Here is a 72,089-nt window from a genome sequence, read left to right as displayed (position 1 = left end):
AGATAAACTAGCAATTTTTAGGCCTTTGTTTATATAGTGAACATTTTCTACAATTGATTGTTAATCGTAGTTTCATCCTCAAAAGAAACAAATAGAAGTGATGAATTTATTGGACCCTGTTGTGATACATCTTTAATTGCCCAAGGACACATCTCTGATGTGTACTCTTCTCACTAGATCAAAGGAGGAGGGAGGCTTAGGTCTCCAATCGGCTAAAGGGAAGAACTTAGCTCTCCTTTCTAAACTTAATTGGAGATTCCACACAGAAAAGGATTCTTTATGGGCCAAAGTGCTCAAAAGTAAGTATTGCTCAAATTGAAGGGCAATATCTAGGAATGCCGATAAACTTGCTTGTTCTAGGATGTGGAAGGCGATGAAAAAGGGTTCGGCAGTTTTAAAAAAAGGCATGAGATGGATTCCGGGAGGAAGTAGTAAGCTTAGTTTTTGGCATGATAATTGGACCATGAGTGGCCCTTTGAGATTTGCTATCCAAGGTCCACTGTTGGAGGAAGAAGAAAATTTGCATGTAAAGGATTTTAATGGGCCTAGGAGGTGGGATTGGTCTAAATTGTCCTTCCTTCTTCCTGATTCTGTTCTTATGGAGCTGAAGTCTATTCCTCATTCTACTTTGGTCTCTAGTATGGAAGATAGGCTGATTTGGAGTGGCACGAGTCATGGGGATTTTGACCTCAAATCAGCTTATTATTTGGCTATGAACTTTCAAGACCCTCCTACTCTTTTCTCGGGTCAGTGGGTTTGGAAAATGGAGACATTACCGCACATTAAGTTCTTCATTTGGATGTGCCTTCATGATAGCATTGGAGTGGGAGTGTGTCTAGCTAGAAGGGGTTTAAGGGATTTGGAAACCTGTCAAATCTGCCATAGGGAACCTGAGACTATTCTGCATGGGCTGCGTGACTGTGGTGGCAAAAAACATTTGGGCTCAGCTGGGAATTAAAGCTAATGACGGGTTTTTTGAGGAAGATATGCTTCAGTGGTTCAGCAGAAATTGTAAAGATTCATTGTGCCATGTAGGAAGTCATACTCCTTGGAGAATTACATTTGCTTTCGCTGTTTGGATGATTTGGAAACAGAGGAATGGCATGGTTTTCAATAATTGCCCCTACAAAGCTAACCTTCACAAGGATATTCTCTTTTGTGCATCGGAGTTTCAATATTGTGTTTTAAATCCTAAGCAAGTTGGTGCGCGAAGGGTGATGCAAATTCATTGGGAAAGGCCACAGCAAGGATGGATCCGCCTCAACATTGATGGTGCTTCCAGTGGTAATCCGAGCTTGGCTGGGTGTAGAGGTATTTTGAGGAATGAGCGTGGCCAATGGATAAAGGGATTCTCAAGAAACATAGGGAGAGCTACCAACTATACTGCGGAGCTTTGGGGCCTTAGAGATGGCCTCACCCTTTGCAAAGACCTTAACTTGTGTGTTGTTGATATCCAAATTGATGCTAAAGTTGTTATTGAGCTTTGGATGGGACTTCTTTGGGCAATCCGGGAGTAGCAGGTTGTGGTGGTGTTGTTCGGGATGAGAGAGGCAACTGGGTGGCTGGGTTTGCAAGGAGGATCAAGATAACTAGCAGCTTTGAGGCAGAGCTATGGGGCCTACGGGGTGGGCTTACTTTGTGCAGCAACTTAAATATCTATACTCTTATAGTTGAATTCTTATAGTTGAATTAGATGCTAAAGTATTGTTGATATTGTTCACAATGTTAACTATGAGAATAATATTCTTTCTCCCATTATGGACGATTGCAGGCAACTCATGTCCTGTCCAGGTTTGATCACATCCAAATTAAACACATTTATCACCAAGCTAACTGTTGTGCAGACACTCTTGCTAGGATAGGTGTTGAGCAGGATAGTAGTTTTTTATCCTTTACTCGCCCACCTGTGGGCATTAGAAATAAATTGGAATTTGATGTATCTGGTTTGTACTCGGTCAGACTTGGCTCTGATTTGAATTCTGTTTTCTATTTTTAATGTATTCGTCTTTAACCTTTAAAAAAAAAAAAGAATCTGGAGGAATTTAATCTAACATCGGTGAAGAGAATGATGCTTGATTATATTGTCCATTTCCCTCGCCAATATTTTCTATTCTGGCTCTGGAGTCCCTCTTTCTCTTTATCCTCCCAAATCTAAAACCAACAATGGCTGCATCAAGATTTGTCCTACATCCAAATCATCTAATCCCAAGAAGAGTAAGATTATGTACCCCACATCATGGCCATGATTGTTGATGTCATTGATGATTTATTACATTCTGTTAGGGTACTTGTAATTTTATTTTAGGCCTTTGTTTTTTCGTTTGTTTTTTGTTTTATAGATAAACTAGCAATTTTTAGGCCTTTGTTTATGTAGTGAACATTTTCTACAATTGATTGTTAATCGTAGTTTCATCCTCAAAAGAAACAAATAGAAGTGATGAATTTATTGGATCCTGTTGTGATACATCTTTAATTGCCCAAGGACATATCTCTGATGTGTACTCTTCTCACTAGATCAAAGGAGGAGGGAGGCTTAGCTCTCCAATCGGCTAAAGGGAAGAACTTAGCTCTCCTTGCTAAACTTAATTGGAGATTCCACACAGAAAAGGATTCTTTATGGGCCAAAGTGCTCAAAAGCAAGTATTGCTCAAACTGAAGGGCAATATCTAGGAATGCCGATAAACTTGCTTGTTCTAGGATGTGGAAGGCGATGAAAAAGGGTTCGGCAGTTTTTAAAAAAGGCATGAGATGGATTCCGGGAGGAAGTAGTAAGCTTAGTTTTTGGCATGATAATTGGACCATGAGTGGCCCTTTGAGATTAGCTATCCAAGGTCCACTGTTGGAGGAAGAAGAAAATTTGCATGTAAAGGATTTTAATGGGCCTAGGAGGTGGGATTGGTCTAAATTGTCCTTCCTTCTTCCTGATTCTGTTCTTATGGAGCTGAAGTCTATTCCTCATTCTACTTTGATCTCTAGTATGGAAGATAGGCTGATTTGGAGTGGCACGAGTCATGGGGATTTTGACCTCAAATCAGCTTATTATTTGGCTATGAACTTTCAAGACCCTCCTACTCTTTTCTCGGGTCAGTGGGTTTGGAAAATGGAGACATTACCGCACATTAAGTTCTTCATTTGGATGTGCCTTCATGATAGCATTGGAGTGGGAGTGTGTCTAGCTAGAAGGGGTTTAAGGGATTTGGAAACCTGTCAAATCTGCCATAGGGAACCTGAGACTATTCTGCATGGGCTGCGTGACTGTGTGGTGGCAAAAAACATTTGGGCTCAGCTGGGAATTAAAGCTAATGACGGGTTTTTTGAGGAAGATATGCTTCAGTGGTTCAGCAGAAATTGTAAAGATTCATTGTGCCATGTAGGAAGTCATACTCCTTGGAGAATTATATTTGCTTTTGCTGTTTGGATGATTTGGAAACAGAGGAATGGCATGGTTTTCAATAATTGCCCCTACAAAGCTAACCTCCACAAGGATATTCTCTTTTGTGCATCAGAGTTTCAATATTGTGTTTTAAATCCTAAGCAAGTTGGTGCGCGAAGGGTGATGCAAATTCATTGGGAAAGGCCACAGCAAGGATGGATCCGCCTCAACATTGATGGTGCTTCCAGTGGTAATCCGAGCTTGGCTGGGTGTAGAGGTATTTTGAGGAATGAGCGTGGCCAATGGATAAAGGGATTCTCAAGAAACATAGGGAGAGCTACCAACTATACTGCGGAGCTTTGGGGCCTTAGAGATGGCCTCACCCTTTGCAAAGACCTTAACTTGTGTGTTGTTGATATCCAAATTGATGCTAAAGTTGTTATTGAGCTTCTTGCTAACCCCCTCTGCTATAATATTGTTGTTACTCCTATTGTTGATGATTGCAGGCGCTTGGTTGATGATTGCAGGCGCTTGATTGTTAGGCTCGGTCATTTGCTATCGCGAAGCAAATGGTTGTGCAGATTTTCTTACCAAGAAAGGGATTACTCAAGCTGGAGACTTTTTTGTTTATGTTGATCCTCCTTTGGAATTGTTTGAGCATAAACTCAGATTGCTCAGGAATGTATCAGAACAGGCTTTGTCCTGATACTTTGTTGTCCCTTTAGTTTTGCTGTTAATGAATTCCAGTTTATCAAATTTTTTTTTTTTTTTTTTTTGACAGCCTCGATTTCAATTTAGGGAAGCAAGTTTAAAAAAAGTTAATATTAACAAAAATAACCAAAAAAAAAAATTAATCTATATTCATAGCAAAATAAATAAACAATTGTAAACCGTTGTAACTGTCTTACAAAATCTAATATAAACATAAATTATAATTTATTTTTTCATATTTAGTGTGTGTTTGATATTGGCTTAAAAAGTTAGTTTTTTTTTACTATTTAGCTTATTTTTGCTACTATTCATATGTCTCACTGCACTTTTTAATACTATTTATAGGTCTCACTGTACTATTTCAACTATCTTTTAGCTTTATCTACAATACTTCATCAAAATGTTATTAATTTTAACTAAATAAAGTATTCCTAAACGGAAACTTAGTTTAATTTATGTAACTCTTAGCGTTTTTTCATAGTTAGTAACAATCAAACTAATAGATTAATTCAAATACATTAATTTTAAACATCCAATTTAATTCTTTAAAATGAATTAAGAAAATAAATCAATCTAAAAATGTTAAGAGTACAACAATATATCTACAAAATTATATAGTAGTACTCCCTAGATAGCTTTTAAAAAATATTTAAATTTCAATCTTTCTTTCCCTATTCTTCTAAATATTTAAAATTTGGATTTATAGAAAAAACTGAGATTTTGAAACTGTGAAAAACCCAAATGATGGAGGAGGAACATATATATATATATATATAAATTAGAGGTTGTAGAATTTTAGCACCATGAGAAAAGAAATATATTGGGATAAAAAATAAAAAAATAAAAGCTGCTATGATTAGTGTGAAAGAGTATGCAGTATGGGATAAGAATAGTTAGCTAAAAAGAAGTGACTTTGCTGTGTAGGGAGGAAAGCCTTTTTAAATTTTTTACAGTGTGAGGTTGGTGAGTTGGTTTGCTCATATGGGATAAGATCTTTTTGTTTGTTTTTCCTAGAGCATCCACAGCCTAAAATGTCATTCTATCCCATTTTACCATCCCAAAAAACTATTTTATTAATTATACCATACTATTTTACAACACACCCAACATCTCAAAACTTTATTTTTTCCCATTTTATTTAAATATTCCTTTTTAATCCTTTTTTTACTATTTCTCTTTTTCTCTTCCTTTTCCCCACTTTCTCCCTCAACCTCTAGCACCGGCCTCAACCTCTAGCAAACCCATACCCAGCAAAATCACAACAAGCAAATCACAACAAAAAATCACCAAAATCAACAGAAACTTAACCAACCATCAAAAATCACCCACAGCCACGCCGATCTCATCACCACAACAACTACCAAACAGCCACTGACCCAGTCTTCAAGCCGCCCTGTCGCCACCGTCGCCACCCAAATCCTACCCAAATGCCGGAAACCCATGCCCAACGGCGATCTCCACATCCCACGCCCAACATCGATCACCGCACCCAACGCCGATATTCACCCCACACCCAAAGCTGATCTACAACCCACACCCAAACACTAATCTCTGTGCCAAACCCCAAACACCAATCTCCACGCCACCACACTGATCTGCAACGAAAGAGAGAAGAGAAATAATGAGTGGGTGGTGGCTTGCCATGGCTGGTGATAGTGGGTCAGGCTATGATGTGGTCATTGTGGTGGCTATGAGGTTTTGAGTCTGAAGAGAGGAGAGCAGAATGAGAGAGAGAAGGAAGATAGAGAAAAGAAAAGAATTAATGAGAGAGAGAGAGAGAGAGAGAGAGAGAGAGAGAAAGTTGGTCGAATAAAAAAGATGAGAGAGACAATTAAAAAATAATTTTTAGAAATAGAATTGGGCTACAATAGCATCTTATTAATAAGATGCTACTGTAGCACAATTGTAAAAATTTTTACAATTCCAAATGTTTACAAGTCCAAATACTGGGTGATTTTTGGCTCCTAATGCTAAATAATCCTTACATTTCCCATTTGGCATTCCCACTGGAGATGCTCTCAGGCTAGCTTGACAACTTGTTTGAATTTGACTAATCCACTAGGTCAGTCATATCGAAGCAAGAAAGTGAAGTGTGTAACCTGAATCATTGTCGCAAAACACAAAAAGAAGGCCATGTCAAAATAAAAGTATTCTGGCAGCTCAACTTTAACTCAATCTATTTAATAAGTGTATCAAAATATCTTAATTTTAATACAATTTTTTTGTTAGAAGAGTTATTATGATATAACTTATTTCATCTCGTTTAATAAGGCAATTTAAAAATAAAATAAAACGTTAATTGTTTTCTCATTGTTTTAGATAAAAGAGTTAAGAACTTTAAAGTTTTAATTTTTATCAATATAACCAATAAAATTCTGTTAATTACTCCATTATATTTTGAATTCAAACTTATATATAACAAAAATGACACTTATTTATATTAATTGGATCATTTTAAATTGAATGCGAGTTAAGCAAGTCAACACAAATTGACCTATTTATTAAAGTTTGTCGACCTATTTTCAACACAAACCCATTTAGATTAAAACACGAACCAGAAAATAAATAAATAAAAGAAAGTTTCTTCATGTTCGTATGTATAATTTGATATTTACAACAAGGAAGGGATTTGATACTTAGATGTCTTGTGGGTAATATGAAACAAATTACAAAATTTTCAACTTTAATGATAATTTTTCTTTAAGACACTTTTATGGTAATATTATTATTACTATTGTTAGTAATTATATGATAGATACATTGTTGCAACATTATTGTAAATGAAGTTTTTCTTTTGTGCATCTATCATAATATTCATCAACCATATATATCATTGCCATAAATAGGTGTGTACTAATAATCTATTCTTATACAATAGGTGTATACTAATAATTTACGGTATATATATATATATATATTTCAACTTTTCTTTAGATTCAAATAAAAAATTTATATCTAGTTTTCTATTATTCTACTATGTTATCCCTTATACAAGAGTAATTATTGTATAGTCTTAAAGCAGTACTCGCGGCTCTTACAATGGGTGCAAACCTCATGGTGGTTCTCACGTGTGAAGCCGGACCCTTCTATGAGAGTTCATAACACTACAACAAGTCCAAACTACACATTATGTTTCCCTCATGTAAAACACAGTGGAACTCAACTGGGTTTGTGTGTATGGTTAAGGCATAAGGCATGAGGCATTAGCCCTCCTTTGAATCCTTTCACATCAGTGTGAAAGTTGAAAGGTATGAATTACTATTATTTTTATTTTTGTAAATATTAGTATACACTTATTGTATAGTCATCGATTATTATTATTTTTCATATTACTTAAATTTTTATGGCACTCATATATATTGTTTTGGTAGATGAATATCATGATAGATGCACAAAATTGATTATGGGCTAGAAATATTTTTTTCCTCATAATAAATGGGCTGAAATGGACAGAAGAATCACCTTCAATACTTTAGAGTACAGGCCGCGGTACTAACTGTCACACTGATGTGAAAAAGACTCAAAGCAGGGCTGGTGCCTTACTGGCACCTACTTGATTTTGTTGCCTTCAAAACAAAATGTCATTTTAACTAATTAATTGTGAAATATACACCGATTGTGGTGAGCCTATAGGTGTCGGTACCTTCACTCGTCCAACGTACTATAGAATATCTTCCACATAATTGCTGGATCATTACACCTGGATTCCATTATCTACTTGTGTATAAGATTTGTACTTAATTTTTAGTCTTTTGTTTTGTTTTGTTTTTTTTTTTTTTTTTTTTTTTTTTTTTTTCATTTTTTAGTTGAATTGTAATTGTATAAATTCTAATGTGATTCATCATCCATGACGTCAAGAAAACCTGTCCGCACAATTTCTCAATATCGATTTCTCCGATTTGGACATTTTGTGATGGTGAGGGATCAAAAAGTCATGATGAAAAGCCAAAGCTTTGTGTTAGTATTTTTAGGGCACGTGAGAGTTTCTTCATTTGATAATTTGTAGGTTTGGCTGGAACAGCCCTCAAAAGTTTGAAATAATTGGCTTTTTTTGACAAAATATTGACTCTTTTAGACAAATTGTTATATTTTCTATATAGTTAGTATCAATCTCTCCAAATTAGTTTGAAGAAAAATCCTCCAAATGCCTTTTATATTTTTTTATTGGATGTTAATTTTGAAAATCTAACCATTAGATTACATGTTCTTTATATTATTAACATACATGTTAGATTTCATTCAAACCAGATGTTATTTACTATTTAATTAATAAATTTATATTTTATACATAATTTTAAAGTACAAAAACTTTAAATTTAAACATTTAATTGATAACATAAGTTATTGATTTTTTTCTTTTTTTTTTTGAAAATTTGCAAATATAGAGTATATAATAAGAACATAAAATCTAACAGTTAAATTTTTAAAATTCACATCTAATAAAAAGATATAAAGAAAATAGAGAAACTGTTTCCTATTTTCTATTAATAAATATTTTAAAAACAACAGTTAACAAGTCCTACTGCATAATTGCTTGATCATTACGCTTGGATTCTATTATCTCCTCGTGTACGTATCTACTGAAAGTCACTTTTATAAGACTTTTACATAAATTTTTGGACTTCTTTAATTTTTTTAGTTAAGTTGTAAATATGATAATGTAATGATGTAATCCATCATCCATGACGTCAAGATAAACTTTCTGCACATGTTTGTACACATTACACAATATGTCGTTACACGATTTCTCATTTCTCTAATTTTCAATAGGTTGAGTGATGAAAAAGCCAACGTCAATTTTGTGTTCATATTTTGAGGTCCCGTGAGAGTTTCTTCATTTGGTAATTGGTACCAGGTTTGGTTGGAACATTCCTCGAGAGTTCGAAATGGGTCTGAATTTTTATTCTTTTAAAAACTTTGCATCTCTGTTACTATATGCCCGAGTGGACTCAACTGAGTACATACCAGAGTTTCCTAAAGCAATTAAAGATGAAACATTGCAAGTTCCAATAAAATCCCCACTTCTATTTCATTTGTTTCTTTTGAGGATGGAACTAATTAAGATTATGTTATTGAAACAATTCTGATCATATGGGCAAATGAAACTGTGGTAGTCAGTGCTAACTAAAAGTCCAAGTTTATCAGCTTGACAATTAGTGTGAACTTGATTGACCCAGTAGAAGAATCACATGTACATCGAAGTACGAAAGTTGAAGCTTTGCACACCATGAATGATCGCCGTAAAAGACAAAAAAAGGTATACCACACAATAATATAAAAATAGAAAGATACTAATTTTCTATACAACGAAGATAATATTAAGAATTGTGCTAGATACCATGTGTAATTTAACAATGATTCATCGAAAACTAAAAAGATAACTAACAACCAATTGTACAAAAAGTTCACTACATAAACCAAGGCCTAAAAATTGCCAGTTTATCTTCCAAAAAAAAAAAAAGCCTAAAAATAAAATTACAACAATTAATCATGGGCGTGATGTGGGGTATATAATCTTACTTTTCTTGGGGTTAGATGATTTGGGTGCAGTACAAATCTTGAAGCAGCCATTGTTGTTGTTGTTGTTTTTGGATTGGGAGGATTCAGAGAAAGAGGGAGTCCCAGTATCAGAGCCAGAACAGAAAATATTGGCAAGGGAATGGAGTATATAATCAAACATCATCCGCTTCACCAATCTTTTCTTGGCTGGAAAAACGCTTCCAATTTTGGTTTGAACCGAGGCCCTGTCTTCTTCTCAAGCTCATCTGGGTTCAGCCTCACCAACATTTCTTTCTCTAGCTCTCCCCTCATCTCTCTCTCGATGTGATGCTTTTGATTTTGGGGTCTGCAACTTTACCTTTTATAATGAATAAGTCTGCAATTTATTGTGCTACCCATTTTGACACAACAAATGCCACAACTCACTATGTGGCGAGTTGTAATTAGTAAAGAGTTTTTATCTCTTTTATTAAACACAACTCGTCACATAGGTAAGTTGTGACATTTGTTATACCAAAATGTGTAGCACTAAATTTATTCTTTATAATTCAAGCTCTGAGATTTTTTTTTTTTTTATTTATTTGAGAAGGAAGCTCTGAGATGTTGATGTTACAGAATAATAATTAAAAAAAATCTTATTAGATTAAGAGTCTGTTTAAATATTGTTTATTTTACTGAAATTAAAAACTTATTATTGAAAGTACTATAAATAAAGGTAAAAGTTAGTTAAAATAATATAATAAAACTCATAAATATTACTAAAAAAATATAATAAAATCATAAATAATAATAAAAATAAACTGTTTAGTGAATTAATTTTATTTTTATTGGTACCTAAACAAAGGCTAAGCGCTGATAGGCAATAGGAGTGAAACTTGAGGCTCACGACCATCAAAAAAAAAAAAAAAAACCTTGAGGCCCACGCATCCCATAGAACCATCTATTATCAGCCAGTTGCTTTCAATCTTAACTTGGGCTTGGAGTGTCAGTGTAAAACACTAGGAAGTATAATAAATTATAATAAAGTTTCAGACTTAGGTGGGGCCGACAAAATGACTTTAAAAACTCCCACTTGCACAGTTTTATTATGGCCGAAATTACTTATTTTTTCCTTAACCGACTAATGTCTTCTTCTGTTTCTTATCCATTGTACCTAAAAAAAAAAATATCGGCACCTATATTTAGTACATAAGGTGAGGTGTTAACTTTTCATTGGATAGTTTGACTTTTTTGATAAATATATATTTTTTCCTAGACTCTTTTTTTTGGTTAATTTTTTCCTAGACTCTTTTTTTTGGTTAATTTTTTCCTAGACTCTTTGTGCAGTGACCTATACTACATTGTATGACTATAAAAGTATTAAATTAAATTTACAAATTTTTAACAATTAAATTTTTTGGAACCATCAATAATTTAATAGGTCCTACTTTTAATTCTATCCCGACTTTACTTCCTATCGTTTAAAAATTTTCATGTATTAATTGGGGCAGTGAAGCTATCAACACAGGAATAGACTGATGGATTTATGTTGTCTAAAGACTAAACATGAGCCATACAGACTGTTCACATGTTTTCTTTCTTTCTTTCTTTCTTTCTTTCTTTTTTTTTTTTTTTTTTTTTTTTCAAAGGAAGAGTGATTCACTTATTATATCTATAATTAAAAAAAAAAAAACACATGCACAAATAGCTGGCAAGCTAGTGATGTCATTTAAGGGATACATCGTATTGGACAAATTGATGTCATATACTGACCACTTAATACACGGTATATATAGTCAAGGTGACGGTACTGCCGTACTCACACGGTAGCTTAAAAATCAAGGCAACGAAAGATTTTTTTTTTTTTTTTTGGGAACAAAAAGGCAACGAAAAATAACAATATATATAGTCACCTGATGCAATACCTTCTAATGGCTTCAACTTTCCAGCTCAATCATTAAATAAAAAATATTAAAATGTTAAAGTTAAAAAATAAAAATGGTAAAAAAAATGAATATTATGAGTAAATATGAGGGTAATTACACCCTATACTAATCCATAGAAAGATAACAATTCCAAGATATTGAATAGATTTTCTAGTCACATGATATCCTATTACCTATAAGGATGGCAATGGAGCGGGACGGGGCAAAGAAAAAGGATGGAGTTTTTACTTCTACCCCGCATGATTTTGTCTTATCCCATCTCCTTGCCTCGTATTAGGAGAAAATTTCCTTACCTCATCCCGGCCCCTTAGAGCCTTGTGAAGCCCCAATCCACCTTGTAAAATATACTTGAAAATACGAATAAATTTATCTTACCAAATCAAACTAATTTTTAGTAAAAGCTTAATAATATTATCTAAGTGTTTAACATGACAATATCATAACAAAAACAAAAATCTCATAATATGACACAATAAAATAATACAAACTCCTAATACATAACAAAATAACTTTTCAAAAAAAAAAAATTCCTAGTTCTTCAAAAATAATCTCCACTTTCTTCCGTTATTGTGACACCACTTTCTACTTCCATCATGAATAAAATGAAACAATGAGTTTTAAACTTCGAAGCCGAATAATTGAAGTAGCTGTTCTAATAAAAAAAAAACCCATTAAAATACACCCAATGACATGTGTGGGGTCCGTGGGCCTGATAGCCTCGGTCCATCATATAGCAGGCCCAAGGCCCATGCCGAGGAGCGTAAGCTATTTCTGAAGAGAAGGGGGGAAGCCTATTCTCTTGAATCCACGCCGAGGATACCTTGTCCTCGGCCTGACAAGAGTGATTTCAGGGAGTGGCTAACCCCAAAAGTAAGTTGTCACTCTCGCATTTAATGCACTCAACTAACCCTCCTGGCCGCATTAATGGAGAGGTAACCCCTTGGCAGGATAACGTTGGTCAGAGTGAGCCACTTGAGTATCGATAAAGCCTCTGATGGGATGGACGACCAGAAAAAAGGCGAATAGACAATCAACAGATGGAAGCAAAAGATAGGAAGATGAAAACTATAAAAGAAGAGCTAGTAAAGCCAAAAGGGAGGGGGGGGGGGGGAAGAAAAGGCCTCCTCGGCCTGTGGCCGAGGAGCATTCCCTCATTTGTAAGAAAACACTTAGCCATTTTTTTAAGATAAGTTTCCCCCCCCCCCCCCCCCCCCCAATGGTGCGAGTCTAAAATCTTGTCCATACCCACCACACCATCTTTGCAGGGTAGGGAAAACTCGCACAGGACAAAGTAGGGAGGGACATGTCAAGCAAGGCGGGGCAAAATTGCCATCCTTAATTGCCTACTACTAATTAAATTGTAAACTAATGAAGATTTTATTTCATTTAATGGACACAAAATACAAATTAAATAGAATAATAAAAAAACGTTCTCCGGGGGAATTGCCAAATTACATTCTTGAAGGAACGTGCAAGAATAATTTCTTTTCTTTTCTTTTCTTTTCTTTTCTTTTTTTTTTTTTTTTTTGAGAAAAGTATAATTTCAATTTTGGGAATGTAGATATATGGTAAATTAAGTTGGTATCCATGAATGCTCTAACCGTACATAAAATCACATAATCTTATATTTCATTTACTGAACTTAATTAGCAACAAAAATGAAATCACTCTTAACCAATGCTCGTGGGGGGACATTTACACTGGTGTCCAACTAAACCTATGCCCAACCCTTCTTGGGTACTGTCAATTGGTTTCAGTACCAGCACACCTATACAATCTCTGGTAATTATGAAATGGCATATTAGTTTTTTGGGGGAAAAAAACCCTTGAATTAAGATTGCTTAATTCTTCTTTTTATTAGTATTTGTTTTAACATAGAGTATTGAGTGAATATGATTTTAATGAGATTGTGAATTTGATTTGTATTAATTTTATTAGAGGATGTGACTTGTTAGTATTGAGTAGGGGTTTTACATAAAATCCTTATAGAATTTTTTTTTTTTTTAATAGAAATTTTTTTTTGATAATCAAAACTTATAGAATTTTTTTGAAAGAAAAACTTATAGAATTTAAATTCTACTACAAAATTGTCTTTCTCTAACAAAGGAGTTAAACATTTATTATTACCAAATTTATGGTCGCAGTCGCACATCTCATTAAATAATTCTATGAAGCTGAATGCTTCACATGTATAAATTGCTTAGGGGTCTAGGGGGAAAGGGTTTGAACTACGGGGTTAGCAGCATATTTTAATTATTTCTTAAAAAAAAAAAAAAATCTGTGAAGCAAGGGGACCTCAAGAATTTAATAGATGGTGGATATGGATGTCTTCCAGGCCAAACAATTTAATTTAATTTAATTTGCTAATTTCATGTTTATAGCTCTTATTTTTATGTAATATTTCATTGATTTTTTAAAAATATTTTAAATGTAGATAATGGAAGAGAGGGACGTGGGTTCTACTTCTAACTTGTTTTTTTATACAAGTTAGAATTTTTACTTCTAACTTCTTCTTTTTTGAGAAACTTTATTTCTAACTTCTAACTTCTAACCACAATCATTAGACACGACTTTGAAATACTACATTAAAAGCCTACACTCTTGCCTAAAAAACCATAACGGCATAACTCCTATTGATTTCTATTGCTTGGGTTTTGATTATATATAGAAAATACAATTTGATAAATAGTGTTTACAAGTTACAACAAAATTAATTATGAAGTATATTTACTTTAAGGACAAAGTTTAGTACAAAATTGATTGTAGCTTAAGATTACAACTTCCTATAAAATATTAACATTACTACATATTTTGAAAATTTAACAATTAGATTGCATATTTTTTATGCTCTTAATACACATGCCAAATTTTGTACCAATTATATATTATTTACTATATGATCTATAAACTTATATTTTTTGCATAATTTTAAATTACAAAAACTTGTAATTTAAACAATTTATTGATAACATGATTATTCATCTTTAATTTTCTAGAAATTTTGCAAGCAAAGAAGATATTGGAGAAAATGTAATCTTATAGTGGATTTGTCAAAGTTCACCACCTTTAAAAAGATATTAAGTAAAATTGTAATTTTAAAATACAACCAATTTTGTAGTTAAACTTTGTCCTTAATTTAATAGATGCAAAAATATAATTTCTTGAGAAAGGGGACTAGTGATGAACTGAGGTTCATCTTGCTTTGCCATCTCTTTGGAGTATGAAATTTTTCTAAAAATGAAAGCATCATTAGCAGGACAACAATGGTACATTAGATTCTTTAAAAAAAAAAATGGTACTTAAAAATTTATAATTAAAAAAAAAAATGGTTGTGCTAAGAGGGACAATTATTTATAAATTATTCTTTGAAACATGGAAATATTAACCAATGCCTTATGAGTATTAGTTTAAGAGCTATTTTTAGAAATATTTTATTGAAAGAATGATAAAATAATAAATATTTTTAATCGCTTTTTATATTTCTTATGAAAATAGTGTTAAAACTTTTTTTTATCTATTATTAACAATTGTCCTAAGAGTATCCGTTAACATGATCCTTAAAAAAAAATTAAAACCACTTTTATTAAAAATATTAAAAGTTATCAAACTTCAACATAAATAAAATATATTTTTTAACAAATTCACTCACGCATCCGAGAGATCTAGTTGATAACTCAAAAGTCAAGACATTTAGAGGCTGTTTGGTTCACTAGTTTTCATGACTCAATTCTCAGTTTTCATAACTCAATTCTTAAAAGTGGTGGGACCCATAGTAAAATACTCGTTTGCCTACACAATTTTTTTGTTTTCATAACTCTGTTTTCAATACTCAATTCTCTACTTTTTGAGTTATGAGTTGTGAAAACTGAAAACAACTTTTGGCTATTTTCAGTTTTCAGTTTTCAATTTTCTGTTTTTCAATGGCAAAGTTGTAATTAACGTTACATATCCGGTCCCACCATCTGACTTTTGCTCCCTCTTTATCTCCTTTTCTCTTTTTTTTTTTTTTTTTCTTTTCTTTTTGTCTTTCACGTGGTCTGGGAAAACAGCTCTGCTACTCCTCCTCTTCTTCTTCTTCTTCTTCTTCTTTTCTTTTCTTTTCTTTTCACTTTCTGAGCTTCGTTTTTTTTTTTTTTTCTTTCTTTTCTTCTCTTTTCACTTTCTGGGGTTGGTTCTTTTTTTTTTTTTTTCTTACTTTTAGCCTTATGTGAGTGGCGGTAGCTGAGAAAGCACTGTTCAGGGGTCCTATCCACATAAATGCGGCCAGAAAGGTAGGTGCAGTGCATTAAATGTGGTGGTTGAAGTATGCCTCCTTGATATTTCTCTGTTGCCGTTATCTTTATGTGTGTCCGAGGTTCCTCTCCCTCTTGACACTTGTCAAATAGATCACTTGAACCTCCCATACTCGTGTTTGATCAAACCTCTTCGGATCCGAGGATGCATGACTACTCGGACATATGAGCATCTCCTCGGATGGTATTCGTGATCATGTCCAGGCGTCCCCCATTGGCGTGGGCTTCCGACTGAAGGCCTCATCTCCTCGGATGAAGAGTGTTCCTCATTCAGGGCCTTGGGCCCAATAAGTTGGGCTGGGTTTTTCTCCCCCACACTACATATTTTGAAAATTTAACAATTAGATTGTATATTCTTTATGCTCTTAATACACATGCCAAATTTTGTACCAATTAGATATTATTTACTATATGATCTATAAGCTTATATTTTTTGCATAATTTTAAATTACAAAAACTTGTAATTTAAACAATTTATTGATGACATGATTATTCATCTTTAATTTTCTAGAAATTTTGCAAGCAAAGAAGATATTGGAGAAAATGTAATCTTACAGTGGATTTGTCAAAGTTCACCACCTTTAAAAAGATATTAAGTAAAATGGTAATTTTAAAATACAACCAATTTTGTAGTTAAACTTTGTCCTTAATTTAATAGATGCAAAAATATAATTTCTTGAGAAAGGGGACTAGTGATGAACTGAGGTTCATTTTGCTTTGCCATCTGTTTGGAGTATGAAATTTTTCTAAAAATGAAAGCATCATTAGCAGGACAACAATGGCACATTAGATTCTTTAAAAAAAAATGGTACTTAAAAATTTATAATTAAAAAAAAAATGGTTGCGTTAAGGGGGACAATTTTAAAAATATTTTATTGAAAGAATGATAAAATAATATATATTTTTAATCACTTTTTATATTTCTCACGAAAGTAGTGTTAAAACTTTTTTTTTATCTATTATTAACAATTGTCCTAAAAATATCCGTTAACATGAACCTTAAAAAAAATTAATACCACTTTTATTAAAAATATTAAAAGTTATCAAACTTCAACATAAATAAAATATATTTTTTAACAAATTCACTCACGCATCCCAGAGACCTAGTTGATAACTCAAAAGTCAAATCATTTATCTCTCTCATTATTGTATATTTAATTATTTATTGGAGGTTGAGGTACGATTTGGATCAGAGGTCATTGATGCAGGTAAGGCCATCATAAAATAAAAAAATAAAAAAAGGTCATTGGATTGTTCCTTATTTTTTTCTCACATTTAACGGTTTCATACTCAAATTAGGCAGTTTCACCATCACATATGACAGTTCTTTTTCACCACGGGTCCATCCTCACATTGTGCAATTCTACCATCACATGCGACAGTTCTTTTCTCACATTTGGTGGTTCACTTACTTTTTTCTCACATTTGACGATTCCATCCTTACATTGTGTAGTTTCAACATTACATTTAACAATTCTTTTGTCACATTAGGTGATTCCCTTAAATTTTTTTTTTTTCACATTTGACAGTTCAATTATCACATTATGCAGTTCCAATATCACATTTGACAGTTCTTTTGTCACATATAGTGGTTCTTTTATTTATTTATTCTCAAATTTGATGGTTCCATTGTCATATTAAACAGTACCAACATCATATCTGCTCTATTTTTTGGTCACATGTGATAGTTCTTTTGTCACATTGGGTGATTTCCTTACTTTTTTCTCAAATTTGACGATTCGATTTTCACATTGTGTAGTTTCAATATTATATGTGACGGTTCTTTTCTCACATTCGGTAGTTTCCTTATTATTTTTCTCACATTTGACGGTTTCATCCTCACATTGTGTAGTTCCAACACCACATGTGACAATTCTTTTCTCACATTTGGTAGTTCCCTTACTTTTTTCTCATATTTGACGGTTCCATCCTTACATTGTGCAATTTTAACATTACATGTGACAATTCTTTTCTCACATTTAGTGATTCATTTACCTTTTTATCACATTTAACGTTTCCATTCTCACACTGTGCAGTTCCAACATCACATTTAACAGTTCTTTTATCACATTCGATGGTTCTCTTATTTGTTTCTCACATTTGACGGTTCCATTCTCACATTGTGCAGTTCCAACATCACATTTGAGAATTATTTTGTTATATTTAGTGGTTTCTTTATTTGTGTCTCAAATTTAATGGTTCCATTATCACATAGTATAGTTCCAATATCAAATTTGACAGTTCTTCTTTCACATATAGTGGTTCTTTTATTTTTTTTTCTCAAATTTGATAGTTCCATTGTTATATTAAGCAATATCAACATCGCATTTGCTCTATTTTTGTCACATTTAGTGATACCCTATTTTTTATTCTCAAATTTGACAGTTCCATTATTACATTGGGCAGTACCAATATTACTTCTAACCGTACTTTTGCAACATTACAGAGGTCACTTTCTTGATGTTTATATTTTAATTATTTATATATACTATAAAACCGAATATGTATAACCTTATGTGCTCTCTAATTGTTCTTATGCAACATCTGCAACTTAATCATAGTTGTGTGTTTATTGTGGTGTCTAAGGTTGGAAATAGGGTGACTATACAATTAGCAAGTTATGCAAAAAAATCCAATCCAAAGATTGTTGATAATTTTAAAATTTTCAGTAAACACTTGAATTGAAATTATAGATCCAGTATGAAATAGTCATCAATCAAGGCTAATACACCAGGTTCTATATTTTTTAGGCATTTTCATTAGATCCACGTGTGCGGAGGAGTCTTAAATGTCTGTGTCTGACACGGGTATAACCACCCCAACCAAAGGTGTTTATGCAATTTTGTTTTATAAAATTATTATTACATTTGGACCCATCTAAAACAAAATAAACATCCCAAAAAATTTTCACAATAACAAAAATTACCAATATAAAAGCTAAAAACAATTAAGCACAATTGACCAATTTTACCAAAAACGAACAACCCAGTCCTTTTAAAAAAAAAAATTATCAAAATAATTTTGTCATTGAGAGTTTTGCATTTCGACTATAATGAAGTGTGAGCCTCATTTGAGTCAACAAAACCTCCACTGTTTTCTTTTTTCAGGTATGCCTCCCTAGCAGCAGCAATTACCAATAAGTAAAGGAATGTAGCAAAACACAAAACCAAGCTGGGCAGCCAAGATCAACGTAATTAGTTTTAATTGTTTTTAGTTTGGTAAGTCTTTTGTTCAAAAAACTTATTCAAAGTGGGAACTAAATGCATTCCCATATCTTCAAAGCGGTTCTTTAAAAATCATGCCCTCCAAATTAAATTTTTAAATTTTGGTGTTTTCACATGCGTACAAATTTGACATTTTCACAAGCTGCCTGTTAACTAAAACTGGTTTTGATTCTAGACAAACTGGATTAATAGCCTCATTTTTAGTTCAGCTTGTATCAAACTAAACAAGCTTTGTAATTTGCCAAACATCCCTAAAAACATTCAAACAACACAATTACAAATAGAGTAATTTAGAGATAACCCTACAACCCCAAGTGCATACTCAGTGCCACAATGTAAATTCCTTTTAAATTTTTTTTTTAATGTTAATAATTAAATGACAATGAGCTTTAGAACCACAACTTGTAATGCAAGGTGAAATGGATAGAGTAAAAGTCCTCTGTCTTACTCCTACTATGTTCTATTTTATGCTCCACCATTCGTAATCAACCACATGTAGTGGCACTTGGACAGAGTAAAAGTCATAAATTGGATGTATTTGGTCTTGCAAACTATTTTGGGTTGAGGATTATTATATGTATTTTATTCTATTGTGGATCTCTCATCATAGGAGATTAAAATGTAGTGGCACTAGGAAAATGAGAAGTCAAAGATATATGCTAAAATGAAATTGACTTATCTACCAAATGTATGCTGGAGTACTTAAGCAAACTGCAAACTCTGAATTTCAATTAACCTCATCGTTGGCAAACGAGAGAGAGAGAGAGATGGGGCAACTGTAAGTATAAGATCCAGAGATTTTACCATAAAGCCCAACAGTATATCACAAACTTATCCAAATAAAAGTGGTTTCTTCCATCTACAGCACATCAGAAAATAAAGATTCTTATAGAATTTTGTACATTCACACACTACTTTCATAATTTATTCTTTTGGTTGAGAAGGGAGTGACTCCTTGGTCTTGGAAATAGGTGCTGTTAGCTCTGCATATGGTTGATTCCGAAGACCTGTTTTTGAACCACTGGCTAGTTCAATCACTGTTGACTCAAAGGGGTTGCCACTAAATAGAGCAGGCCTCTCATCACTACTGCCTTTCAATTCCTCAGCTCTTGATAAATGAGACCTGCAGTAGAGACCTGTTAAAAACCATGCCACATAAAAAGAAACAACAACATATGAAAAAGAGATTGAAGAATGTATTACGTAGAAGCTAGTGTAGCCAAGCTGCTAGTCATCCTCGGTTTTGTTTATTCAAGCATCTCCTTTGCAATTGAATGACATCAAAGTAAATTAGAAGGAAACAATTGCAGCCAGTAAATGTTTAGCTATTTAGGCTTCCATAGTGCAGCACAAGCACATATTCCAAAGTACTACATGGTATCTAATCATTCCAAGTATATCACAAATCAAGATAAGTATGCCTAAGAAATTCTATAAAGCCTAACAGTATTTTAGAACACATTTCCTAATGTTCCATCAGTTCAACAGAGGAGAATTTCATTGACAAGATAAACTTATCCAAATAAAAGTGGTTTCTTCCATCTACAACACATCAGAAAATAAAGATTATTATATTATTTTGTACATTCATACACTACTTTCATAATTTATTCTTTTGCTCCTTTGAGGCGGGGCAGCTGCTTGACAGAAATTATCCACCAAATTGCCTAGAGACTAAGAGACCTGACAAAAGAAAATTTTTTAATCTAGTTGCCTTGTTTACAAAACCTAGAACAGAAAATTCACCTACTGATCATGAACTAACAGATATGACACATGATGTTATAATACAACATAGAACCTTCAGCAGTAAGGGTACAATTACCTGAGAAGATGACAATTCTTTAGAAAGACCTACTGATTGGCTAATCACAATTCAAGATTGTCTTGTAGCTTCCATTTTCCATAACAGATCTTTAATATCTGCTTGCATCTTCATCTTCATATCATAGTACTCTCGATGTGCTCTGTCTAGAGCCTGGACTTCTTCTTATTTTTTTTAATGCATTTCTTAAGCCTCAGCCAAATGCAACTTTGTGAATTGAGGAAATACAACAGGTGCCCTGTCCAACTGAGGGGCCTTCTCTGAATAAACAGATTTTAGCCAACTGGGATCCGGCTCGTCCCAGCAATCCCATTGCTTTCTTTACCTTGTTCATTGCCAGATGAGATTGGCGTCTTGCCTAACTTGGGAGTTTCGGCTTCTGCAATAACAGTTAAAGGATGTAAATTATAACCTCGTGGTTCAGCTTGAGACCTCAAAAGAATGATATATAGAAAAGAAGAAAACACTGCAGCACATTCATTTGATGGCACTAGGTCTATCACACATATGAACCCATGCAAAAAAATTGACATATCTTCCCCTTCCCCTTCCCTATTCCAAAACCTGATGCAAATATCTCAGAAAAAGAAAAAATAACTTTTCCCCTCTTTAAACCCTTATTGATCTTATAAACATAAAACTGCCCTCTGAACAGCAATGAAGCAAATATTGCAGTTCCAAGCCACCGTATTGAATGGTTTACCAGTTTCTTATATCACAAAAGTCAAATGCTAAGAACCACACTCAACATAACCAAGCAAAACACTAATGCATGATTTCAATACAAAACTACAGAAAACAGATTAGCTTTGGTTGCTCAGCAACATTTTGTGTCTTGGCACATATCCCCTAATATGTCATGCATATATTGTAAATAATGCAGATTATGCAGTGTTCACATTTATGATAGAAGAATTAAAAGGCATAATGATAAATAAGGCAGTTTAGTTGGCATTTTTTCTTCCAAAAAGTACCTTCCCCACACATTAAATTTCACCCAAATAACTTCTAAGAACCAAAAATTATTTGTCTTCCTTGGAAGTCATCAGCTCTCTTTTACTGGTATCCTGTGAATAGCTAAAGTTATCTAAAATCATTTCCTAATGAATGTAATTATAGACCACATAGACAACGAGCAAAAGTTATCCCAAATCATGTCATATTGTAACAAATACATGAAACAGGTAAAGAATCTCAAGTAGATATGTCCATGACAAGTTGCCAAGTTAACACGATCTCATAATCATACAAGGAAGAAAAAAAATACAGGACCCAATATAAAGAACTCATATTACCAACAGAGTTGTAAAGGACTTACCACGAAGTAAAGCCAAGGTATGACTGCAAACCTCAGGAAGGTCCATAGAGGGGTAAACCTTGCAGTTAGGGATGTCAGATGCAGTGATCCTTAAGTTGTTATCTAAATGGGCAAGCAGGTAAAAAAAGATTTAAGCTATTTTGAACTTACACATAACTGTACTCCTAAGTTAAATACTTCTTGTAGAATTTTCCAGATTCAAACTCAAGATTATTTTATAAAAATATAAACAAAAATGGAAGAAGAAGAAGAAACCAGGGGAAAAAATAAACCAAAATAGATTAATTTGTCAAATATATAAGAACCGAAACTCAAACAAAAAAATAATAGCATAAACCCACAAAGTTTAGAGAAATAATATAAACCCAACGTTAATCATAACGTTAATATGGGTGGGTGGTGCCGCCGATTTAGAATGGAAGAGAAGAAGTGCCGCCGAGTTGGATTGGATATGAGTGCGCTGCCGATTTGAGGATGGATTGGAAGAGAAGAAGCTAGAGAGCGAAGCCGACGAGTTGGATTGGATGAGAAGAAGCGCTGCCGATTTGAGGTTGTGGGTGTGCCGCTGTTAGGTTCTCCTGTGGGGGAAACGGATCCTCTCCATTTCCCTTTGAAATGGAGAGGCTCCATTTAACGGTGGAGATTTAAACCAGAAAGATCCACGCTCAAAAATCATCCACGTCATTTAAAATTTAAACCAACACTTAAACCGTAGTTCAAGGAGCTTAACTCAGGTTTAACTCAACCGGACCAAAAAAAAACTCACTCACCAGCTGTTCAAACTCTCTCTCTCTCTCTCAAATTTCAAAGTTCAAACTCTCTCAACCTCCCTCAACTCAAACCCATTAGCAAAATCAAAGAAAAATCCTTAGCTCACCAGAGATCCCGACATCCATACACGCATCCTTTTTAGACCCAGATCAGAGAGAGAGTAAGGGTTGGGGCTTGGAGAGAATCGGGTGTAGAGAAAGATTTCAGACCCAAATCAGAGAAGGTTAGAAGTTGATGATCCTTCAGGTTTGATCTATGGAGGGAAATGAGATTGAGAGACAGAGAAAGAGATTTTGGTCGAAGGAGAGAAGAAGCCACCATCGGAGGTGGTGGTTGTGGTGAGCCAGCCTTGCCGATTTGGTTCAGACCCAAATCAGAAAAGGTTAGGGTTTGGGTTTGGAGAAATATGGCCAAACGTTTGGTTCATCCTCTTACTCAATCACTTGTGCCTTTGGTTCTGTACATCCTAGTCTATCAAAAGCACTGAAGAAGTGGACGAGTGGAGGAGGAGGAGGCAGAGCCCCTCGGCACTTGATATTGGGACTTGGGGTTTCATTTTGGACTCAGTATATGAGCATGGCGGTGGTTCTGTTGGAGGAAATTCTTTCATTGCCTTTGCTAGGAAAAAGGGTGCTGTTGAAGAGGTAAATCTTTCACCATTCATTTACTTGAATGTTGGTTTAGTTTCTGGGTTTTCTTGCATGTTCAATTTTGAAGACTGGTTGGTGCTATATTGATTAAATGCTATGATAGACTTCAATTTTCAAAGAGTAATCCATATTTCTTGGTTTGGTTTCTGGGAATTTGATTAATTGCATTTGTTTAGCTTCTGGGCTGGTATTATTGGGTCATTTTCGAGAATTGATTGATGGTAATATAAAGAAAACAATTAATTTAATGGGTGGTGCATTGATGAATTTGGTTCATTGATTATTAATTTAGATATTTTAGTGTTTGGTCTTTTCATTTTAGAGTCATTGCGATCGATTCATGCTGAAAAAATGGGGATAGACATTAGTGCAGACAAGAATTCCAAACATGAAATAAAAAATTGTGCAGTGGATATCATTGTTTTTATCAAACCAATTGTATAGTGGTTATCTGAAATACTTGTATTCTATTCTGCAAATTAAATTTACATAGTACCAATTCCGGGTTCCAACTTCCAAGGCCATTGCTAAAGGATAATGCACTAGGCTCTGAAAGACAAAGAAGGTTAGGGTTGATGCTTAATCTCCATGGCTACTGCTAGCAGACCTTTGAAATGAATTCCTCAAAAGTTAGGAATTTTTTTTTGTCCAAATTGGAGTATTTCTTGATCTGTTTTTTTTTTTCATGTGTGTGACAATATGATGAGTTTAAGTGTTTATAGTCTAGCTGCTTGTGCAGACTGTGAGCAGAGTCACATTAAGACTAAACATGCCTTTATAGTCTAGCTGCTTGATCTGTTTTTTTTTTTTTTTTTTTTTTTTTTTCATGTGTATGATAAATTATATTTACATAGTGCCAATTTCGGGTTCCAACTTCCAAGGCCATTGCTAAACGATAATGCACTAGGCTCTGAAAGACAGAGAAGGTTAGGGTTGATGCTTAATCTCCATGGCTACTGCTAGCAGACCTTTGAAATGAATTCCTCAAAAGTTAGGAATTTTTCTTTTTGTCCAAATTGGAGTATTTCTTGATCTGTTTTTTTTTTTTTCATGTGTATGACAGTATGATGAGTTTAAGTGTTTATAGTCTAGCTGCTTGTGCAGACTGTGAGCAGAGTCACATTAAGACTAAACATGCCTTTATAGTCTAGCTGCTTGATCTGTTTTTTTTTTTCATTTGTATGACAGTATGATGAGTTGAAGAACAAGTAACAATAATTTTGTGTATCATGGTGTAGGGCTTCGAGTAACAATTGATTGCAAGCCAGAAAATGGACACTTCAAGACAAGAGGGGTGGGGAAACTTGATGAAGTAAAAGATGGAAAACTGAATGAAGAGTGCTATGCACAGCTTCACAGTGCATCAGCTGCACCATGCCCTACACATAATGGCCTAGAGTCTTCAAAAGTAGTATTCAAGTCCAAAGCCAAAGGAAAATACACGTTTGGGTTGGAATTTTTGTTATTTAATCAAAGTGTTTATTTTAATGGAATTTTTGTTATGTGATCAAAGTGTACATTTTAATAAAATTTGTTTGATTGTAAGGATTGAATTTTGATGTAAGGATTGAATTTTGATTGTAAATAAGGATTGTGACAGTTATTGTAAGGATTGAATTTTGATTGTAAATAAGGATTGTGACAGTTGTGGGTTATTGATATTTGTAGGTATTTTTAAGTAGGTGTAAGGGTGTATTGCACAGGTGGTGTGATTAAAGCTGCTGTGTGTGTAAGGAGAGGAAAAGGATTGTAAAACTCATGCAAAATAAAAATTGACACACCTATATCTATAAAAAACAACTCCTGCCCAACATAATAGCAACACTTATATATAAAAACTTAATTATGCAGCAACACTTATGCAGCAACACTTAATCAAAACTTGTCTTATTTATATAAATTTTTTCCCCAAACAGCAACACTTATATATAAAAACAACTCTTGCCTAGCACAACAATTATGCAGAAAAACATGATTATGCAGAATGTGCAATACCGAACCTATGCAGTAACAGTAATTATGCAGTAACAGTAACTTAATTATGCAGTAACAGTGCAATAACAGTAACAGTAACAGTATTATGCAGTAATTATGCAGTAACAGTCACAGTAATTATGCAGTTTGCAGTAACAGTAATTATGCAGTTTGCAGTAACAGTAATTATGCAGTAACAGGAACAGTAATTATGCAGTAACGGTCACAGTAATTATGCAGTAACGGTCACAGTAATTATGCAGTAAGAGTAACAGTAATTATGCAGTAATTATGCAGTAACAATCACAGTAATTATGCAGTAAGAGTAACAGTAATTATGCAGTAACAGTCACAGTAATTATGCAGTAACGGTCACAATAATTATGCAGTTTGCAGTAACGGTCACAGTAATTATGCAGTAACAGTAATTATGTAGTAACAGTCACAATAATTATGCAGTAACAGGAACAGTAATTATGCAGTAACGGTCACAGTAATTATGCAATAACAGTAACAGTAATTATGCAGTAATTATGCAGTAACAATCACAGTAATTATGCAGTAACAGTCACAGTAATTATGCAATAATTATGCAGTAACAGTCACAGTAATTATGCAGTAACAGTCATAGTAATTATGCAGTTTGCAGTAACGGTCACAGTAAATATGCAGTAACAGTAACAGTAACAGTAACAGTAATTATGCAATAATTATGCAGAAATTATGCAGAAACAGTAACAATTTATGCAGCAACAAATAATTATGCAGAAATTAACACCTTGCAGAGATACATCAGACATGCAGATTAAGTATTCTTTCCAAAATAATAAAAAATATAAACATTTGAATGTGACTAAGTTTTGGACCATCAAAACTCCAGTCCTAAACTAGGAAAATTACAAAATATGAGCACTTAATCTCAGCATGTATCATAAATTATAAAACATGATCCTAAACTAGAAAAATGGCTTGACTTTATGAACCATCGGATTCCATCCACTTGTAATACTTTCTTGAGTCAAGGGACCTCCACTTGCAACACTTCCTTGAGTCAAGAGACCGCCTGCACCATTAATTTTGTTGTTGGAGCCTACAACACTTTAAACTAGGAAAATTACAAAATATGAGCACTTAATCTCAGCATGTATCATAAATTATAAAACATGATCCTAAACTAGAAAAATGGCTTGACTTTATGAACCATCGGATTCCATCCACTTGTAATACTTTCTTGAGTCAAGGGACCTCCACTTGCAACACTTCCTTGAGTCAAGAGACCTCCTGCACCATTAATTTTGTTGTTGGAGCCTACAACACTTGATGTACTCTCTAAATGTGATGTTAATGCAACACTTGCTGATGAGCCTCCCTGATGTACTGCAGAACTTGTAGAAGCCGACTACAAAAAATCCAATTACACGTTACACATATCACAAGCTTAGCATTAAAATGACCAAATCATGCATCTAAACTATTATTAATATCAAAATAAAATATATAATTGTAAATATCTTTACCATTAAAAGTTGTGTAAAACTAGTAATATTTCCAGAAGATATATCTTTAGTTTTCTTTTGTGCCATGACGTCAGGTGCATATATTTCCTGTAAAAATTGTACTAGTTTAGCAACAATAATAGTATACTATATTAATGTGTAAAAATAAAATAGAATGGTGAAAATAAGGATAATTGAAGATTACCTCCTGCACTTTTCTTTTCTTTGTTTGCTTCTTTGATGTGCCTTCCTTTGGTTTCCTCATCTTTTCTATCCATGATTTCGGGCTACGCTTTTTATTACGATAAATCTCTTTTTTTTTTTTTTTATCCCTTTTGGTACAATCGTAATCGAAGCATATAATTGATCTTCTTTGTCTGCAAAATCAGTGGAAAGCCTAATGATGTCTTCTTCTACATTAGCTTTGCAATTCCTAAGGTCACTGAGTTTTTTTTTCAAATCTGCAATTGCTAAGCTTAGAATATTATGGCCTTCTTTAGTTTCACATGCCTCATTCACCAATTGAATATATTTTGGACATAAATCTCGATACCGATCTACATATTCTAGTCGAGTATCCGGCTTAATGTTATGTGTTGTGCAATTTTTTCCGCTTCCATCTTTTGCATCTCTTCTCCACTTCTTCGTGATATATCTATTAGGAATCAACTTGATATCCAATGCATCAAGAACTTTCAAACCATGCCTACATAAAATACCAAATGACTCAAACTTTCTGCAACTACAAGATAAAGTCTCATCCAATGGATTCCACATGACCTCATATTTTCCATTTTGATTGAGAACTCCAACCACATAACTATGTGTTTGACTCACATTGCGTTCTAGAATGGAAAGTGCCATTACCTCTTCAAATTCTGTCTAAAATAAATCAAATAACTTAGGCGTGTACACTGTGGCTACTTGGTTAAGCATAGGAGAGCTTTTGAGATTTAATCTTGGAAATTTCTGTCTAGGGTTGTATTCTGCTTCTAACTCCTTATCCCGCTTTTGATTGACAACTGTTTCAAAATGAGTGAAAAACTCTACTATATTGAGATCAGTACGCAAGCAATCCTTCAAGTCAGCATTGAAACTCTCACTAAGCTGGGTTGTCTTCATTCCTGCAGTGAAAGTTCTCTTAACATATGCTTGAGCCCATTTTTCCTTCAATTTAAATAGATCAATTAGCCATTTATTTTCACGAACATCGTACTTATCTAGCATTTCATTCCAAGCTGTAAGAAACTCATCTTCACCGTTGAAAGTTCAATATAGGTATGAAACACTCTTGAACGTTTAGACCCCCAGATACAAAATACCAATTCAAGCTTTATATCAAACAATTAATGTGCGGAATATGATAACAAGCTTATAACAGAATTGATAAAACAATCTAAGCCAAATATAAACACATCCACAGCAGTAAATATAAGGCAAAGATAAAGGAAAGAGAGATGCAAACACACGGACAACACACGATGTGTTATCGAAGAGGAAACCGAAGTTCTCGGCGTAAAACCTCTCCGCCGCCCTCCAAGCGATGATAAAATCCAGTAAAGAATATAGTTGGGATACATGAACAGCAGAAGACCCTCCAAGCCTAATCTACCCAAGTACCTAAGCCCTCCAAGCTTCTTGCTCCAACGAGGTTATGCCGAACCTATTTCTTCTTTAGCTTGCCGAATTCCGCTACTTGACCATAGCATCAACCAATGTATATTGGTTCCTTTCCGAACTGCTTCCCTAAGCACCAAATGGACCTTCTCACAAACGTGGGTGTGGTGAGATAAGGGTTTGGTAAATGACCTCTCAAGGGTATGACAATGGAGAGGAAGAGAGTAGAGGAATTTGTAGAGTCTCTTTAGATGAAGAATGGGGATGAGGCAATCTTGTTTTTCTCTAGGGTTTTCTCTCACAAAATTCTCTCTGGAAGCTCTCTCAATATGATGGGTATAAGGGTGTATATATAGTAGGGTGAGAAGAGAATGCAAAACGTCAGTTTTTGCCAAATAGGGCAAGTTGGAGACTTGGTCTCGCGGCTTGTCCAAGTCGCGAGTTCAAGTCGCGACGTAACGGCCTGGCCAGTTTGAAACTTTTGTCCTGTAGCATGACAGTTGGCGCGACCCTTCAGCTTCTCAGTGTGCCTCTCACGTGCCAGCTTTTGGCGGCTTGCCAGTCGCGATCCACCCGCGAGCCCTAGCCACGAACCTCTGTTTTTCTTGCACACTCTTGAGCTTTTCTTCACAACTCCTCACACACTACCCTTACAATTTTCCCACCTAAATACAGGGTTGCTAAGTGCTAAATTACAAGCAAATTGGTCACGGAATAAAGCCAATTAAATGGTTGATTAAATTCAACCTTACAACCGTCATACCCATAGATACATGCTAAGAAATCAGCGTTAAATTGAGGCTCATTTTTTAGTAAATGACCCAAGTGTTTCTCAGCATTTTACCACATATGCCAATACACAATGCATGATATGTCTTAGGCATGACTACTTTTATTGCAACTGACATTGCTGCATCTTGATCTGTGAAAATAGTGATTGGCTTCTTTTCAGACATTGCTTCTAAGAAGGTCTCAAATAACCATACAAAAGATTCAATTGTTTCATCATATAAGAGTGCACCTCCAAATACAACAATTTCACTATGGTGATTGAGACTCAAAAATACTCCAAGTGGCCTTGCATCTCTATTTGTACTATATGTTGTATCAAACGTTATTACATCACCGAAGTGGCTATAGTCAATGATCATTCTTGCATCGGCCCAAAAGATATTAGTAATCAACTCTTCACAATCCAATTGAGTAGCGAAATAATATGAAGGATTTTCCTTAAGTTGATGACTGAAATATCTTCCCAAGCTAGCAGCTGCCCCATGCTCCATGTCTCTCTGTCGCTTAGTGCGTAAGTAGTTTTTATGATCTTGCTTGGTAAAACCAAGATTATCATATCCACCAACTTGCTTACTAAGAAGCTCATAAGATTGCTTTAATCTTAATCCCGATTCATGTGCCAAATCAATTTCAATAGCATGAGTTACAGCCACTTTCCATTGTGATGGCATCATGTGCACAGTTGATGGAAGGTGGAGATAGTGGTTATGCTCAGCAATAAATTCACTCATCACATATTTTTTACTATCTCGATTAAGTATGATAACCAAACGTGCTTCACAGCCACATCTTGTTTCTGCTCGTGGATTCTTTACATTCTGATCTCTCTTGTCTTTGCCTCGAACTCCCTCCTTTGCGCACACAAATCTCCTTGAAGTAACCATTCCAATTTTTTTACATTTATTTACATACTCTTTTCTAATACTAAAACTAGCCTTTCTGCCATATTCATTATAAAAACCATATGCAATCTCATCCGCTTCAAACTCCATCCCTTTAAATGGGGTAGATTCCATGGGCACATTAGAAGGAACATGTATTCTCATCATTATCCCTAGAAAAAATTGAACATAAATTCATTATAACTTTCACCTATCATTTGTTTTCAAAATAGAGATGATGTAAAAAAAAAAAAATGATGTAATGAATGATCAACATACTAATAAGGATGTACCTCATATGAGAGAAATGTTATATATCTTTGTTACTAAACATAAAAATTCAAGATGACTAAGCATGATTTCAACTCAACTCACTCAAAGGCCAGTCAATTTAAACATGACAGTAATAAACATGTTCTTTAAAATCTTGCATCCATAATATGCCATCAAAAATCATTATAAAGGAATCTTCTTATTATGATTAAAGAACTTATTTATTATGAGATTTTTTTTTTTCAAAAGAGAAATTTATTAATTTAAATATCTAAACCTTGTGATCAACACCACAATAGTATCCTTTTGATCACCAAATTTTCGAAAAAAAAACATATTTTGTAAATTGTTCATCATCATGAAACTTGCATTTCTCTCACCTCATTTATTATGCTACTTATTGGGTTTTAGCTCATCCCATCCTTTAACAATTTTTTTTTTTTTTTCCAGATTAATTAGCTATACTTTGAGTATGGAGCTTACTTCATTGGTGATGATTGAAGTGCTATGTTAAATTTGAAGACTTTTGCTGTAAATGATTGGTGACTCGATCTTTTCATATTCAACGAGGCCTTAATTAATTCTATTGGAGGTGGTTGCTTGAGATTTGTTAGCCTTAAGCGTAGTAGGCCTAGAATCGATGTTAAGGTTCCTTATTCTTCGTAAGACTGTGACCTTGTGTAAATAATAATTGTACGTGCCTATCATGTGTTAAGTTTGACAAGGTAGTTCAGCCTACAGCATTGCTAGACATGCAAGATATGTTAACGAGTTTACGGTGTGAATAGAAGATGTTCCTTCACACCTAATTTCTGTAATTCAAATTGATTCGGCTCTTTTTGAATAAAATTACTGTGTTATTTCTAAATAAATAAATAAATAGTGGTATAATAGATGAAAGTTGTTTGATTGACCTGTCATACAGTATAATCCGAACAATTGAAAATTGAGAGTGTGCAATCATAAAATTATTAAATTAATGCATATTCATAGATTGGTTCATTCTACCGTACCCCCTCCAAAAAAGAGAGGGTACGATACCTACTTAAATATAAGCCATTAATATAATTTTATTTTGATCTGGACGTTCATATAATTTTAATGGATTTTGGTCACCGGTTAACCAGGTTTTATATATAAATAAAAAATTATAACATTCATCACACTTTCTCCTCTCTCACGTTTGCTTCACGCTTGCTCTGTCTCACTTTGCTCTTGCTCTGCTCTCACGTTTGACTTTCTAAACATACTCTCAAATCAGACCAGCTAAAACCATACCCACAGAAGGGAAACGAATCCTCTCCATTCCCTTTGAAATGGAGAGGCTCCACTTCACGATGGAGATTTAAACCAGAAAGATCCACGCTCAAAAATCATCCATGTCATTTAAAATTTAAACCAACATTAAACCGTAGTTCAGGGAGCTTAACTCAGGTTTAACTAACTGGACAAAAAAAACCTTTTTGGAGGGAAATGGAGAAACAGAGGCAGATACATCAGTTGCACGGAAAACAAAAAAAAAAAAAAAAATTAGAGGGAAAATGAAACAGAGCCCACGATTCACAGCTTCACAAATTTTAACCAAAAAAAAAAAGCTTCACCAGATCCTCACAAAGTATATCGTGAACTGGAAATGGAGAAACAGAGGTAGATACATCAGTTGCACTGGAAAAAAAAAAAAAAAAACATTTTAGAGGGAAAACTGAAACAGAGTTAGTGTGGTTCAAAGCTTCACGGATTTTAACCCAAAAATAGCTTCACCGAATCCTCACGAAGTATATCCGTGCACTGGAAAACAAAGACAAAAAACCTTTTAGAAGAAAAGTGAAACAGAGGTAGCCCACGTTCAAAGCTTCACAGATTTTAACCAAAAAAGAACTTCACAAAAGTTCAGAGAAGACATCTCTGTTTCTGTCTTACCAAATAGAGGCATATTAGTAAACTTGTTTATGCTTATTTTATTGATGTTTGATAATTCTCTTTTATAGTGTTGTCTGGTGAGTTTATATGGTTGTTTGGTGGTTGGATGCAAGTTAGAGTTTATCTGAATTTTATTTTTTAATTTTTTGAGATAATGATTGAATTTTTATAATGGCTAGATGATTAGGAGTATTTTTAATTTTTTGAGATAAAGATTGAATCTTTTTTTTTTTTTTTTTGAGATCAGATTAATCTTTATTAGTACACACAGAGAAACAAGCTTACGTGGGCCTAACATAAGAAAATGAACATTTGAAATTTCTTGAACATATTGTTGTTTTGATGGCCACCAATAAAAGCTACACATAGAGAAACAAGCTCACAAGTTTAATTGTTGTTTTGATGGCTGGATGAAAGTTAGAGTCTTCCTACAAAATTGATATAATTAAATAAGATTGAACATTGAAATTTCTTGTTTAGACCCAATGTGAATTAATGAGCAAAATTATCAAATTTATTGGTGAAGTGATCCACTCAAACAATTAATTTTTCACTATAGTTAAGCAATTAAACAAATCAATAAGTAATATAAAAACATAGCATGATAAAATTTGGTGACGAAGTGGAAAATCAAAAATAATATCTTTAATGGAGAAACCACTTCGGAAAGTAGATTAGGAAAGTATAATAAAAACTAACTAGATTTTCAAACGGATAAAATTCATCAATAAATTTGAATTTATTACCATAAAATGTTATGGAATGGATCAACACTAAAATCCTTACGCATGATCCTATTCATAGTGTAATCAATAAGTTTAGTGGCACAATTTAATATATATATATAATATTTCAATGATGCACAAACTAACTATAATCGGTTCATAAGAAAATAGTATCAATGATGAGTTTATGTGAAATTAAAAATGATTACTTGTACGCTTAATGTGGATTATGGACATATATAAGANCCAACTCAAAAAAAAAAAAAAAAAAAAGGTGTGGACAGATTTTTTTTGAGTCCCACATGCCCCACTTACCCCACCCTTCCCCACCACTCATTTTCACACGATCTCTTTTGGCCGGCCATCCCTTTTCTTCCTTTTGTTTTCTTTATTTTCTCTTCACTTAAACAGACACACTTATTTCCCACACTCTCCCTTAGGTACTACTCCACACCACCATCTCCACCATCATTTTTCTGGCAAGATTACCAAAAAATCCTTAGGAACCTCTAAGCATCTTCGTCCCTTTTATTTGAGGTAAAGATTGCTAATCTTTTGGTGGGTTTTTATGCTTTTACTAGAGGCTTTCTTTATCTAAGTTTTAATAATGATACTCATATGATTTATGAGCTTTGAAAGTGATATTCATGTGTTTAAATGTATGGTTTTGTCTTGGTGGATTTATTTGATGAGTGGGTTTATAGTTTTTACAATGGTGACTATTTAAAGTGGTGACGATTTGGGGGTTTTAGCTTTTTAATGTGAAATAAATGGTGAATATAATTTTTATTGATTATTTGGAGCTAGTTAAAGATTCAAATTGTTTGTCTTGGGAGATATTATGATTTTTGGTATCATGGGCCTCTTGTTGATGTGGTCTAATCTTGTGGGAACTACTTATTAAGTGTTGAAGTTTTGATATTAGAGATAATACTTTGAATAATTTATGAGAATAAGTTGGAGTCTATGCCTTGTAATTAATTAATTAATTAATATTTTTGATGAGAAGAGAAACTTTGGAAGTGGAATACATTATTGATGAGATTATATACTAGGCTTGCCTAATTAAGTGCTTATTTGGCAATTCTTAATTTGTAGTTAGATGCAATTTCAAGCTTTATGCTTATTATGATAGGTTTGCTTAATATTGTTTAGGTTCTAGCTAATCTCCTTTGGAGCTTGGAGAATTAGGTTTTTTGCAGGTTGCAAGGTAAGTAACATTTTAATGGGATTTTGGAAAATAACCATGTTGCATAAATGTTATTTTTGGGTCAAACACATTTTGGAAAATTATTTGTGGAACTATGTTTTTCTAAAAGTGTTGTGTGGTGACCTATTATATATTATATATACGAAGAGTGCATCATATTTGGTATTGCATTTGGAGAAATGCATGAATTGTTGACGTGGAAAATATGAGTGTCTTGTTTTTTTTTTTTTTTTTTTTGAGTTGGGATGTTACACTATCTCTACCATAAAACCTAATCTTTATAGCTTTAATTCCACCATAAAACTCAAACCTAAGCTTGTGTTTCATGGTTTCAGTTTTGTGTTTCATGATTTCCAATTTAAACACGGCAACATTTGTGTTTCACAGTTACAATTTTATACGGCAACCCTTTGTGTTCCACGGTTACAATCTCAAACGGGGTTACAATCTCAAATGGCAACCCTTCAGCTTCCCAACATAAGATTTTGGTTTTCTAACTCCTTCATTTCTTCCTCTCCTCACACTATATTAATATTGAGAAGCTGGATGATTTAGTTCAAGTATCTCTAAATCCTAGTTACTTTTGACCTCTATTCTTTTGACTGCCTTACATAATATTTCAATGTAAGAATTAGATTAATAATATTTTTTTTTATTGCTGTTTTTTTTTTCTTTTTTAATTTTTTTATTGCGTCTTTTGTGTTGTGGATCATATATGGGTTTTTATGTATTTGGGTTGGGTATTTATACTGATATATGATTGTTTGTTTCTATGTTTAAAATTGATGTGGTTAATGTTTGAGACTATAACATTTTATATGGTGTAATCCGTGTGAAGCTGCAAATAGGAGTTTTAGTAGTTAGCAAATTGAATGATGGAGTTTTAGTAGTATCCGTGCTTGCAGAAACTGTCATGGTCTCTCTTCACTCTAATTTTCAATTTCAAATTATGAATGAATGGATCAGTGGTATTTAAAGAATGGTCATGCTAACGAGTATTCTTAGGACGATGGTTAATAATCAATTTTTAAAAAGTTTTGACATCACTTTTATGAGAAATTAAAAAAAAAAAATCTGTCAAAACATTAATTACTTTTTTTTTCTTTTCCCATAAAAACTTTCTTTAAATGAATTGTTAACCATTACACTAAAAACATCTGTTAGCATTTCCCTTTAAAGAAAGACAATGACTTCCTTGCTAAGCTGAATAAGGTGATATAAGAGCGAGAGTGACTATGATTCTTGGTTGTAATACCAAAATGGGCGCTAACTATAAAAACTATTAAGTATAAACAGTGAATAAGGATGAATGGACATTATAATATATAATAAAATTATCTATTTATTTCATTAAGCTAGACTAGATGTAGCACACGCAAGGACCCTTCTTTAAAGTAGAGTTGCAGTTTAAGCTTTTAATTAGTTATTACCGGGTCGTTAATAATAATAATAATAATAAAGGGCTATAAAAAAAATTACAATTTTCTTTTCGTAAAAAATTTAAAAAATATTTTCTAAATTAATATAATAACTTTTCCTATTAATTATTATGATTTCTCTTTTCCCACTCCTGTTTTCCGTTAAGAGTGCATTTGTTTTGGCTTCAAACCATTTCAGGAAATCATTTTACACCTCACCGTGTGTTTGGTTGCGCATGGAAAATAGAATTTTCTGGAAAAACATTTCATTTGACCGTAAAATAAAGGCTTTGACCCGAAAATTGTTTTACGTTTCTATTTTCACTTCAAACCATTTTCGGACTCAGACGTGCAAAGAGAGAGAGAGTAGAGAGCCTTCGACTTCACGCAACCAAACACGCCGGCGAGATCACACCCCAACCCTAGATGCGCTAGCGAGATCGCGCCGTCAACTTCGCCTCACCGAGATTGCGCCACATGAAGACTGTCGTTGCTTGACCGGTCTCGTCCTCCTCTGGGTTAGATCATCTCCTCCTCTAGGTCAATCTCGACGCTGATTTGCTTTCTCTCTTTGATCTTTGGTTTTTTTTTTTTGGTTGTTGTTGTTGTTGTGGTGGTGTGGGTGGTGGCATTTTAGTGGTTTCTGTGTTGTGTAGTGGTGGATTTTGTGTGGATAGTGGTGAATTTTCTGTGTGTGCTGGTGGATTTTCTGTAGGTGTTGATGTGTAGGTGGTGGTGGATTTTGTGATATAAATTTTGTTTGGAAGTTGAGAAAATGATTGAGAAAATATGAAAAATTTGTAAAAAAATAGCATTTTCATAATGTTACCAAACATTGAAAATTGTTTTTTAATATAATTTTTAAAATGCAACCAAACACTAAAAAATAATTTTCTTTCTCAAAAATATTTTTACCTAAAAATATTTTATACCCGAAAAATATTTTATACTAAAACAAACGCAACCTAAAATTCTTTTTAGACGCTGAGAAGATAAGAATGGAGATGGCATATCCTGCACCCGGCACATAGGATATACAAAATCGATAAGAATGACTGCCTCTCATTCTTTCGTTCTTTTTTATATGTACTCCTTTATTCAAGAAATAATTGAAGCCCGAGACGCAAGAAAGTAAAAATAAACTTAGAACTGTCTCTCTCTCCCTTTTTTTTTTTTTTTGATGAATGAATTGTCCTGGCAAAGTACTCTCTTTCATTAATGATGGTAGTTGGCTTGTTTCGGTTTATTTAATGCTTAGCTAATTATTAAAGTGTGAATAAATTAATATGAAACTGAGTTTTTTGGAAACTTCCATCTTCAAAAGCATTAAATTGCCGGTGGATAACTTCAATATCAACTAATTAATGCAGAAAATTATTATAACATAATAATAATATTGTGAACGTAATACTTTTTCATAATAAATTATATCTTGATTTTGCACCGCTACCGTTGATTACGTTTTTTCTTTCTTTCTTTTTTGGTTTTTTTTTTTTTTGCCTTTTCGACTACTTAATGTGGTAGAGTTTTCTTTGTTGAAAATGAACAATATGCTAACCCACTATTAAATCTTAGATCAGGCTTGTATGCATGAATCTACTTTCATTGACCTTTTATTCTTTGATTCAAAATTCTCATCATTCTTTTTTTTTTTTTAATTTCATCAAGTCTTTTTTTTTCCCGCACAACACAACACGATACAACTCTTAACCAGTTTATTAGTTCTATCTATAAAGTGAGAAATACATAACCCCTGTGAGCTATAGGTCATGACCCACAAATCAGAATTTCTTGCAACTACATAGAGCCTAGGGGTAACAGTCAACAAAGAACGAGACAGACTCTTGAAAGCATAGCAGATAAGATCCCCTAAGGACAGTACAAAGCTTTGTTGATGACACAGTTTTTAAAATCTTCCTTTAGATGACATTCAAGATTTCACTTCCCACTTGACACCTTGGAGTACACCTTCAGTTTTACTTTTACATTGAAACCTTTGATATGAATGTTTAAGATTTCTTTGGGCCCACCTTTAAATTTATGTGACTTTTTAGAGCATTTCTAACAAATGATGTATAATTGCTAAAAAGAGCCAAACTCCTTTCAAAAAAAAAATAATAATAAAAAATAAAAAGAGCCAAACTCATTTTAGAGTATGTATTAGTGGTGTCAAAAATTTAGTAAACTACTTTAATACTTTTACTACATCATTTTATAAAACATCTAACATTATTAGTATTATTTCAGCATTCAACACAATAAAATAATATATTTACTATAATAAACAACAACCACTACCACCAACACAATAAAATAATATATTTACTATATATATATATATATATTTTACCATTTTAATTGGCTATAGTGTACAGTAAAAGATGGCTGTGCACTGTAACTCAACAGCCAAAAAATATGGCTTTTGCTCCACTAATGCATTATCCTTTTGTTCCACTTTTGTTATATTTAGTTGCTAAATTTAGCATTTACCTATTTGCCTCCACTAATACTAATGCTCTTAGCAACTCATTCCACAAAAAACACACTACTACAACAAGGTTGCTATTCTCAAAACGTTTACTGTAGCTCAACACTCAAATAAATAAATATATATATATATATATCTGTGTGTGTGTGTGTGTGTGTGTTAATACTTCTTTCTCACTATTCTCTCTCTTTTCTTCTTTCTTTTTCTCTCACCAGTCTCGCTTTCTTTTGTCTTTTCTTTTTTCACCAGCCTTTGGCTTTCTTTCGCTTTCTTCTTTCACCCCAAGAGGAAAACATTGAGATTTTGGATTTGAACCTGAGCTAACTCAAAAGAAAATAAGTTTGGGTCTGAGCAAAATCAAATGAAAGGAAGCTAAATAGAGAGGATGGCTGGAGCAAGGGCTGCTGAGAGAGGATGGTCAGAGCATGGGGTTGTTTATGGAGGTGGTGAGTGTGGGGTTGTGGATTTGGGGAGGATGGCCGGAGCGTGGTGGTGGTTGGTTGTTAGTTTATGGAAGTGGGGTTGTGGGTTTGGGGTTGTGGAGGCGGCGTGTGTGGAGTTGTGGGTTTATGGGTTTGCTTCATAGGAAAAGAGAAGAAGAGAGAGAGAAATGAATAAAAAAATGAATAGTTTTTAGGTAATATGAAAAAATAGAAATTTTGATGTTGGGTGTATTATAAAGTGTGTTGTTAAAATAGATAAAGTAGTTTTTTAAGTTGTTAAATGCTAAAAATTTAAACTTCTTTACTGTGAATGCTCTTAAAGTTTAAATTTTGGTTTAAAACTAACAAAACTATTAGGTTCAATATGCAATTGTCTTAAATCTCATAATTTTATTTTAAAATTTCAAAGTTATAGAGTTTAATCTGAAACTACTAAAATGTAATAAGTTTAAGCATGTTAGGTAGGGCAAATTTGCAATAAGGGGAAAAAAAACAAAGAGAATGAGTAGAAAATCCCAAGTGAGCTCTTTTGCAAATATTGATACTTCATAACAAGTGGAAGTAATCCATCAACCTTTGGGCAAATTATGGTAAACTCAACTATGGTTTGGCCCATTTGCACATTGCTTGCTCGTAGTTTAAAACTTAACACTTTTTCCACCTAAGGTTACCTCCGTTAGTCTTCTACCATCCACCTTTGTTAAAAACTTTTTTTTTTTAAGACTAAAACAAATTTAAAATGAACCAAAGAGTTAGGGTTTAAATATTTTTTACAAAAAAAAGAAAAAAAAGAAAAAGAAAAAGAAAAAAAAAAAAGAAGGATGAACATTAAAAATGAAATTCCAAACAATTAAAACTCAAAATATTTGAAATTAAAACTAATACAATTCAAATGCCTACATATCACAACAAATACAAGACAACACAACACAAGATTAGAGAGAAAGAGCCCACAGATCACAATAAACACAAAACAAAAGTTCCACCATGGGTGTGGATTTGGTTTAGGGCGGAGAGAGAGAGAGAGAGAGAGAGAGAGAGAGAGAGAGGGTGAAGCTTGAGGTCATAGGTTCGGTTTAGATCAAAGAAAGTAGAGAGGGTTTAAGAGAGAAATTGTTGGCCATGGAGATCGATGAAAGTAGAGATGGCCATGGCTCCAGTGAAGCTTCGACCTTAGAGATCGGTGGTGGATCAACCATGGGTTCTGGTCATGATGGTCTTGGAGACTGGTGGTGGATCCATCATGGGTTCTAGTTATGCTGGTTTTCGAGATCGGTAATTGATTGGTTGATGAAGTCTTGGATCTGCCCCTCTCTCTCTCTTTCTCTCTCTCTCTCCCCCTCTATCTGTCTCTTTTTAAGCTACTGTTTGTGTGTTTAAAAGTGTAGGATTTTTGAAATTTACATTAATCATATATATAAGTGTAGTTTGTGAATAGTTTTTGAATTCGTATTTTACTTGTATTGATTGGCTCAAGAATGTTCATACCAGAGGAAGTGTGATCTTCAACCAAAGTTTTACAAATTTTAAAAATTTGTTTTTAGATCTTATTTCTCTTATTGTTTTATGTATTATTTTGTTTTGGGAGAAGAGAGACATAAAATGTGAGAAAAATACATATTTACCCTTATTTTTAACAGATATGGATAACATAAGACTAATGGATGTAACCTTAAGTAGGCAAAGTGTTAAGTTTTGAACCGCAAAGTGCAAACGGGCCAAACCACAAGTGGGTTTACTATAATTTGCCCATCAGCTTTTATGTCCTTAGAAAGGCAATTTCTGAATTATGGCTTTTAGTTAACTCAATTAGTAAAGTCTCATATTGTCCAATTAGAGACTAGGGTAAAGAGCAATTATCGTTTGCCTAATAATAAAGAGCAATTAACATGGAACTGACGTAATAAATTCAAATCCTATCAAATTTATAAGGGGAGGGGGGATGCAATTGATAAAGTTATGGATAAAATTCGAAGGGAAAAAAACCAACTAGTGAGTACAATGGGTTAACTTGTACGGCTGTACTCGATTTGAGCATTTTCTAAATATATATATATATATATATTACTTTTTTGTTTTTTAATTATTTGAAAGTAATATACAAAGTTGAATATTCTTTCTTGGTGAAAAGAGAATTACATATAATTTTTTAGTTCTCTTTAATGGTATTCAATATTTTCTAGCATTCAAAGTGAAATTCTTAATTACTAAGTATTAATCTTGTCTTTTGCCTAAGAATTTGGAAGCTTTGTTGTGCACTTGAAGTTGGTTATACAGATTTCAAGGTTATTTAATTCATTTATAGAGTATTCATACTTGTAAAATCTTAATTAAGCTGTCTTCTCCATCTTGCCTTCTATAATTAGTACCCACACCACCAATTTAAGGGACGTTACTTTCAGATTATTGATTTTTCCTGCAATTATATTAAAAATTGTGAGTAGTGAGGAGTTGCAGAAATTTTGAGAGAAAATGTTTAGAGGGGATATTAGGATGCTCATGAAACATTTACTCCACCTAAATCTTTAAACACATTCTCTTATATACATTTGTACTCATCAAATTCTTCAAGACACTACACCAAGTAAGTTACATAATAACATACAATGTTTCACACTCAGCCACACTTGCACATAACTCCCTCAATCAATCAAACAGAAAATTGGTGAGTAAAAAGGGTTCAACATTGTGAGAGGAATCTAATTCACCATCAAGCTGCTTGAAAGAGATCTTTTTTTTTCTTTTTTTTTTGATAAGAAACACTTTCATTACTAAAAAATGAAGAAAACTACATAACATCCTTAAGAAGAGCTTGTTCAAAAAAACAAGGAATCTTTTCTAACCAAACAGAAAAATCATCAATGCCTAAAGCATTTTTAGTGAGAAGATGGGCTGGACAATTGCCTTGCCGGTGAACATGAGAAAAATTCACTTGATGAAACTCATGGGAAGCAAATACAGAACTATAAATCACAGCAGCAATCGATGAAGGCGAGGAAGAGGTCTCTGAAAGGGCATTGAACACCACCAAAGAATCACCCTCCAAAACGAAGTCTTGAATCAATTGCCTTTGCCTCCACTTCCACTGCACCAAGAGGGAACCGAAGCTTCTTACTGCATGCTCCAATTAACACGCCATCTAAGTCCCTGACAATTACACCAATGCCCACCAACTTTTGAGCAGCAAAAACGGCTCCATCAACATTAATCTTATACCTAGTAGGCGGAGGAGGCAACCAGTTAGTTTGGTTGTTGGTGCTCAGAACAAAGACAGTGCAGCCACCTTCCTGAAATTCTGCCAAGAACTCCAAAGCACCATAAACCACCTGTTGACTTGATTTCTTGACACCCCCAACTTTGAGCTTATTCCGATTAGTCCACACTGCCCAAGCCACCATAACAATTTGTTCAATCTTGGTCTGCTCCCAATTGGCTTCCATAACCCCATACCACAACATATCCATAAAAGAATAAAAGTGGACCCGCGAGTTCAATGGAAACAGCTTTGACACTTCCCAGACCTCACGAACAAAAGCACAATCCTAGAAAATATGGCCCGATGACTCTACATCCACATGACATACCTCACATTGTCCATCCAGCAGCACCTTCCTTCTCATGAGGTTCTCTTTGGTGGGGAGAATATCCTTACAAGTTCTCCACGCAAAGTGGCGAACCTTAGGAGGAATATCAAGCCCCCAAAGAGTCTTTCAAAAACATCACAGCCTGCTACCATCTGAAACAGCTCACTTCAACGCTTCTTCATTCATTTCCATAGCTACCATGTAGGCAGTTCGGACTGAGAACCTACCATTTGAAGATGGAGCCCAAACCAACCTATCCTCAGGTAAACAAGAGCTTAGGACCAAACCCAAAATTACCTCAGCCTCATGCGGTAAGAAAACATCCCGGATCAACTCTGAATTCCAAGAACTAGTGTCCTGATCAACCCGAGCTTCAGCCCCAAGTAGAGAAGGTGGAGAGATCACCTTATACGTCGAAGGAGTGGGAAGCCATCTATCTTGCCAAATCCAAATGCTCCTCCCATTACCCACTTGCCAACGAACCCCATTACTGAATGAATTCAATCACAAACTCATATCATCAATTCATCATGAAAATCTAGCAATGATGCTAAGAAAAACACTAGAGCCCACTTCAAGAGCTTTTTTCCAAATATTAATGAATTCATTCACTTTGAATGAACTTGTTCAAGACCAAAATTTCAACCATTGTGTATTAGCAAATTTATATCATCATATCTAACCATTTTAGAACGTAGAACCTTTGTTGTGTGTTCACCCCCATAGTGTTCTCCGACTCCGTATTCTGTTGGGAACTCGTGAAAATGGTTAAAGTTGCCGCCTTCCACGCGTTGAGGGTGGGTCGACTAGGATAGCATTATAGGCAGACGAATGGTCAACCACGAGGAACGTTACGTCCTTTGTGATTTGCTGGGGTAGTCGCCTGCTGTCACAGCCAACGTGACCGCGCCCAGCGGAAACACGTTTGCACTCCAAAACCGACAAGTGGGGCGTTCGTTGGAACCAGTTGTTCCTTGCTGATTTTCATCTGCTGGTATGCCGGGTAGTACAAGATGTCTACCGAGCTGCCATTGTCGACCAACACCCGATGCAAGTTGTAGTCCCAACCTGTAGGCTGACAACAAGCGCATCGTCGTGCGGGTGGTGAAGACGTCGCGCGTCTTCTTCCGAGAACTCGATAACGGGGCTTTCCCTTTGGGCTACATTTTGCACTGGACCCGTCAACTGGATGATTTGGACCATCCGGAGGTACGTCTTTCGAGCCTTTTTGGACGGCCTGGTAGCCATCCCTCCTACAATCATTCGTATGTCACCAACAGGAGGTCTTGGACGGTCATTGTCTCGTCGGGGGGGGGGGGGTGCTCTGGAGGTGCTGGATCCGCTCTTTCCTTGCTACGAATTTCTACAATTTCCCTTACCTTATAAGGGCCTCGATTTGCTGCTTCAAGTCGTAACAGTCGGCTGTGTCATGGCCGTGATCTCGGTGAAAGCGGCAGTACTTGTCTCTGAACGCCTGTTAGGATCCCCTTCAGCTTTCCAGGGAAGGTCAAAGCCCCTTCGTCCTTAATTTGCATTAGGACTTGATCTATTGGGCAGTCAGCGGGTGAAGCTTGTGAATCTCCCTCCGGAGGTTTAGAGCGCCTTTCGTCTCTTCGATCTCCCGTTCTGGGCCTCTTTCTCCCTTGGTCTGGTCGTGCATCTTCCTGCCTCTCCATTTTTCTCGGCTTCTCTTCTCGGGCCTGCAATGCGTCCTCAGTATTCATATACTTAGTAGCCCTGTAGAGTACTTTCGACATGGTCTTCGGGTCGTTTTGTATAGGGAGAACAAAAACTTGCCCTTTCGCAACCCATTTGTGAAGGCCGCTACAAGTATTTTGTCGTTGGCTTCGTCAATCGATAGCGCTTCCTTATTAAAGCGCGTTATGTAGGATCGTAACGTCTCGTCCTCTCTTTGCTGATACTCATCAGGCATGCCGTGGACTTCTTATACCTATGTCCCCCAATGAAGTGTGTAGTGAATTGAGCGCTTAGCTCCTTGAAGGTGCTGATAGAGTTGGGCGTCAGCCGGCTGAACCAAACCCTTGCGGGGCCTTTGAGTGTTGTGGGGAAGGCCCTGCACATAATCTCATCTGCTACCCCCTGAAGATGCATCAGGGTTTTGAAAGTTTCCAGGTGGTCCAGAGGATCCTTCACCCCGTCATAGCTTCTATATTTGGCATGCGAAACTTGTGGGGTAGGGGAAGGAGTTCACGGCCACAGTGAAGGGTGAGTCAGTACGGTTGACTAGATCATCAAGATCACTGGAGACTCGCCCCTTGAGGGCGTTCATCATGACCTCCATCTGTTCCCTCATTGCCTGCATCTCGACAGCAATATGTGGTGAGTCGCATCCGTGAGGGATGGTATGCTCACGTGCTGCCTCTCCGGCCTGCTTGGGGCGTGGCTGCCCTCAGGTCTCTCCTGATTCCTATTTGGAGCACTAGTCCTTTCTGATCTTCTGGTTGGTCATTTAGTGCTGCATCCTTTGGCGCAGCTATTCTTCTAAGTCGAGGTTCTGTTTGGTGAGACGCTCCACGGCGGCACTGAGGATCCGAACTTGTCTCTTGAGGGCAGTCGTGGGTGGTTCCTCTCCTTGTACGTCATTAGTAGTCGCCATTGAGCGAGTGAGTACCATGCAACCCTTTAGTCCGGGAAATGATAGTATGGCTTAATTACGAGTTCCCACAGACGGCGCCAACTGATGATGCCGAAAATATCAACAGTGAGTTGCACAATGCTCGTACCCTTGAAACAACACCTGCACAAAGAAAAGAGGACCTAAAAGAGAGCACCGGTGTGAGCCGGCCAAATACCCTCCGAAGGTCAAGTTAGAACTTCTTTCAACTCTAGAGTGCTAGAGAGGGGTTAATTATGCGTACCTCGATTTATGAGAGTATTGGGGCTTTTATAGTAGTAGAAGGTTGACCTCTCTTTCTTGGAGTAGAAGTCTTTTCCATATAGGAATCCTTATGAGAGTAGATTGCGGAATCCTTTCCTTATAGGACTCTATCATTGAGCGTGGTGGCCAAGTAAAGGTTTTATTGGAACCGTCGACCTTTTACCCGTCGGCTTGTCTCGTTCCCTACGTCGATAAAGGGCCGTCAGCCTTTTTGAACATAATTAGCCCTTAAGCTTTTCTCGGATTTCCCTTACTGTCAGCGTGTCCTTTTCCGTCAGCGTATTAGAGTCCACAACGTCCGTCGTGACTAGCCCGTCAGCCTAAGTAGAAGCTGACGGGTTAAGCCCATGGTACTTGCCATGATTCTTCCTTTAAGTATCAAAACGTCCGTACAGATTTAGGTTCGTTTCCGGAAAGTCAAGCCTTCCTTCTTCTTTTTTTTTTTCTTTTTTTTTTTTTTGATCAATCGGAAAGTCAAGCCTTGTAATTTTCACTTGTATCCAGTGAAATGTTCTTTTTATGTTCATCCATTTACTGTTGTGTCAACGGAAAATTTTGAAATTTAATAAAATATTTAATTGAATGAAAATAAAGTTAAAAAACTAAAATGAATTTCAACCATGCAATTTACCTTCTATTCTATAGTATATTACAATTGATTGAATAGAATATAAAAATAAAAAATTAAATTAAATATGGAGGTGGTGGGTGATTCCTTGAAAGTTATCCAAGCCCTTGTTGCTGCCAAGCCTTCAAGGACTTTGTTTGGAAATGTCATTACTGATATTCATTGTTTAGTAGCTAGTTTTAATTGTGTTTTTTTCATGTTAAGAGAGAGAGCAATAAGCTTGCTCATGCCCTTGCCCGTAGAGCAATTCTATCTGCAGACTTAGATGTGTGGTTAGAAGATCTACCATGTGACTTGGAGGATGCTTTTCAGTTTGATTTGCCTTAAATAAAAATTCTTACCTGATTCTCAAAAATAATATATATATATATAATATATATACACGTGGAATAGAGAATTTTATCTAATGGTACTGATAAGAAGAAAAAGAAGAAATATTATGAATTTATTCATCCGTAAGATAATTAATAGCTTGNTCTAACCATTTTAGAACGTAGAACCTTCGCAAGGTAGAATCCAAGCATCATCCCCTAGACTAAAAGTAGCCTTTGCACCTTTGCATAACCAACATAGCAATTGATCATGTAAAACTATCATATTTCATTACCATAAAAAACAATTGAATACACCAAAACTTCAAAGTACCTTCAAAACTCAACGAAGGCAAAACGAAGTACGAGATTAGGGAAACCACATATACTGCACTTAACAACCTTCACACTCAAATCAAGTTGTTCAAGACCAAGATTTTAACCAACGTATCTGCAAAGCATTTATCAGCAAAATGAAGGCAGCAAACTATTTGTCACACAAAGAGAGGAGCTTTATGTTTCTACATATGAAACTATAAAAAAAAAAAAAAAAAAAAAAACCCAACTTTAATTTGGGATCCAAAAGAACATTTTTTAAAAAAAAAAAAACCCTTAACAATATGTTATATATATTTTTTATTGATAGTTGTTTAAGAACAAAGGAATGCATCCATGTTCATTGAGACATATTATCAAACAGTACAAGTTTCCTTTCTACACTCAAAGGTTCATCTGGATTTTCTTTTGTTTGTTTAAAGATGGTAATTTTGAGAAGAAAAAAGCATACAAAAAATATGTGAAAAATACAAAAATGAAACAGAACAAGAGGAGGAAAAAAAAAAAAAAAACCTTAATGTGACATCGGGTGTTGAAAGCAGCAAGAAAGCTTGGTGTTGGGTGTGATGCTAGAAAGAGAAGAGTTTGGGGTTTTCTGACGAGGCAAAGGCCGATCTGCCGGAACGACGATGTTCGGCAATGTTGTGCCGGCGGAGACACTGGGCAGTGGTTGTCGGGGTTTGTGGTGGTCGGAACTGGATGTTAGGGAGAGGGTGCGGTGATGAAAAGGAAGCTTGTAGTGTAGGTGGAATGGAGTGTGGTTGTGAGAGAAAGAGATGAGAGAGGGAGAAAGGAAAAGAGAAGGTAAGTTGATTTGGGAATGATTTCAAAAAGCGGAAGGAGGAGAGAGGAGTCGGGGCGGCTTTTGAAAAAATTTCAGGGTCAAGATGGTCATTTTGTTTGGATTAATAGACAAATTTCAGCCATTTAGTGAAAAAAATATATATATATATATATACCAAAATAAATGCTGTGTTAATAATGAACCATGCTATACTTTTACTTTCTCCAAGATATCTATAATTATTATTAGGGGTGTGAGAAAATCACACGACCGCAAATCGATCACTCAACCCGACCTCCAGGTTAGGTCGGTTTTTAGACTTAGTGGTGGTTGGGTTGGGTTACAAAAAATTTTTTATAGCTCGGGTTGGTATGGGTCATAAAATTACAAACCCGCAAACCTGACCCGACCCACCAACCCACCTATATTTAATATATATTTAAAATATATTATATATTTAATAATTTAAAAAAAAAAACTAGTTGTGTGGCATTAATATATTTAAATATATATTATATATTTAATAATTAAAAAAAAAAAACCACGTAAGCAGCACTTCCTCGGTTCTTCCTACTAATATAATTTAATATATATAATCTGATACCATAAGGGGGTGAATGGTTCCTGCTTCATAAGTTCTTCAAGCTTTTGTTGACTATTTCTAAGGCTGTTTTGGTCCTTAGATCTAGGCTGGGTTGCTTAGTTGTAGGGAGCTTGACTAAAGGTTTTTCTAAGGCTTTGACAGGTTTACTAGGGCTTCCTATTTGGGGAACGACCTTGCTGTCTACCTTGTCTTCTATTCTATCAAGCTGTTTTCCTATAACACCTAAACACTGGTTGGTGTAGTTGTTTTGCTCTATGACTTCTTTACTACCGTTTCTTCTGGAGTGGTAGGGGTTTTGAAGGGAGAGGCAACTAGATCTGTTCCACGGTGGTTGAAGACTATGGCCTCCTGCGGTGGATGGTGAGATCTAACAACTTCTGGAGGTTTGGGTTTACCACTAGCTTCCTTGCTAGGGGGTTTTGTCCAATTGGTTTTGGTAAGAACACAAGACTTCTTGTGCCATTCAAAGTGGTTCTCAAGTATTCAAAGAAAGGGACATTACTGGATATCTCTTTCATGAATGTTTGCCAATTTGCGAGAACTTCTTTCTTTTGGTCAAGGGTATGGTTGGCTCTATAGGCTTCTCTTTTGAGTCTGTTATCTTCTGACTCAAACTCTTTGCCTAGGGCATCCATATCAGGAGTAAATTCTTTCCTGATAACCATGAGCTAGTAATCAATTCCAGATTCTTGCTGGAAAGGATCTTGGGGTCCTGTTGGTAGGGAGTTTACCATATCACTACCTGTTGGTGATGGAGGTTTCTGACTTTTCTTTTCTTCCTCATCAACAACTGATTCTTGTCTGGCTGTGTAGCAGGGTGTGCTAACCTGGGATCTGGTCTGGACACCTTGGAGCTCTAGATCTAAGTCTCCTCTGGACTTAGGAAAGGGTGCTAGAGGTCTGGATGTACTGGCCTGGGATGCAGGTTTATTCTTAAGAGAAATAGGGAACTGCGGAGGCTTTGGTGTAGATCTGGTAAAGACCTAAACCTGGGATCCTCATAACATGATGGGGTGTAAGAAGGTGAACCTACTGGTGGTCTTAACCTAGAATGGTCAAAGCTGATTCTAACCGAACCATCGGCTAGTTGCTGGACATAGTCTAGATCAGGGTTCCTTGCAGGGTTCTGGATCTGATGATGGAAATTCTCACTTTCAATCATCCAATCATGAGGGAAAGTAACCTGTGACCATTTCAGGGTTTTAGGACTGAATGTTAGCTTTGGTGTCTGTGGTCTGGATCAGGGTATACAAAAGACAATTGCCTAATCTCTGCACTCAACTTCCTACTGCCACACAGATGGCTCATCAGACCATCTCTTGTAACTTCACCCTCTTATGGTATCAGAGCCAAGTTTGGCCGATCGTTTGTAAGTTACAGTTTGTTTTGAATTAATCAAGTTGGCCGGTTCTACCGCCATAGTTATCCATTATTTTGTGCATTTATATTCATTATTTTGAATTTATATGTTCCTAACTGTTTTACATCTAAATTCTGATAAGTTCTCCAATCACTATTCATCATCTCTTCCGATTCCGTTGTTACTATTTCCTTTTGTTGGAAGGCTGAGCCTCCTATCTATCTGCTTTTACTCATTGATTATTTGTTCATGTTGATCAATTGTTTCCCAGTTACCTGCTTCTTCTTGTTTTGTTTTTATCCAGCCAGTTTGTTGCAGATGTGTACTGTTGAGACTTGTAAGACCGTGATCTGTGCCGTTATCAACCCAGTTAGTCCAGTAAGTCCCAGCTGAGTGTGTGTCCCGCTGTAAGTCCCGACGGATAGGGCATAGGGAGTTATCTCAGAAAGGATGTGGCAGTAGGAAGTTAAGTGCAGAGATTAGGCAATTGTCTTTTGTATACCCTGTTCAGATCTACGGATAGATCCAAAGTTCGAGGTTAAAGGTAATTAGGTTGTGATTGTTTACTAGGCTTTTAATCATGAATATGAGAAGATTGTTTAGAAGTAACTCTTCTACCAGCAGTAGGTCATCTAGTGCAACCCCTTCGGAGATTCCCCAGTCAGATGGTGTAATCAATTCTGAGAACTATGAAGTTTCAGATCTAGATCTAAAACTAGGAGATTGGACATTCCCAAGGTTCCCACCAACAAGACCTACAAATCTTCTTGGACCCTTAAGAATGCCTTCAAAACCAGTTATTATGTCCGAACCATAGAACAGGTTTACAGTATCAAAAGGAGTACGAGACGTGCTACTTGTTACCTGAAGCAACCCTGGTAGGACACAGGAAGGATGATTTTCATTTCATCCACATAGGATTAGTCCAGGTAGGAGTCAAACCCTTGATCCGAGAAGGATTAAATGCCTCCATCCTTATGGCCCTTAGAGACACCCGTCATATAAGATTTAATGACAGCCTCTTAGGAACCATAGAAACCAGTCTTACCAATGGTCCTGTCCATTTTGACTGCTTTCCAACTTCTCAGTGGCTCTTGCAGACCCACATGTCATGAAAACCCTCACCCTCAATATCAAGACTTCGGTACCCTTGTGTTACCCGGAGTCAGACAATTGGCCTTGATAAACAGAGTTTACTACAGTGCATGAGGACGAACTTCAATGTTCAAAGCACTTGACAAAAGCCCCAAAGGAGAAACTACCCTGATCCAGACCACAGACACCAAAGCTAACATTCAGGTTCCTAAAACCCTGAAATGGTCACAGGTTACTTTCCCTCATGATTGGATGATTGAAAATGAGATTTCCATCATCAGATCCAGAACCCTGCTAGAACCCTGATCTAGACTTTGTCCAGCAACTAGCCGATGGCTCGGTTAGAATCAGCTTTGACCATTCTAGGTTAAGACCACCAGTAGGTTCGCCATCCTACACCCATCTTGTTATGAGGATCCTAGGTTTAGGTCTTTACCAGATCTACACCAAAGCCTCCCGCAGTTCCCTATTTCTCTTAAGAATTGACCTGCATCCCAGGCCAGTACATCTAGACCTCTAGCACCCTTTCCTAAGTCTAGAAGAGACTTAGATCTAGAGCTCCAAGGAGTCCAGACCAGATCCCAGGTTAGCACACCCTGCTACACAGCCAGACAAGAATCAGTTGTTGATGAGGAAGAAAAGAAAAGTCAGAAACCTCCATCACCAACAGGTAGTGATATGGTAACTCCCTACCAACAGGAACCCCAAGATCCTTTCCAGCAAGAATCTGGAATTGATTACCAGCTCATGGTTATCAGGAAAGAATTTACTCCTGATATGGATGCCCTAGGCAAAGAGTTTAAGTCAGAAGATAACAGACTCAAAAGAGAAGCCTATAGAGCCAACCATACCCTTGACCAAAAGAAAGAAGTTCTCGCAAATTGGCAAACATTCATGAAAGAGATATCCAGTAATGTCCCTTTCTTTATATGGGTTGAATATAAATTCTCTATTCCATATTTAATTTAATTTTTTATTTTTTATACTCTATTCAATCAATTGTAATATATTATAGTATAGAATATAAATTGCACTTTCAAAGTTTGACTGAAATTTATTTTAGTCTCTTAACTTTGTTTTCATTCAATTGAGTCTTTTATTAAGTTTCAAATTTATTCAATTCAAAATTTTTGTCCAATTCCGTTGAAAATTTTTCGTTAAATATGCAATTAACTAATTACAAATTTGGAAAAAATTCTCACACAAAAATATTTTTATTAATTTTACAGTTTTTTCATGTGAGAAAAATATTATTTTAAAAGCTATTTTAAAAAAAATGGACAAAAGTCCTAAATTGAATAAATTTGAAATTTAAAAGACTCAATTGAATGAAAGTAAAATTAGAGAACTGAAATGAATTTTAATCAAACTTAAAGTGTGGAATTTTCATTGTACCCTATATTATATTTACATATGAGTTTTTATATATTAAACTCTGGTTATTTTATGAAAAAAAAAAAAAACTCAAAATGGGATAAAATGATTTTTATCCTATCGCTCTTGTCTGCTTGGGGCGTTGTTGCCTTTCGGCCCTTCTTGGTTCCTTTTTTCAGCGCTGGTTCCTTCTTGATCTTCTTTTTGGGTGTTTAATGCTGCGTTTTTCTGGCGCAGCTGTTCTTCCAAGTCACGGTTTTGCTTGGTGAGGCATTTTACAGCAACGACGAGAGTTTGAACCTATCTCTCGAGGGCAGTCTTGGGTGGTTCGTCTCCTTGAACGTCGTTGGTGGTTGCCATTGAGCGAGTGAGCACCATGCAACTTTTTGTTCGGGAGGCAATGGTATGGCTTACAAATCACAGGTTCCCACAGACGACGCCAACTGATGATGCTGAAAAAACCACCAATAAGTCACATGGTCCTCACATGCTTGTAATGTAATTTACACAACAAAAAGAGAAGACTTTACAGAGAGCACCAATGTGGTGCCGGCCAAATACCCTCCAAAAGTCAAGTTAGAACTTCTCACAACTTTAGAATTCCAGAGCTGGGGTGAATTATGCGTACCTTGATTTGTGAGAGTATTGGGCTTTTATAGTAGTAGAGGGTTGACATCTCTTCCTTGAGTAGGAAGTCTTTTCCTTATAGAAATCCTTATAAACGTATATTGCAGGATCCTTTTCTTCTAGGACACTAATACTGAGCGTGAGGCACAAGACATTTCCAAATACACACATGAGTGGTGGTCAAGTCAAGATTATGTCAGAATCGTCAGCCTCGTGTATCTCCTTCAGCTTAGTGGCGTCAACTTTCCATCCTCCCCACATTGATCTCGTCAGCTTAAAGCCGTAGACTCCCTACTGTTTTCACTTATAGGAATCCTTATAAACGTATATTGCGGGATCCTTTCCTTGTAAGAGACTAATACTGAGCGTGAGGCACAAGACATTTCCAAATACACACATGCGTGGTGGCCAAGTCAAGATTCTGTCAAAATCGTCAACCTCGTGTATCTCCTTCAACTTAGTGGCGTTAGCTTTCCATCCTCCCTACATTGACCTCGTCAGCTTAAAGTCGTAGACTCCCTACTGTTTTCACTTGTTGATGGACACAAGTAAAACCGACGGGTTTGTTTGGAACGTCGTTTTATGCCTTCCCATTAGTGAGCGTACACTTGCAATTTTACCCTTATTAGTAAAAATATTCGCATTATAAAAAATTATTTAACTCATATCATATGGATCCTAAAAAGGCTAAAACAATAGTGCCAAGGTATACTATGGTGTGTATGGGTGTATAGCCTCACCCTTGTTGAAGCAGCAACAGGTTTTGTTGGGAAGTGATGAGGCTCCAAAGGAAGAGGGACGGCTTGGACTAAAAGCTTGTACAGTGAATTGAGCTAAGTGCTCAAACACCAATCTCTTCATTGACTTCCTCTTCTTCGAAATCACACTTCCAAGCTTTTGTTTGTTTAGCCATGGCTTTGTATAGAACCCACAAGCTGACAAGAGAGAGAGAGAGAGAGAGAGAGAGAGAGAGTGAAAGTGAAAGTGTCACTAACTGCATGGTTTTGAAATCAGACCGGACTGTATGATCCAACTGGAAAAACCTCAAACCTCTCGATTTTGCGGTTTTTTTTAACTTCAAGAACCGCTCCATGGAAAAAAACCAAGGACCCATGCAAATCGTGGTTGGACCGTACGGTTCTGAGTTAGTGTATAAACCATAAACTTTGAGCATTTTATTGTAATAATAAATTGTCTATTTATTTCATTAAGCTAGGTGGAGCTGACACTTTGACGGTTCTTAATGATGAATAAAGAGATTGGAATAGTAGTTTTTTTTTTTTTTTTTTAAGTCTTTAACCTTTAATCCTCTCAAAAAAAAAAAAAAAAGTCTTCAACCTTTAAGATTGGATTTCCCTTTTCCCATTTGTGGCCAATTCTCTGTTTTTACTTTCTACTTTAAGATTCTTCTAGATGCTGAGAAGATAAAACGACATAGTAATCATTGCAGGTACCGCCCCTCATTCTTTCGTTCATTTTTATGTTTACTTGATTCAAAAGATTGAAGGGCCAAAATGGCAAAATGCCAAAAAAAAAAAAAAAAAAGAAAAAAAAGAAAAAAAAAGAAAAAAGAACAACAACAACACACTTGTTAAAATTGTCTCTCTCAAATCTCAATGACGGTGGAATTGGCTAAAGCCTCTTGTCTCAAGATAAATGGAAGTATAATAAGACATTTTTAGATGGTCGGTTTGCTTTTGCTTCTCCCATGGGTCCACAAATCCAATCCACTAATAATCATATGTTAATTGTTAATAAATATGAAATCAAACTTCTTTCAGAGCTATACTTAGATTATGATCTCGGATAATTCCTATATATTATATAGTATTTGACTTAGATTATGCGCTATTCCTATTGATTGCCTATCTTTTGTTTATTATGGTAGTGGTTGATAGACTCTGACACACTCTATCTCATTTAATTTTGTGGGTTTGTCTTTCTGTCTTTGTTTGTATTTAGATTGTGTGGATTTCATTTGGATTTTTTTATGTGGGCATGTATCCACTGGTAAACTCTGCATAGCAATGTGGTTGTGGGTTTCAATTTTTTGAGTTATTTGTGAGAATTGGTGAACTGAGTTGATTTAGTTTTATAAAGATATTTTTGAAGATTTTATGTTTTTTACAGCTCAAGTGGCTCTAATTGAAATGCAATTAACTGTTTGATGAAATACCTCTATGACCTATCTATTATTGGCAATGTCCTCAACCTTATCTTTCTTTAACCCCAATGTAATACATGGTAGCCCCACACCAACTTGTTGTTCGTGTTGATTTTCTATCATGTTTTTCTGATAATATGTAACATGTAATTACTTATCAACAATTTCATGCAATTGATATGTGAAAGGGACTAGCTAAGCCATTTACACAAGTAATGAAAGAATTGTTTAGCTAAAACCTTGAATGACCAAATTTCGCACAAATGCATGATCCTGCATTGTTAGAATAGCTACACAATATGCATGATACTGAGTAGTGGTTTGGGAAAAAAATTTATGATGAAAGTGATTTGGAACAATATCACAGCATCTATATGTAGGATGCCTCCATCATAGGACTTCCTTTGTTACTAATGTTATTGTACGTGCCCAAATTCCCACACTGAACTGGGCCTAATGTTTGGGCTCACAATTTACTTATATAGTGGGTAATGGGTTTCCTACTATGAATAGCTCCCGGGCGAGCTTCAAAAGGAATTACCCCTTAGCCTAACCTCACTTATTCCCTCCTTAAGCTTTTGTAGTTACTGATTTGCTCTCTCCCTCTTTTCTCTCTCCTTTCTCCCTCCAAAATGTCCAACCCCATCTCCTCTTTCTTCCTCCTATTTATAGCTTAAGGATAATGGAGGAGTCATGATTACCCCCTTGTTCCACTTGTGTAGGTGGGACCCAAATTAATTATTCCTGACAAGGAATATGCTCCGTTGGAAATGGGGTTGAGGACGTTGGAACTGGTACTAGCCTCCAAAAATTGCTCGGTAGCATGATTCCCCAAGGCACTCATGGGCTGCCAAGGCATTGCCGCCCATCATAGGGATACCTACCAACTATTCTATACGCGGGTTGTGTTTGTATGCAAAGCTTATGAATAGCGGGCCAGTCATGACGTTGGGCTTGGGCTTGGTAATATTCATAGACTTATATTGCCTAGGCTCGAGATAAGTGGGCCTATAACAGTACACCTTTCAACAAAATAAGCAAATCTCAAGCAGACTCTAAGAGAGCACATATCAAAGTTACCAAAAGCAATTAAAGAATGAACATTACCTCCAATAAATTACCGACGGTCCCCTGACATGACTACCACATACCCCTTCGTGGAGCTCGGTTAAGAGCTCATTAACTTTACTTGGATGCAGACATAGCAAGTAAGGTCCCCGAAAAGACCTCCAGTACAACTTGTGGTCTTCAGACAACCAAAACCGAGCAGCAATTATGTATATCCTTTCAGCTTCTTTCTCATCGTTTGGTAAATGGTCCTCGGCTAAAAAGTCAATGATCGGATCCATTCAACATGGCTTAGATACCATAACAGTTGAGACATTCATCCTTACATCTACACTGGGCTCTTTCACAACTTTCACTTTGATCAACCGTGGTACCTCCTCGATCAAGGATGATGCCAATGTAGGCAAAGAGTCCACATCTCTATTCTGTCCTCGAGCAATTTGAACCAACCTCACTTTCTAGAACTGTCTCATGGTTTGTTTCACAAACCGCAAGTAGTCAATCATTCGGGGATCTTTGGCCTCAAAGCTACCCTTTACTTGGTTGACAACCAGCCATGAATCTGAGTATACCTCAACTTCTTATGCCCCCAAGTCAAGAACAGCTTTTAGTTTGATAAGTGGGGTTCATACTCAGCTCCATTCCTCATACAACCCAAAACAAAAGCCCTAATTTTTCAAACCTAAGCAAATCATCAAGCTTTATACTAAAAAAGGAGACCTAGTCACTAAACAAAACCCTAAGGGATTCAATCACTTCTAAAAGGCAAATAAAAAGAGAAAAATAAAAAATAAAAATAAAAGAGAAGATAATAAGGAGAAAGAGAGGAGGACCCGGCGACCATCAGTGGTGGTGGCACCAGTGATAGCACCTTTAGCAGCCGAAGAAGAGAGACAAGAATGTACCGAAACTACCATCGGTAGTGGAGGCGTGGGACGTGGTGGTTGCTAGCTGTAACCATGCAGATTCAACAATGGTGTGAGAGAGTTTTTGAATTTTGGGTAGTGAAACATTTGAAGAAGGAGAGAGTTTTTTGTTTTTTTTAGCAACTGAAAGGCAGAGAGAAAAGAGCAAAGAAAGGACAGAAGATGGGTGTCATGCGGATTGATGAGCTATCCCTATTAGGTGTCAATTTTTTATGAGTTGGATTAAATAAACGGTTGGGATTGAAACTATTGCACAGGATATGAATCCAATGATAAGATTTCTTTGGGCCCACCTTTAAATTTATGTGACTTTTAAAGTTTAAGCTTCGGTTTAAAACTAACAAAACTGCTAAAATCTCATAAGTGTAAGCATGTTATAGAGTTTAATATGAAACTGCTAAAATGTAATAAGTGTAAGCATGTTAGGTATTGCATATTTGCAATAAGGGGGGAAAAACAAAAAACAAAGAGAATGAGCAGAAAATACCCAAGTGAGCTCTTTTGTGAATATTGATACTTATGACAGGTGAAAGTAATCCATCAGCTTTTATGTCCTTAGAAAGACAATTTTCGTATTATTCCTTTTAGTTAACTCAATTGGTAAAATTTTATATTGTGTCGAATAAGTGATTAGGGTAAAGAGTAATCATCATTTGCCCAATGGGAAAAAGCAATCGTCATGGAACTGATGCAATACATTCAAATCCTATCAAATCTATAAAGGGAGGGAGGATGCAATTGATAAAGTTATGGATAAAATCCGAAGGGAAAAAACCCGAGAAGTGAGTAAAATGGGTTATCCTATGCGGATGTACCTGATTTGAGTCTTTTCTAAATAAATAAATAAAATATTTTACTTTTTGTTTTTTAATTATTTGAAAGTAATATACAAAATTGAATACTCTCTTGGTGAAAAGAGAATCACATATAATTTTTTTAGTTCTTTTTAATGGTATGCGATTTTTTGAGCATTCATATAACCACAATTGTTTTTAAATCAACTTCTAGCATTCAAAGTAAAATTCTTAATTACTAAGTATTAATCTTGTCTTTTGCCTAAAAATTTGGAAGTTTTGTTGTGCACTTGAAGTTGGTTATAGAAATTTCAAGGTTATTTAATTCATTTATAGAGTAGTCATACTTGTAAAATTTTAATTAAGCTATCTTCTCCATCTTGCCTTCTATAATTAGTACCCACACCACCAAGTTGAGGGACTTTACTTTCAAGTTATTGATTTCTCTTGCAATTATATTAAAAATTGTGAGTAGTGAGGTGCTACAGAAATTTTGAAAGAAAATGTTTAAAGGAGATATTAGGATGCTCATGAAACATTTACTCCTCCTAAATCTTTAAACACATTCACTTGTACACATTTGTACTCATCAAGTTCTTCATCAAATTCTTCAAGAAACACCAAGTAAGATACATAACAACACACGATATTTCACGCTTAACCACATGCGCGCACAATTCCCTTAATCAATCAAACAGAAAACTGGTGAGTAAAAAGGTTCAACATTGTGAGAGAAATCGAATTCACTATCATGCTGTTCGAAAGAAATCTTGTATGCAAGAATAACGCCTCAACAATCCCCATATACATAAAAAAGAATAAAACGTGATTCATCATATTGGATAATATTTAGGGCTGTTTGGTGTATGCACTTAAATAATAGTTTTCAATTTTTAAACAATATTACACGAATTTTTATACACTTTTTCACTCATTTGTATTTCTAAAAAATAAAAATAATATTACTAGAATAATATTATCAAACGAAACTATCATTAATACAGAGGCACAATTTGTTTGAGATCTCTCGGGCTTGCACTATCTACAAATCTTAAATATTTTTAAAATGGTAAAAAAAAACTGTCACAGCGCGTGTGCCGTGTTCGGTAGATTTTTAGATAGAGAGAGAAAGTGCCCAAGATAGTGGGACTATCTGGCCTTTTGCCCCTTTGGGCAAAACTATTTGGCGTTATGCCCCTGTTTTGAAACTATATAGGGGCGTGCCCCTGTTTCAATACTCGGTAATTTTAAAGCCGATTTATTTACTTTACTCGGATATCCAAAAACCGAGTTTTATGTTGGTTCTTGCCACACTGGCAATCCAGCGTGGCTTTTTGGATATAAAATATTCCCGCGTAACTGTTTGTAACTCGGAAATTTAGAATCCGATTTATGTGCAGAATTTCAAATCAGTTACTGGTATTACTCGGCTTCTACATAGTCGATGTCTTCTGCTATACTCTGACACCATGTCAACTCACGTAGTTGCATGTGAAGAATAACTCGATGATTGGGAAATCGAGTTATTAGTTTTACTCGGTTCTACTAAAATCGAGTTATTCTGCTATTTACACTATGCAATTCTGCTCATAATTTTCAGATCAGCTTCTCCTCATTTTCAAAATTTTCTGTCAAAAATTGGTGTTATCTCTCTATCATCTCAGGTGAGAAACTCATTTTCTTCTTTAAAATACATAGAGAATTTTATTGTGTAGGTAAAAGTAGTTGTAGATATTATAAAAATTTATCAACCATAATGTATGTTTTTGTTAGGAAAGAATTTTCATTTAATAGGTTGTATTACTTGTGCTTTGGTATTTTCTTGAATGAGTGTTATATGAGTAGCTTAGGGTTATATTAGTTGTATGGTGTTGTTTGGTGTTGTTTGGTGCTACAATAAATGTACAATAATTTATAGAAACGGTGATAAGTGTTATGTGTGTACATTGGATTATATTGGGTATTTGCTGGTGTAAATTTCATTGACAAAAAAAAAATTTGGTAGATTTGCTAAAACTAATGAACAATTAATATTTAGATTTGCAAAAGTTGAATGTACATACTCATCATTGGTTGAGACATTAACAACATCTTCTATTGCACACAACGTGTAGACATTAACAACAACGTTGATGGATATAAAGATAAATGCAGCGGAAAATAAGTTTTAAACGGATCTACTTCATTCGATATTGATAACACGTACAAAGTAAATTTCAGAATTAGAGAAACAAGAGATCGTACCTTGAAGCGGTGAATTTCAAAACAAAGATTGAAGCACTTGGGACTACTTTTAATCTTCACTCCAATTCCACTAACGCCCAAGATGTGTGGTCTCTCGATTGGTAACAAAGGATGACTTGTGAGTGACAAAAACTCACATGCACACCATTTTCATGATGTTTTTCTCACACATATATTTCTGTACGTTTTTCCCTTTGTATCTAACCAATTTATCTAATTGGGCCGGCCTTTTGGGCCTTACCAATTGGGCTTAAGTGTGTGGCTTGGAGTGGGACCAAAAGGGACCAATAAGACACTAGCTCCAATGGGCCTTGGGCTTTTCTGTCAACTCTTGACAAGTCCAAAGTTACCATTAACTATTTTTAATACCACTATATAAAAATAGTTGCACTCTAGGTCTTATCTATAAATTATATCCCAAGACTTTATTATACATGCAACCCCTTCATAAAATATTCGTAGTAATACAAAGTCATTAATGTAGACTGCCACTTTGTAAATTACTACATCTTAATCCTTGAGTACCCGGTTTAATCCTTTAATGTTATTCATTATATATTTATGAAATCCAATTCCATAAATATATACTTTAGTCTTACTAAAGTGGTTAGGCCTAACTCTTTGAATAACAAACCCATTAAACTTATCTCAAGGGAATATTTTATATCTCCGTTAAGAGACTATGAATTCCATCTTGAGAATACATGTTCCATCAACACTAAATGTGGCTGCCCAACATACTGAGGTTTTGACCATAACTGTAGATCTCACTCCTGATATATCAAAGCAACCTACACCTCATGATCAGGTTCATTATTCTCTCAGGATTAAGAGTTCATGCAAATACAAGTCGTGAGATTTATTATTCATTTGACAGTCTTTAGGAGAATAATAAATCTCACAGCGGTCCAGTTCAATATGTCTTAACTCTTAAAACATATTAACACATCAACTAGAAGTCTCCACTTCCATGATCAAGACAAATCATCGTAGTTGATATGTTATAGTCTTCGCAGATGAAATGCCCAATTTCATCACCGACTACGAACTATAATTCTGAGTTTACAAAGAACTTGTGATTTATATCTTCTGTGACTCTTCACATAAATCACATACTATGCATCTCATGGACTATATGATAATGTCTGAATATTCATGTTACCATTATTTCAGATAATAATAAAACAAATTTATTAAACATAATATTAAGTCATACATAATGTCAAACCAATGTCACACTTAATATTATAATAGCATCTTACAATAGGATTTAAGGGCACCAATCCTAACAATCTCCCACTTGCCCTAAAGACTATTGTGCACTAATCTAACTCTCATTCTTTCCAAATGCGACTCAAAAATCCTTTGAGGCAAAGCTTTAGTAAATGGATCTGCCAGATTGTTTGCACTTTCAATCTTTGCTACCACCACATCTCCACGAGCAACAATATCTCGAATGATATGGTACTTCCTCTCAATGTGCTTTCCTTTCTTGTGATTCCTTGGATCTTTAGATTGTGCAACTGCTCCACTGTTATCACAAAACAATGTGATTGGAACTTGCTCCATTCTTATTATACCAAGGTCAAAAAGGAACTTCTTGAGCCATACAGCTTCCTTTGCTGCTTCACAAGCAGCAACATATTCTGCCTCCATGGTGGAGTCTGCAATACAAGATTGCTTAATACTCCGCCAACTAATGGCTCCACCTCCCAAGGTGAAAACACATCATGAAGTGGATTTTCTGAAATCTAGATCAGATTGAAAATCTGAATCTGTATAGCCAATAGGTATCAAATCCACTACACAATAAAATTCTCTATGTATTTTAAAGAAGAAAATGAGTTTCTCACCTGAGATGATAGAGAGATAACACCAATTTTTGACAGAAAATTTTGAAAATGAGGAGAAGCTGATCTGAAAATTATGAGCAGAATTGCATAGTGTAAATAGCAGAATAACTCGATTTTAGTAGAACCGAGTAAAACTAATAACTCGATTTCCCAATCATCGAGTTATTCTTCACATGCAACTACGTGAGTTGACATGGTGTCAGAGTATAGCAGAAGACCTCGATTATGTAGAAGCCAAGTAATACCAGTAACTGATTTGAAATTCTGCACATAAATCGGATTCTGTATTACCGAGTTACAAACAGTTACGTGGGAATATTTTATTTCCAAAAAGCCACGCTGGATTGCCAGTGTGGCAAGAACCAGCATAAAACTCGGTTTTTGGATATCCGAGTAAAGTAAGTAAATCGGCTTTAAAATTACCGAGTATTGAAACAGGGGCACGCTCCTATATAGTTTCAAAACAGGGTCATAACGCCAAATATTTTTGCCCAAAGGGGCAAAAGGCCAGATAGTCCTGTGAGCTTGTCCCCCAACTTTGTGCGTAAATAGGCGACACATTGTGAAAAATGGAGCCAAAAAGATACTTTCTTGAAGTAGACAAGTTTCTCTAGAACCTGAAACAAACAATGTCTCCAAAGCATCTCTGGATTGACAGGAATCAATCATGCAAAATCGGAAAAAAAAAAAAAAAAATCATGTTCAAGTGCAGAAAATTTTGGACTAGCCAACTTCCAACGCTCGTAACCCTCTCTTCCGAAATCCAAATGCCATAAGATCGGAAGCTTTAGAAACTAGATTCCGAGATCTTTCCAATGACTTCAAAATTAGTCAATTTGGTGTAGTGTTGGCTCTAGAATTTTTTTTTTCCAAGGTGTTCATAGTCTTTTGTAAACTATGTTGCACAGACATGGACATGAGTATAGGCAAGAGGTACATCATTTCTTGAAAAACTAGAATACAACATGTGTGGGGTATGACAATTAATTAATTAATATTATTTTTAAGTATATTTCAAATATTTTTCGACATAATGTATGTTTATTTTAGATTTTAAAATTAAGCAATAAAAAAAATACTTTGAAAACATATATAAAATTAATTTAAAAGAAATAATGAATAGCAAAGAAGTATAATGACATTCATGTTGTTTGAAGCTCCAACCAAGAGTTCCAATAAACTAAATACTCATAAATAAACAAATTGCATCACAGCCAACAACCAAGTCACTACAAATAAAATAAGTTACCGCAAATGCTAATTGCTTAAAAACAATACAAATAAATAAATCAACCAAACTACAAATGCCAAAAAAAACAAAATAAAAATCATGGCGAAAACCGAGAGAGAGAGAGAGAGAGAGAGAGAGAGAGAGAGCTCAAAAATAGAAAACCAAAAAGGAAGAGAAAACCTAGGTCACGGTGAGCACTAGACTCGAGCTAGAGGATGCGAGCGAGAGAGGGCAAGGTGTTAAATTCTGTTCTAGAGACCATTCAAAACTCGTTATTGGAAAAGAATATTTTCGGAGAAAAGAAATGGTGAATAACTAAAATGAGTATCCGAAATTTTGAAGAGTCAATGACTTGGGTTCAATCTAATTAATTTTAAGATATCTCAAATAGTCACTACTGTTATCGATGAATATAAATAAATATTAGTTATTCAACATGATAAGTTTGTGATTTTATTAAAATAAGCAATTTGTAGCAAAAAATTGAATAGCAAAAGGTATCTAGATTACCAGAAAACTTGGCAATGAGATAGCGGCACAGTAGAGAAGAAAGTATAGAGGAGATAATTGTGAGGTGTTTTGGCATTTGCAGAAACGCATTTCCAAATAAAATCACAATGCCACGCTGTTAGGAGCTTTAGTTGCTGATTATGACGGCACGAGGAATTGGAGTGCTTGGGCAACATCAGGTAGGCAGAAAATTTAAAAGAAAAAATTGACCCTATGACACACGCACACGCCTTTACGTGTTTTTGTTTAGAAGTGTGGTTTTGCCCCGTGATGGACCCTTAGAGGTCATTTTGCCTTTTGAGGTTTTAATTAAAGTCAAGGATATTTTTAGGAGGGCCACTCCATCATATGTTTAGAAATTTAGATTCTACGTTGTTTGTTTAAAGGGGAAATTATAGTAAACCTACCTATGGTTTGACCCGTTTTCACTTTGTCTACCTATGGTTTAAAACTTAACACTTTGCCCACCTGAGCTTTAATCAGTGTGCTCTCCGTTACCCACCTCACTCTCAAACATTAAAAAAACACCTTTTTAATACAAAATCACAACATAACACAGTCAAAACCACGAACCCTTTGAAATCTTTCCTCATGAGCCCTAGAATCATGAAAATCCCCATCTGCATTTAATATTGAAATCGTGATGCAAGAATAAACCGAGAAGAGCAACAAGTTATTCAAGGGACTCAAATCCAAGTTGTAAATCAGTTACTGTTTGGGTTTTTGAACTATTTTTATTTGGGTCTTATAATTTTTTGAGTAATCAGTCAATATTACATGTAATGTACTAAGAATATTATTTGTGTTTATTGATGTTTATGAAAAATGTGACCACCTATGGTTTGGATTTGTGTTTGTTTATGGGCATTTTGTCTATCGTGTTCATTGTGTCTCACTGTGGACCCTACGAATCTATTGGGTTTTAATTTTAGTATTTGCATGTGCTTATTAGTAAAATAGAAACAAAAGCAAAACAAATATGGTCCCTTTGATGTGTGTGTTGCCTCCCAAAAGCAGAACAGAATCATACAAGTGTTTATTCTTTATGTGTTTGTTGTTTACAATTCTTTAATTGTCTACGTGTAAAATGGTAATTTGCTATTGCAGATGGCTAATGAGGAAGTGGAATTCGAGGTTCATTATAGGGGTACTTTTCTATGAAACCCAAGTTTAGAATACTTTGGTGGGAAAGTTGAAATAGTGTATAAGGATCCTACTAGGCTTAGTTATTTTGAAATAGAAGGTATATGTGAGGAATTGGAGATTGCTGAACCATCTAGGTTTCATTATTTAGCTCCTAGGGGCAACTTGGAGTAAGACTTAAGGCTCATACATGATGATACAAATGTGGTGCCTATGTGTAAGCTTTATGAAGAAGGGCCAAGAGACACCATCATATTGTATGTGGAAAGTGGCCATGCTCCACTTGCAGTTGAAGTTCCTGAAGGGTTTGGTGGAGGGATAGATGGAGGGGTTGCTAGAGGGGGTGATGCTAGTGTAAGGGTAAAAGAGGAGTTTGATTAGCTTAATGAAGGTCTGGAAGGAGAAAACTTTGGTGATGATGTTTTTGGTGAGTCTTCTCCACCTCCTATTGATCCACCTGAGCCTAACAATGATCCACGTCAACCAACCATTGATACACCTCAGTCAAACACAGATACACCTCAGTTAAGCATTGTTTCACCTCCAAACATAGATTTAGGTGAGAAGTGGACCAAACCAACTCTAGATGATGATATTGCAAGTATGAATGGTTTTGATGATGAGCAGAGGCCTAGCAACCCATAATTCAATGAGAGGACTGATATGACAAATGTTTAGTTGGTAAAAGGGATTAAATTTCCTAACTCTAAGGTTTTTAGGAAGGCTTTAAAGGAATATTTGATTTAGCATCACATTGATATCAAGTGGAAGTTGAGTGAGAAGAAGAAGATTTCTGTACATTATAAGAATAACTATGGATGGAGGTGTTATACCTCAATGGTGACTTGCACATTTGAGATTAAGACATTTAATCCTGAGTATACCTACACCCTATCATTTCAAAATGGGCAAGTTACATCAGAATATATGGCAAACAGGTATTTGGAAGATTTTAGTAAAAATTTTAATTGGGAGGTCTTAAGTGTTAAGCACCATGTTATGCAACAGATTTCAGTTGATTAAGTCTTAGTCAAGTATATAGATCAAGAAAGACAACTAGGGGTTTGATCACTAGGAATGATGAGTCTCAGTATAGCCTATTGAGAGATTATGTAGAAATGATAAGGAGGACAGATGTTGGAAGCAAGGTGATACTGCAAATAAAGATGGAAGATGAGAATGCCCAACCCAAGTTTAAAAGTGTAGGGAATTAACCCGAAATTCCCAATCAAACACAACTAGACTCCACAAAACCCAACAAAAAGGATGTACATTAGGTATAATGCACAGAAACTTGGGTTTCTAGGTGGTTGTAGACCATTTGTTGGGCTACATGGATGCCACTTAAAGGGTAGGTTTGGTGCGCAATTACTGTCTACCACTGCCAAGGATGGAAATGACAATATATTCCCAATGGCAATGGCTATGGTTGAGCAAGAGAACAAGGACAGCTGGATCTGGTTATTGGAGCAATTTGCAAATGACATTGGTAGGCCAGATGATCTTAATCTAGTATTCATCAATGACAGGTAGAAGGTATTATCATATTGCTCATGTTTATTACTTGCCTGTGATTTCATATTGAATGCTTACTTACTTGCTAACATGCTTACTTTCTTGCAATACTCAGGGCCTTATTCTTGTAATGGAGACTCTATTCCCAACTATAGAGCACAAATATTGTGTGAAGCACATATACAACAACTTCAAGGTTAACCACAAGGGCATTGAGTTAAAGAGTGTACTATGAAGGTGTGCTGGCATAACATTAGTTGGGGAATTTGAAAGGGTGGTGCAATATCTTAAGAGTTTGGATGAAGAAGCTTGGAAGTATCTTACAGATATAGATCCTGCATAGTGGACCAGATCCCACTTTTCTCCTAGGGCTTTAACAAATTGTCTGATAAACAATTTAAGTGAGAGTTTTAACTCTATGATTGTGAAGGCTAAAGACAAGCCAATATTATCAATGCTAGAATGGATTAGGGTTAGGCTTATGAGCAGACTATACATAAAAAGGACTGGCATAGAAAAGTATGGTGGCAAGTTGTGTCCAAGCATACAAGACAAGTTGGAGAAGATGAAAGTAGAGTCTAAGGGCTTCTATGCAATACCATCTGGGAAGTTTATGTATGAAGTTGACAATGAAAAGGAGAGGCATGTGGTGGACTTGGTAAGGAAGACATACGGTTGTATAGTAGGGGACTTGACAGGAATCCCCTACAAATATGGAGTTGCGGCCATTTTTGTGAATCATGAGCAACCAGAGGAATACACCCATCCATATTACTACAAAAATACTTATGTGAAGACATACAAGACACCTATAACTCCCATGCCTGACCAATCTGAGTGGATCTTAAGTGGCCAACCTGCTCCTATTGCACCTACTATTTACAAGCTACCAAGCAGGCCACCCATAAAAAGGAAGAGGGATGTTGATGAGCAAAGGAACCCTTACAGGGTGTCTGAAGCAAACAAGCCAATCAAGTGTGGGAGGTGTCAAAAGGAAGAGCACAATGCAAGGGGATGCAAGGCCAATGTCACTGGTGAAACACCATGGGAAAGAAGGAAAAGAATGCAAAAAGGCAAATCTTCATCCCAAGCCTCAGGCAAACAAGGATCCTAGGCCCAATCCTCATCTCAACCCCCATCCTCATCTCAACCCTTAGCATCATCTCAGCCCCCACCAACTCATTAACTTTTATACTATGCCCTCATCCAACCAGACAGTAGGGCCACAACTACAAGGTCAAACTCCATGATCACAACAACCAACTTAATGGTACTTTGCAAACTTCATGTACACAGTTAGAGGAGCTCATTGGTTCTCTTCAAGCCAGCCAGCACCACACCCATGTAGAAACATAGGACACTAGAGCACCATCATCATAGGTATTGTAGTTTTATGTTTGATGTTTTATTCATAAATTTGTGATACTAGTAGCTAACATCTGAATTCTTGTACTTTGTAGCCTACAAGACCACCTGCTACTAGAAGAGCTGTTTTTAGAGGAATGAGTAATGCAGCAAAGACACAGAAATGTAACACAAGAGATGGAAAGAGCAGCTATGGGAGGAAAGGCAGGGGCAGTAAATGAAGCTTATGTGAAGAAGATTTTTGCTATGAATATTTAGTGTTAGGGTAATATGATTAGGTGTTAGGGTTAAATATATTTTGTAAACAATGGCAAGGCAGACAATTGTTAGTTATATATGTTGTCAAAACATCTATTGGGGTTTGTGTTATTTTTGTAAGTTTTGTAAACAAAGACAGGTGCAACTATTTTGTAGTTGTTGTATCAAATGCCTTATATTGACTGGTGGTTGATGAAAGACAATATTCAATGCCACTTTAAATGTGTATACAATTTCCCAACTTAATGGTAGGTATTCAAAATTATTATTTTAGCTAATTGTTGTCATGTGGTTGATTATTGTAGTTGAACATAGCAAGTTTATGTGTGTATGTATTGAATACATCAGGTTTATTGGATATAGTAGGTGTATGTGTTGAATATAGCAGGTTTATGCATGCATTTGTTATCTTTTCTTGCAAGTTGACAGATGGTTGTCATCCACTTTCAACACAAACACTTTAAACAATTCACTTTCAACATAATTATCTTTACACAATGCACTTTCTACACAAACACTTGATACAATTCTACACTTTAAACAAGAACATAGTTCACAGCATCCAACAAAAAAACAAGACATAAGTTGCCAATTTACTTTAAACAAAAACACCAACAGCATCTAACATAAATAACACTTTATCTAACGTAGTTCTATTACAATACAAAGTAGCTTCAAGCCAACATTGGCCAATTGAGGACCTACTTATATATTACAACCCACTAGGCAGACTCAATCTCATCATTCTAACATTCTCACTTAAACCAAAATAGGAAAACAACATAGCCAAAACAAACAACATAACCAAAACAAAAAAAGACCATGACAGAATTAGTGCAATTCTACACTTTCTTTCTTGCTCTAAGGCTCTCACTGCCATCTCCTTGGCTTTAACAGAGGAAGCTCGAAACTTTCTCTCCTTCTTAATAGCTTTTACTGCCCTTTCTTGAGCAATTTTTGCAATTGGGGCAGCTTTTATTGCTGCCTGGGTAGCTGTTCTTTCCCTTTCATTTACAAGTTGCAGCTCACTCCGCATTAAATTCAACTTTTCTTGCACCAAATGGGTAGCTTCATTCCCAAGCATACAAGTGGGATTATAAATCCAATGAAAGAAAGGGCACTTGGGACCAACTTGTTTATAAATTGAATTGAACATATCACATTCCATGCTCACTTAAGTCAACTAGATTAACTAAAAACTATACTTACCTTATATCAGCTACAACCCAAAAACTTTCTCTCAAAATTATCCACTGCTAGGCTTGTTCTTAACATACAAGTCTCATATATACACATATGCCCACTTGAACCTAAGTAATTTCCACCTGAAGAAGACATTGCTTATCAACTTTTGCCCAAATTACTTGTGAATCAATGCTAGCATCAAAAGCTGAAAACCCAAAATGCCTTAAGACATTCAACACAGTCAGTAAACAGTCAGAATTTCTGTGAACATGAAAGTTTCATGCAACACAGTCAAAAAAATCAAAACCCCAGCTCAATACAAGGATTTTTCGTGATTCTAGGGCTCATGAGGAAAGATTTCAAAGGGTTCGTGTTTTGATCCGTGTTATGTTGTGACTTGTATTAAAAAGGTATTTTTCTAACATCTGAGGGTGAGGTGGGTAACGGAGAGCAAACGAATTGAAGCTCAGGTGGGCAAAGTGTTAAGTTTTAAACCATAGGTGGGCAAAGTAAAAACGGGCCAAACCACAAGTGAGTTTACTGTAATTTCCCTTTATTTAAAATTTAGATGGGGTTTAGTGGGTATTAGTGGGTTTATCCATTAAGACCCATATAATTAAATAACCTAATGGGTCTTTACCCATTTAACCCAAAAATTAAAATGGGTTGGGTTAAGACTTATTCAAATTAGGTGAATAATGGGTGGGTTCATTGATATAGATAAAAATTGCCACCCTTAGATGGAAGTCATACAGGTTGAGGTCAGCATAGGTTGGAGGGATGGTGTCAACTTAATAAAGTGAATTAACATCAATGAAGTTGAGATAAAGTGAATTAAGAATTATGAAAGTTATCATTCTGTATAAATATTTGAGATAGGGTGGAACAAGTAAAATCTACCTTCATCTCCTCAAATTTTCAAAGTCAAAAAAACTCACAATAGGCAAAAAAAGGCAGGATGAATCATGATTGGGGGTATCTTCATCATGCCCAATTAAGGACATCAAATTATCAATATATCATTAACTTTAGTTAGCCTAATTTTTTTTTTTTTTAATTCAATAATTACAACAAGCGATGGAGGAAGTTTCGAATTGTAGTTGTCCTCATAAACGAGACTAAATAATGCCACTATTTTATAAGACTCTTGACATAATGATTAAGGTTTAGAGATGTTAATCTCATGCAAATATTTTTTTTAAGAGTTTTATTAATGAGTGCTCTCAGGGTATTTGTTAATGGACCATTTTAAGAAATTTTTAATACAACTTTTTAAAAGTTTTATTAATGAGTGCTCTCAGGCTTTTTAAAAAATCAATTACTTTTTTCTTTTTCTATAAAAAGTTTTTAAAAATATTTCCTAAATTAATGCTCTTTGAGCATCCGTTAGCTTTTCCCTTATTTTTTTTAATAACAATATAATGCAAATCTTAACTATTTGGAAGATGACTTAATATTCAACTTATGTACAACTTTTATAAAATTTACTTTTTCCAAGTACAAATATCTTTTTGTCCACTTATTTTTTTTAAGGGTAAAATGCAAAAACATCAGCCAAACTTTGAGTCAAAAACAAATTTACTCCTTTGTTGTTGATAATTCAAAAGTTGGGAGAGGGAGATTTTAACCCTAGATGTGTCCACTATAAATATAAGTAAGTGTTGCAAAGAGCATGAACTTTGAAAATATTAAAATTGATTATTTTATTAAAATTTCAACTTCCTCATTTGAGAAGAAGCATAAAAAATATTTAATTAATTTTAATTTAAATACTTTTTAATTTAAATACATTAAAAACCAAAATTTTAATTAAAAATGAAATGCAAAAAGATTGAAAAATTAGATGGAAGAATCAACTACAATATTTCTCAATAATCAAGGAAATAGAGAATCAATTTGATTTTACCCGAAATTCAAGTGCTTTTATATTTTACTCTAAAAGATCAATTATGGAAATAATTCAAATAAGGAAGTTAATTATAATAATAAAAAAAAGTCCAAAATATATTACTGAAAGTATAATAATGACTCATCTTACAAATTCTCAAACAAAGTGCTCGAGGCCTATAAGGGAGGTTTTTTTTTTTTTTTTTTTTTTTTTTTTTTTTATAAGCAACCTATTGTACTCCTTGAGAAGATAGTTGATATTTTGATGAATAAAAAAAATGGCCGTTTGGTCTGGTGCTGACTCCAGATCTACCTTAGGTGCTAACTCCTAGTGGTTTTCCCGCTTGGTGCTGACTCCAAGTCAGGCTTAGGTGCTGACTCTTAGGTCATATCCCTTTATTTTATTGTTGTTTCAGTTTTGTTCTGGTTGTCCTGCGTCATATTTGGTATCAGAGCAAACATCGATCTGTCTGAAGCATCTCGCAGTCAATCTAGAACTAGAAAAATCACAAAAAAAAAAAAAAAAAAAAAAAAAAAAAAAAAAAAACCATCACTACCGTGTCTTCCGCCACTAGAAAGTTATCTTTGTCATTTCCCTACTTAGGACCAAAAAGTTGTCCTATAGTTGTGCTATCCATCTGAGGACCAAATATTCAAGCCAACCAAATACTCCAATCCAAAGACCCACAATCAAGTTTCCAAATCCCTTGTGACCACAAAGACAAAGAGGAGAAATAAGAGTGCTGCAATCGTGCCACACTACCAACAACAAGCAACCACGTTCAGATTTGGTAGAATCCTTTCACGATAGTTGCTATGCATGCCACCACCACCACCTTTGTGAGCTGCCGCTTCGATTGGTCCTCACCATCACCTCTGTTCCACGCCGCCACGATTTCAGTTTTGCCCAGTGTCATGCCACTACAATCTCATCAGCCTCCATCGTTCCGATCTCAAGAGGGTAACCCGCTAGCCTTGTCTAAACCCATTCTCCTTTTTTTTTAAAAAAAAACCATCAAGCTAGCCAAACCCAATTTTATAACCCAGACCATTTCCTAATCCGACCCATTTGTTAATCAAGTTCCTCTCTCTTGCTTTCGACACATCCAATTAGGAAGCCTTTTTATTTTATTTTAGTATTCCCTGACCCAGTCCAATTAAAACCAACCAACCCAAGTCATTTTTAAACCCAAGCCTTTAAGTGAGTGCCCACCACTAGCCCCCCCCCACCCCCCCCCCCCCNATCAATGAAGTTGAGATAAAGTGAATTAAGAATTATGAAAGTTATCATTCTGTATAAATATTTGAGATAGGGTGGAACAAGTAAAATCTACCTTCATCTCCTCAAATTTTCAAAGTCAAAAAAACTCACAATAGGCAAAAAAAGGCAGGATGAATCATGATTGGGGGTATCTTCATCATGCCCAATTAAGGACATCAAATTATCAATATATCATTAACTTTAGTTAGCCTAATTTTTTTTTTTTTTAATTCAATAATTACAACAAGCGATGGAGGA

General features: G+C 35.3%; 2 protein-coding genes and 3 long non-coding RNA genes across 9 annotated transcripts; 1 reads left to right on the top strand and 4 right to left on the bottom strand.

Moving 5' to 3' along the window:
• Positions 1 to 19,726: 19,726 nt before the first annotated feature.
• On the bottom strand, positions 19,727 to 22,766 carry LOC112006829 (uncharacterized). 4 transcript variants are annotated; one of them, XR_010624132.1, is made up of 4 exons: positions 22,168 to 22,766; positions 20,850 to 21,228; positions 20,228 to 20,707; positions 19,727 to 20,147 (listed from the first exon to the last, which is right to left on the bottom strand). It is a non-coding gene; the product is annotated as an uncharacterized LOC112006829 (long non-coding RNA). The 4 variants fall into 4 exon arrangements; XR_002882390.2 differs by having other exon boundaries at positions 20,228 to 20,286; XR_010624131.1 differs by having other exon boundaries at positions 20,228 to 21,228.
• Positions 22,767 to 22,872: 106 nt separating this feature from the next.
• LOC111986507 (uncharacterized) lies at positions 22,873 to 25,243 on the top strand. The gene is made up of 2 exons (XR_010624133.1): positions 22,873 to 23,582; positions 24,827 to 25,243. It is a non-coding gene; the product is annotated as an uncharacterized LOC111986507 (long non-coding RNA).
• Positions 25,244 to 26,736: 1,493 nt separating this feature from the next.
• On the bottom strand, positions 26,737 to 27,922 carry LOC112006824 (protein FAR1-RELATED SEQUENCE 4-like). Its single transcript, XM_024039134.2, has 3 exons — positions 27,401 to 27,922; positions 27,080 to 27,166; positions 26,737 to 26,961 (listed from the first exon to the last, which is right to left on the bottom strand). Exons 1-3 carry the CDS (start codon positions 27,920 to 27,922, stop codon positions 26,737 to 26,739), a joined length of 834 nt encoding a protein of 277 aa, XP_023894902.2.
• An 18-nt stretch (positions 27,923 to 27,940) lies between these two features.
• On the bottom strand, positions 27,941 to 30,513 carry LOC112006823 (protein FAR1-RELATED SEQUENCE 5-like). The gene is made up of 2 exons (XM_024039133.1): positions 29,520 to 30,513; positions 27,941 to 28,311 (listed from the first exon to the last, which is right to left on the bottom strand). The coding sequence occupies exons 1-2, from the start codon at positions 30,511 to 30,513 to the stop codon at positions 27,941 to 27,943; spliced, it is 1,365 nt and encodes a 454-aa protein (XP_023894901.1).
• Positions 30,514 to 41,347: 10,834 nt separating this feature from the next.
• LOC112000982 (uncharacterized) lies at positions 41,348 to 47,136 on the bottom strand. Of its 2 annotated transcripts, XR_010624136.1 has the most exons (3): positions 47,097 to 47,136; positions 46,437 to 46,698; positions 41,348 to 43,110 (listed from the first exon to the last, which is right to left on the bottom strand). It is a non-coding gene; the product is annotated as an uncharacterized LOC112000982 (long non-coding RNA). The 2 variants fall into 2 exon arrangements; XR_010624135.1 differs by lacking the exon at positions 47,097 to 47,136 and having other exon boundaries at positions 46,437 to 46,775.
• Positions 47,137 to 72,089: the final 24,953 nt, after the last annotated feature.

The sequence above is a fragment of the Quercus suber genome, unplaced genomic scaffold, assembly GCF_002906115.3.
Source record: "Quercus suber isolate HL8 unplaced genomic scaffold, Cork oak 2.0 scaffold_407, whole genome shotgun sequence".
In the NCBI taxonomy this organism is placed as follows: Eukaryota; Viridiplantae; Streptophyta; class Magnoliopsida; order Fagales; family Fagaceae; genus Quercus; species Quercus suber.
This window is presented reverse-complemented; position numbering and strand designations above follow the sequence as displayed.

Excerpts from the sequence above, each read along its gene's own strand:
- LOC112006824 (XM_024039134.2), bottom strand. The coding sequence starts at position 27,922 with ATGGCACTTTCCATTCTAGAACGCAATGTGAGTCAAACACATAGTTAT. Across the intron at positions 27,167-27,400 it reads TATATGCTTCGATTACGATT|GAAATATATGCACCTGACGT; the intron begins GTACCAAAAGGG and ends CAATTTTTACAG. Across the intron at positions 26,962-27,079 it reads GTTTTACACAACTTTTAATG|TCGGCTTCTACAAGTTCTGC; the intron begins GTAAAGATATTT and ends GATTTTTTGTAG.
- LOC112006823 (XM_024039133.1), bottom strand. The coding sequence starts at position 30,513 with ATGAGAATACATGTTCCTTCTAATGTGCCCATGGAATCTACCCCATTT. Across the intron at positions 28,312-29,519 it reads ATTGTGTATTGGCATATGTG|ATGAGTTTCTTACAGCTTGG; the intron begins GTAAAATGCTGA and ends TCAACGGTGAAG.